We start from the raw sequence: 72,089 nt of genomic DNA, 5'->3' as shown, positions 1-72,089 counted from the left end.
GGGGTATAAGCATATGAGAGTCATGTTTAACAGGGTATAAAAGTCTAATGCAAATTTAAAACGATGAGCAAACGGCATGGCTCGAGAAACAGTATATTCTGTAATCGACTACATTTACTCCCATAAGGAAACACAATCTGATTCCTTATCGTTTCCGTTATCTTAACTTTGTATGCATGCATGAAATAACACACCCCAGCTATACAGGAATTGATAAAGGAAAAAGGATAAATAGATAAAAATAGACATCTTTCATTTGTGATTTAAAAAGAACTTTACATTTATACTGAAGTCACAGAGAATGGTCAACAAAATATTGAAAAGACTTGTGTTTTACATACTACTACTAAATAGCATTTGTATAGCACTGCTGTATGTATACAGCACTGTACATATATATAAAATATACATAGTCTCTTCTTCAAGGAGTGTACAATCCAGTTGAGAAGAAGTAGAACTAGAAACCCTTGTTTCATCCCCACTGCATACTTTGTCTTGCTCTTTTTCTATTACAGGCAACATTGTACATAGAGGAAGACCAATCCTTCTACAAACAGCACAACAGGTCTTTGCCAACTAGTATGCTTCTTCATTCTCCACTCTCCATCAGGATAGAATATCTGATGTCCTTAAACTGCAATATACAGAGGGAAAGAAGAATAAAAACTTACAAACATGACAGCAGAAAAAGACCATAAGGCCTAGCTAGCCTGTCCATCTACATCAGCTGCTCAGCTTTACATCCCCTACCACTCTGTCAGAAATTCTTTGTGTTTTTCTCATCTTTTCTTGAATACAGATACTGTCCTTATCTTCACTACTTCCACTGGAAGGCTGTACCATGCATCCACCATCCTTTCTGCAAAGACATATTTCCTTAGATTGCCCCTTTCACCCTTATCCTATGAACCCTCATTCCAGAGCCTTCTTTCTCTTGAAAGAGGCCCACCTCCTGAGCACTATCTTGGAGGTATTTAAAAGTCTCTATCATATCTCCCATATCCTGCCTTTCCTTCCTGGAGGAGAAATCCATAAACTGCTATTAATCAATGGGGAATAGCCACTGATTGTTGCCGGCATTACTAGCATAGGATTTATTTAATGTTTGGGTACTTGCCTGGTATTGTGACTTGGATTGGCCACTGTTGGAGATAGGATACTGGGCTTGATGGGTCCTTGGTCTGACCCAGTATGGCAAATCTTATGTTCTTATGTACTCTGTGCGTAAGACAATAGAGGCCCTTATTCAAAAACTGGGAACATAAATAACCTATCCGGCTAAAGTTAGCCAGATAGGTTATCTGTGATATTCAATGGGATAAATGTTTCACTGAATATCCTAAATGTTAAATCATAGAACAGCAAAAGACATATTGCCCTTAAATAGTCAATTAAGAAGAATCAAACTAAGAATCCACACCATGAGATGGTGGCATGGTTTATAAACTGTTAGAGCACAGCATCTGAATCTCCCACATGAAGGAGCCAAAACTCGAAACTATTGCTAACAACATCACTCTGCTCCCCTGTCAAAGAATTCTTTCTAGCAGAAAGGTTCTCTACAAATAGTGTGTTAGCGTACTTGATTTCACTAAATCAGACCGTGGCATAGAGGAAAGAGATCTTTGTCAAAAAGACGAGGACCAGCGGGCTACTTCATTAACTGTAAGTCCAATTGATTGAAGAACCCCATGGCTCAACATTCAGTCACACTGGTAGAGGTCCTCTTCCAGTGTTATCCATGCAAGCAGGGGGCACACTTAGTCCAGGGGATAAATCCTTGCACACAGATACAAAGTCTATACAGCACCAGGGTGTGGGTTCTTCGAATGGAGGGAGAATAGATCTCCTCTTGCTGTGTGTACTATATCACTAGGTGTAAGCTGCATAGGTGTAGGTACCAAAATAAAGAGGCTGGATCCTCTGGAGGGTGTTCCAACATAAAACTTTAAGGCATAAAACCTTTAGATAAAATTAACTGGCACTATGCACATTTATTCCTTCACATTCATGTCCAGACTCCAGTTTCCAAAACTTATCTTTATCTGTGCAAGTGGCCCCCAGTATTAGGGGTTCCAGGGATATCTCACCCTCCAGGGAATGGAAAAATAAGAATCTCAGACGAGCAGGGGAATCCTAACTATGGGAGGAATCCCATTTCCAAAAATACCTGAGGTACTGTTTTCAAGACAATACAAATCTGTCAACTTCTCTTTGCCTGGGGTGACGACTCCAGTGGGGGTCTCCAGATGAAAAAGCAACTCTCACACAAAGGGGAGTCTGATTTGTTCTACTCCTTCACTCTCTAAGATCTCTTCACTTGCAAGAGGCTACATTTCCATTTACTGTAGCTTGGTCTTCAGAAATCCATGTGTAAACCCCAGCAGGTGCCAGGGGATTAGGATCCTGTGCACCAAGTGAATGCGTAAACTTTGTGACTGTGTAAAGGGACTTAGCCCCTGGACTGAGTGTGACCCCCCTGCCTGCATGGATTATACCAGAAGTGGGACTACACCAGGGTGAATGAATACTAGGCCATTGGGTTCTACTATCAATCAAATATGAAACAGAGCTTGAGCAGATGATGCAGCAGAACAGATTCAGAGGAGTTTCTTCTTTACTAGTTCAGGATTCCTCTCTCCTCTGCAGATGAACAGACTCCCCCAAACTCACAAGCACTACTACCTCTAGTGAACCCAAGAAACCTGGGATGAGTTCAGTCCAAAACTAATTGGTGGCTCCAGTATTTCAAAAAAGTTATTAAACACACAAAAACCATAGGGTGCCTTCTCAAATTTCTGTTCCACAGGGATTCCACAGCAAAGCAGTACAGTCAATAGCAAAACATTCCAAACAACTTTAGTAGCATCATATGCCGCTACACCACATGGAGTTTGTTTCTGGCACCAAACCTGCACAGTTTTATCAATGCAAAAATCATTCACTCCCTCCAATCAGAAATTAGAATAAAGGATAAGACTTCCAAATTTAGGCTTTCCTTTTGTGATGTCTCCATGGTTCCCTTTAGGGACTCTTTCAAAAGAATCCCGTCCTTAAGCCTACCAATAGAGTACTAGGCTCACTCCCTCCATGTCAAAAAAATGAGATCCACTGGTTTTCTGCCCCAGAGAGCTCACTCAAAAGCAGGTATAACAGCTGGAAACAAAGTCCTTCCCGCAACTGCGAGTCTTACTTTTTATACCCACAGACGTCATCCAGTGACATCACCAACACTTAAAGGCACATTTCCTCATCTTCACCAGCTACCACTGCAAACACTTGCTACCCTTTGCTTTACAAAGGTAAAGGTTGAGGGGAAAAACAATAGGGGCTTAGGGACCAGAATTAGGATCTGGACCACACATGAAATTTGCTAGGTCTGTAGCAGTAATTTATTTTATTATCAAAGTGACACTATTTTTACCCCAATTCCCTGGAAGGGCTTAATGGCTGCATGAATATAGTCCATCCATTAGGAAATTGATTTATGCACTCAGTCCAAAACTATTTTCTGGGAAACATTTTACAATATCACATGGCAAAAAAAAGTTTATTTGCGAGGGTAGGTTTTAATCTTATCTACCTGTCCCTTAGTTATATAATTGCTCCTTCTTTGCTTTTTAAGCTCTTGCCTAGAATAACATTGAGCTGGAATGCCCCACTTGGCATTATCACACTGTGTTAACTCTTTAAGATGGCATTGTCCACGGTCAGCCAGCTCTTTGCAACTCTGTCTCCAGTCCGACAGCTTGAGCTCTGCAGAGCCTTTAAGCAGTTAAGTGTGGTTCCAAGCAGACACCTTGTCATAACATTTCAGCCTCAGAGCTTCATTAGCGAAGTTTCTCTGTGAGACGGGGAAGTACCTCCCTTTGCTGCTCTCCACCAGCAGACGAAGCATGTATTGCATTTTTCCCAGAAATGTCATCCTTTTCTTATTTTATTCAGCCTTGCAGCAAAGATCACGTACTGGATAAAATCCACTTCTCTTCCTTACAGTATTGCCACCCCTAGCATTCCACTTCAAGAATAGAATACAGTCTTTTAGCTCATAATCAAATTCTGATAAGCAGCTCCATGTTCGTGGAATTTTCTTTTGGATATCATAAAAATGAGAGAACATTAAGAATAAGAATTAGCAATTAGAAAACTGGAGGAGAAAATGATATAATATGAGGAAGAGGAGGTTGTGTTAAAATTTCTGGTATTTGAAAAGAGCTTGCAAACCAAGTAAATCTCTAATTTTTAAAGTGTCCAGATGTTCATTGCTTGCATTTCACTTTGCAGTTCTACAGAACCAATAATAGATGCCCTCCCAGTTATCATATATATCCTTCTGCTGTCTAGAATGTGGTCCCACTTTGAAAGCTCTTTCATTATCTGAAAAACAAGGTGCAGGTATAACCACCGTACAAAAAAAACCCATAAACCTGTCAGTTATACTGATGTAAGCAGAATATTCCGAAAGCAAACTAAAACTGGTCCCTTTATTTCTGGCCTCTCCTAAAAAATGTTTTAATCAAAATTCATATATAAATAGACAGCGACTAACCATATAGCTCAGTGATGGTGAACCTATTGCACCTAATGGAATACTCAACAGCATGTCCCCCTTATTCCAGACAGGCCACTACAGTTCCCAGCAGCACTGCGAGACTACTTTTTCCCTACTGCATACAAGCATTGTAGGGAAGCCTCTTGACTCTGCTTCACATGCATTTCCAGGAGATGGGAATGTGAGGGAGAACAGGGAGGACAGTGTATGCACTACAGAGACAGCGCTTTCCCTAGCACTATCTGCACATGCACTGCTGCTGCTCTTGTCGCCAATTATGCCAAGGCAGGAAAACAAAACTGCAGAACCAGATGGAATGAGATCCTTCCCTCCAATTCTTGGGTCAGTGTTAGATTTGCAACCCAGGTCTACCTTAGACCCAGGATTGACAAGATTTCAGATTCCCTTCAGATAGCATGTTCAGGCGTAATATTCAGTCTCTTACTTCAGGGTTGGCCCAGGTGCCAGTCTGCAGAGTAGGGAGATGCAGGCCCAGTGCTACCGGGTGTGCAAAACATGCAATTGCACAGGATGAGGGATGGGGCCCACCAAAGAGAATAGCAAGAGGTCCATCTCACTGGCAGCAGAAGAAAGAGAAGTCTAGACTCTGGCTGAAGAAAAGGGAGCTCATTTTGCAGCTCCTCTTCATGTGCCAGCAGGCCCCATAATACTCAACACTCGTGGTGCTAGCACGTCCTGTATGCTCATCTGGGTGCTGTCAAGCTTGGGCGAGAGTACATTGTAGAAATCTCATCTTTGGGGGTCATTTTCCAAAGCGATCACTCACGAAAAGTCCCTTTTTGCATGCGATCACTAAATGGAGGCGGAGTCGGGGCAGCGTCAAGACCGGAACAGGAGGAGTCGGGACGGCACCGGGGTGAACGCAGCGAAGATATCGCGGACAGCGAAAAGGTAAGAACCCTTTTCGCTGCCAATTTCACGCCCAATAGCACAACCTTTTATGATGGCGCTATTGGGTGCGAAAGCCGGCAGCAATCGCACCACAGAGATGCGATCACTGGCGGCTTTCGCAGGTCCGCCCCCAGCTTCGCCCCCGCCCCCCTGTACCGCGCGATTCAAAGAGCCCGGAGGTATTAGAGAATCTAGGCCTCAGTGCACCTTTCCTCATTCCAAATCACGTCTACTGTACTGTTCATTTGTCTGCCTGGGCATGTAAAACTGGCCACAAAACCCTAGACCACCACCAAAACCTCACCCCGAGTTACTAGATGACGCTCCTATAGTGACATAAATCGTTGACTAATATGTGTGCCATCCTAGACTGCCCCTTTTTTAACATGAGTATATGTGAGCATGAAAGTGAAAATATTTGTATTTTCAACTTTTTAAAAAAATACATGAGTGGAGACTGCTTACATGCCTAGATGCAAATTTTTATGCACGTGACGTTTTGAAAATTCACCCCTAATAGCACAATAAAGAAAATTCTTAATGCTGCTTAAAGATTTAATAGCATATAACAAGATCTAAGAGCTACACAGGAAAACTTTAAAGTAAGTAAAAGAGAAGGATAAAATGCAAAGAAAAAAAAGCAATATTTAACAAATGCAAGCAAGCTAAAAAATTCAAAAGCCCACATTACAACAGCACTCACTAAGGAGGCAGCCATCTCCAGTGCAACCAGTTAACTAGACTAGGGACGTGCAAGGAGAACTCTTTTATTTTGTTATTTCATTTCATCTGGGAAAAGAGGTTTATTTTGTTTCCATGTCATTCCATTTGTGGGTTTAGTGCACGATAAATGGTTGTAACCGGTGCTGACAGAAATGAAACAAACGATGTAGATTCAGTATAGAATGTGGCAGAGGTTTCTCACAATTTTGGGCCAATACAGTACAGTGCGCTCCGGTGGAGCACACTGTTAGCCCGCGTTTGGACACGCATTTTCGACTTGCTAGCTTTACCCCTTATAGAGTGTCGAAAACGCGCGTCCAATCCCCCCAAAACTAATAGCGCCCGCAACATGTAAATGCTTGTTGATGGCCCTATTAGTTATTCCCGCGCAATCCAGAAAGCAAAATGTGCAGCCAAGCCGCACATTTTACTTTCAGAAATGAACGCCTGCCAAAGGCTGGCGTTAATTTCTGCCAGTGCCAGGGAAGTGTTCAGAAAAGCAGAAAAAACTGCTTTTCTGTACACCCTCTGACTTAATATCATAGCGATATTAAGTCGGAGGCCCCAAAAAATAAAAAATGAAAAATTTAAAATCGGCCTGCGGCCCGCAGGTCGGAAGACGGACGCTCAATTATGCCGGCGTCCATTTTCCAAACCCGTGGCTGCCAGCGGGTTTGAGAATCGATGCCAGCAAAATTGAGCGTCGGCTGTCAAACTCGCTGACAGCTGCCGCTCCTGTCAAAAAAGAGGCGCTAGGGACGCGGTAGTATCCCTAGCGCCTCTTTTTACTGCAGGCCCTAATTTGCATAGGCCACCCTCCTGAATCGTGCCTCCTGAATCGGGCGCTTGCCTGAATATATGTACGATGCCTTTTTCTAGACGGGTTTCAGCTATTTAAAAAAGTTATTTTAAAACATTGGCATGTTCTGAGTACATTACACCCTTTTTATGAGGCATACGTTTAAGAGATTGTTTGATGTCATCTACATATGTGCATGTGCTGCTTAGTTCTACTCATGATAATGGGCAGTTTTCATGTGGAAAGTGTTCAGTATGTATGCATGTCTTGGAAATAACTCAAATCTATCATTCATTTTGCATCATCCCCACGTGTTACCGGCTAGATTTGATTGTAATTCAAGTAGTATATGCAATTGCATGCCCTAGTTACTTTATATTGGGCAAACTAGACAGGAGCTTCATCAACGGATTGTGGAACACCGTTGTTGCATACAGGGAGTGATGAATTCAAGCTCCCTTGATTGAGCTTTCACATTTGTTGATTGAGCATTTGTTGATTTGTTGATTGAGCATTTCACATTTGTTGATCCTGTGAGAATAGTGATTTATTTTTATTTATTTTTATTTATTTTATTCTTTATTTATCATTTTGAATTTACAAATAAGTAAATAATTTCAATTCAATTTAATTCATTGAAATGCAATTGCACTTTCTTTATACAAAGGGAAATTCACCTTTAGAACAATAAGACAAATTATATATGCAATTTAGAAATTCTCAATTTGTGTTTTTGTAATCTAATATTAAATTAGGAAATATGAAGAATGAGAGGACAGAAATATCTAAATAAGGAGATTTTACCAAGAAACTAAACAGGTAGGGCATTAACACAGTACTACAGCTGGTATATCAAATTATTTAGCCTTACTCATTAGGAAGCAATGGGGATGAGGTTGCAGGTTCTCAGGTTTCCACAAACTGACGCAATTGTTCTGACTGGAAAAAAACAAAAGTTTCTTCCCCTCTCCTTATTACACACCAACAAGGGTATCTTAGCAAAAACGAAAATCCTAACAAGATAACTCTTTGCCTAAGAGCCAAAACTTCTCATCTTCTAGTTCGAGTAATTGGAGCCAATTCAGGATATATTTTAACATTTTGGCCATGAAATGATACTGGAAATTTTTGAAAATAACATCTCATAAGTTTATTTATATCCAACGTTGTAATAAATGATATTATCAAGGTATTTCTTTCTAAGACTTCTTAAGTAGAATTCTCTAAAAAAAACTTGTAAGGTTGGTAGGTATTGAGACAACCGGAACAGAGGCTCTTTTTGTCATAAAGAAACATGAGTTTATAGAAGGAATATCTGTATTAGGAAAACCAAGTGCCTCTGTTAGAAATCTCTTTAAAGAAATGAAAGGAGTTTCACCCGCCACCTTAAGAAAATGTATTATTCTAACATTTAGATGTCTTATGTTGTTTTCAATCAATACCTAAGTCTCATATGTATATAATACCACTAATACTGTAAACTGTTGTAATCCCTTGTTTACTGCCTCTGCGGCATGTTATCTATCCTTCCATGCCTATCTTTCGTTCTCCCCCCCCGCCCCCAGTTCCATTGCCCTGTTATAATGTAATTTCTCTCTGCTGCTGTTAATATGTGAACCGGTGTGATGTCCCCACTAACGCCGGTATATAAAAGTTTTAAATAAATAAATAAATAAATTTCAAGATGCCGCGAACAAGCTAACTGGTCTTTTACTACTGCAGCATTTAAAGTTTGGAGAGACTTTATATGGTTTTCAGTCTCCCCAACTCTGATAGAGACCTCATTCGTCTGTTGCTGGATACCACAAAACTGTTCTTGAAAATTAGAAGAAACTGAATCAATTTTAGTTTTAAGTCCATTTATGGCCACATCCCAAATTGCATCTAGAGATACTATCTCTGGCCTTGATGGTATAGGCCTCAGATCAACTGGCTGTTCGGGGACAGAGAGTTCCTGATGGTCTCTCATAGATGTTTCTCCAATCTCTGCGGGTCTCACGAACGCCTTCCTCTGTTGTTCTTCCGACGTTCCGTTTCTCTCTCCTCTATCCCTGCAGTTCTCCCCAAGCTCCACGGAACTCATCCCTTCCAATTCTGTTCTGGAGAATGCCCCCTTGTGCCTTGTCGCTCCATCCGCGTCATCGGGGAGCGACAGAGCCGCATCTCCGTCTGAGCTGCGCTGAGCAGGAGGCGGATGCTGGTCTGGGCTTAGGGAAGCCTCATCCAAGGGAGCTTCCTGGTCTCCTTCCTGGGAACTACCAACGGGTTCACTGGATTCCTCTCCTTCCAGCTGGGTCATAAGGTGGTCTATTTCGAGTTGCAAAAGAGGAGGTAAGGGCTCCGAGGGGAAGATCCTTACTTTTCCTTTTCTTTTGGCCAGCATGGCCAGGCAATTGTATTGTAGAAATAATGGATAGCAGCTCGAATGCTCAGTGATCGTGCTGTGCCACCATCTTGTCCTCTGGCTTCCACATTTTAATTTTCGTGATTTATTTTTAAATGGAACACCCTAGCTTCTAATGAACCTAAAGGATATAGAATGGTTTGCATTTCTATAAAGTTACTGTGGTGATAAATGGATTTTATTAGTCATTGCAGGTCACATGGGGCATTTTATTACTCTCAAATGCTGAATGGCATTTAAAAAGAAGCAACACACAGTAAGAAGTTCCCTATTGCAGATGGCATTTGGAAGAAAAAGTAAGTTGGAAGAGTCTTTACTGCTGTTGATACAATAAACTGTAATTTTTTTTTCTAATATGAGAATTGGATAAAAAATGTTCTCTTTTTTATTTTTGGGTTAAGTGGTGATTGAAAGAAGTGAAACACTGTAAGAGTTTTATTACCAATGGCATCTGGAAGAACAAATAGGATTGAAGAAAATCCCCAGGATAGGGAAGACACTGCCCCTCCATTTCTCAAACTTGAGGATGATGGTATGATGGTGACCTGCTGCAATGATTTCCTGGGTTTGGATTCAACCATTTCAGAGATCTGGAAGGAATGCTTTGGGTTTTGTTTTGGGTTGGTTTTTTTTGCTGCCACTCTTCCTGCCCTGAATTTGGGATATTTAGAGAGTTGTGGTGTTCCTTGCTATCTGGATTTTTTTCTAAGAAAAATCCTGTTGAGACATTTGAAGAGGGGAACCATGAGTAAGACCTTTTTAAATATACTGAGGTCCCACATCTGGAGTCTTTGCCCTGGAAGAGGGACACTGTGAGAGACTGAGTTTACCTTTTTTTTACCAGGTTTCAAAGGGGATTTTTCTGTCTGGCTAAGGATACTCCTGTCCACTTGGGAACCTCGCTTTTTTCAAACCTTAGAAGGTGAAAGTTTTCCCTTGCACTGGTAGTTAGGGACCCTTACACGGATAGAGAAAAGAACGGGACCTAAAAATTCCATCTCTATGCCAAGAACTGATGTAAACAGTGCCAATTTGCTTGTTAGACATTTCCTCAGTATCAAACTGAGCATCCAGCGTTTTTTGGCATTCACATCTCCTAACGGTGAAGCCTCTCCTAGGTTAGGGTATACAGTATTACCCTTCCACCTTGGGCCTTCAAGGAGGGATTCCTCTCCAACAGAAAAGAACCCTGCCCTGAGGTCCACGAGAATTGTGTGAGTGGTGAGTGGTGAGTGGTGAATAGCTCCAAGAACCCTGTGTGCCCCTGAAATTGTGCCAGTCACAAGCAGGGGTTATACTGGTTTGGCAAAAAATAAATAAAAATTGTTCATGAATGGTTTTTAAGGGTGTGTTATGACTACACCATCAGTGAAATGTGATTGGACTACGTTTTTGTCATTACTTCATGTATGAATGCACCTATTTTTCACTCATTTTTGTTTTTGAGGAAGTGTGAAACTCAAAAAATGTTTTCCCTTGTTTCTTTTTTCTGTTGGGTCTCCTTTTTTGTATTTAATATGGATAAGGGTTGGATGACCCCATTACCTTCTTTTTGTATCGTGCTTTGTGGGTGTTTTTATTTCATTTCAAAATGAAAGCACCTAAACCAGACCCTAGATGGGCACATCACCTCTGCACAATTATTTAGCATCAAGGAAAAAATTTCAACTGCGAAGGTTCAATAAAACATATAATAGGACATTTTCAGATGAATGCCTTAATCTAGAAGGCCAAATTTTGACTCCCAGATTTAAGTGAATTTTTAGCCAAAAATCTAAAAGATGAATTTTAAAAGCCCGGCGTGTGCCGAAATTAGGGGATGTGTGAAGACGTCGGGCTTATATGCACCAACCGTATTTTATAAAGTGCCCATATGCTGCGGTGGGCTTATCTCAAAACTTTCCACAAAGAGGCGAGGCATGGGCGTAGTCTAGGTGGGGGTGTTTTGGGCCTGGCCATGAGATGCGTGCATAAATACTTATCCACCCTGGTGCGCACTGAGGTCCCCTGCCATGTAACTTTACTTCTGCAATGGATTATATGTAAGTCATAAAATAAAAGGATTGAGCCATTTCTGAGGGATTTAAAGAGTCTGGGGCGAGTGTAGGCTATCAAACAGGGGGAGAGGGGTTGGAGGACCTACCTGTTAACTAGGCGAACTGGTGGACAAACTGGTAAACTGAGAATGGTGTAGGCATGCGCCCCTTTTAAAATCCCCCGACTTACATGGTAGAAATGGGATTTACATGCCAACTTAACATTCAGCACACATGTACACATGGCCATGCTATTTTATAACATGTGCGCATATATGCACACAAGTTGTAAAACAGCAACCTCCCTGGGTGCGGGCTGACGAATGCATGCAAATGTGCACTTGCGCGTCGGTTTGAAAGTTAGCATCCCTGATAAGTACAACTAAAAATTCTCCTAAATCTAGGTGGACAAAATTTGGCCATTTAAAATTAGGACACTCATCTGAGGCTGAAAATAGGCATCTAATCCCCCCTACCACCCCCCACCCTGTCCCAAGCAACAATGCCCTATCCCCTGCCTCCCAATCTCCAATGCTTAAATTTGCCACCCTAAGCCACCAGATGGAAGAAGGTTGGGTGACCTCTCATGACCCCCCCCCCCCCCCCCCCACACACACACACATACTCTGAAGAGCCCAGGACCCTAGGGTAGCCGATTGGGGGATGTGACCAGATTAGGACTCCTTAGGGGAAAGGTCTTTGCTGGAAGTTTAAGGATTCCTTGGTGGTGTTTCTTATGCATATCTGCAGTAAACAAACACTTTATTCAACTTAGGAAATGAAATAAAACACAAATTCAGCAACCAAGCCCAATTTTCCAGTGCTTCAAGTTTCCTTGTCCTGCACAAAGTGAACTTAAAAGCAAACTTTCTGGCTATCCAGCTTCCCATTGTGAGTTGACTAGGTCCCCTCCAGCCAGAGGGCTTAGCATTAAGATCAGTAGAAAATGCAACAATTTCAGAAGAAATGTAGACACTGAATGCTCCAAAGATACTAAAACAGACCAGACAAAGTCCAAGATTATAGTTTTAGGTTTTATTAGTGCAGGCCATTTCTCCAAAATGGTCTCCCATCAGAGAAAAAAACCCTGCAACTTCAATACTTATCCACGGCTGAGGGCCCTCTCCGTCAGGAATATTACCACAGTTTGTCTCCACCTTTTAACCTCTCCACTGCATTGCTTCTGCAAATCCTGCACATTCACTCATCAGGGACAGGTGAAAAGCTTACAACCAACAAAAGCATATCCTCCCAGAGGGCCTGATTTCAGCCACATCGTCAAGGAGGGTTCACAGACCTGACGTCATCATTTATATGAACCAGTATAGGGGGAGATTATGGGCACTGAGACTAAGTGGGGCTAAGGTTACCAAATCCAAATATGTGACTGCTTTCCCACTCTCCACACAGTGAAGACTCCTGCGAACCTGCTGGACAGCATAGAAAGGAATCCTTCAAGGGATAGCTCCTTATCCATCCTTTATTCAGATGTATTGTAAGTATATAACATGTACTGTAATATATATAGCAATAGCATGCTGCAAAATATGCAAAGGACAGCTAAGCATAAGACCATAAGAAATGCCATACTGGGCCAGATCAATGGTCCACCAAACCCAGCATCCTGGCTCAGATCTTAATGGGGAGATCCTTTCACTGTTCCTGGCAGTAAGAGGTTGCTTTCTCCAAGTCTACCAGGTTAATAGTTATTAGATCTGTCCTCTAGATCTTTGTTCAAATCTTATTAAAACCTCAGCAGTAATTATGGCCTTGACCCCAGCCTCTGGCAACAAAATCCACAGCTTAATTGTGCACTGTCTGACAAAATACTGCTGTAAATTTGTATTAAATCTGCCACTGGTTAGTTTCATGCAGTGTCCCCTAGTCCTAGTATTATTTGAAAGGGTAAATAACTGTCATCTATTAACTTGATCCTCACCACTCATGATTTTAGAAAGTTTTGTGACCCCACCCCTTCTGAGGTATTGTATTTTACCCTGTACCGACAGAGGGAAATCCACCACAGAAAAAACACATTTGTTATATCTGTGGGTTCACAAAACCTGGGGGAAGGGATGAGAGAGTGTCCCAAAGCCCCAATATCATGCCCTGGACACTACTCGGGGGGATTCCTGGACATCACTGGAGCCCTCTTCCTTTCCTGAGACCAACTCACAATGATTCATACAACGCAAGTGTTTAAGATTTTTAAGGATAAATAATTAGAAAATGCAGTTAATTAGGGGGAAAGAGAGAATAAGAGGGTAGCATGAACTTGGGTTGAGATCTAGCAGGAACACAATATATAAACCATTACCACATACATAAGTCTCCTAAAAAGATTAAATATGTAACTAAATAAAGTTTTAAACTGTGGTCTTGTATTATTTTCTGTTCATTGATTTGTTTGATTTTAATTATGCATGTTTTTGTTGTAACCCGCCCTAAACCTTGGAGGGCTAGAAATGTTTTAAAATAAATAAATTATGCAGCAGTTATATCTGTTAGTAGATGCTGGGTAAACAAAAATGTATTCTTAATTCTCAGAAACAAAAACATATACCTGTGTGGTCCTTGCTGATTTATACAGAGGAAGAGAAAACCCTGCCTGATAAATGCTGGATGCAATTGAGATGCATCCTTCTATCTCTGCACAAAATCCTCTTCCACCTTCTTGGACGCTGGCTTAGAGATCCTCCTAACAAGGATAAAAGCTTGACTCCAACTTTTTACTACAGATCCACTTGAGACCAACAGATCAGCCTCTCACCAGTAAATCTGGATCAACGTCACTTGTAACTCTAGGGAGCCTATTTTCCTTCTCTGAGCTATGCCTCTAACTCAAGAAGGCATAAGAGAGGGAATAAAACAAATCTCCAAACACGCCCCTCAGAAGTCACGGTCACTTATTTCAGTTTCCATGCTTGTCTCTGGATTCACTCTAACATCTAGTCAGGGGCTGCTGTAACTCCAGACCACTCCACATCCTAGTCTCTGGGTCCCTGGAAGTGGTATGACACTGCTCCTTCCAGCTTTCCCATGAAGTGGGAAGCTTCAGTCTCTTCTTTCCATTTGCTCAACTCTCCCCAGTGGAAACCAAAAAAAAATTAGGCAATTCACCAATCAAAAGCTCGTTTTTCCTCCTGTCTGCCTTTTGGTTGGTCAGGCAGCGTCCACAGCATAGGCAGGGGCAGGGAGGAGAAGGAGGCTTCTCTGTCCTCATTGGCTCCTGAGGTCATGTGACTTACTCCTCTTTGCTAAGAATACCTCACAGCACAATTGGCCAATTTATTAACCCTAAAGTTGCTGATACTACAGAGATGTATAAGAGGTGCAGTTACAGTTTTTCTTTTCTGTTGGGAGACCATTTTGGAGAAAAGGCCTACACTAAGAAGCAGGCAGTTTCAACACACAAACAGTTCCCTATTGTATTCTCTTTGCAGTCAGGGGAAATTAGGAGGCTGAATGTCTTAAGACTTCTTGGGCAAGCTTGAAACACCAGTTTAGTAACTCAATCTTGATTACTTGTCAAGGAAAAATACTTGTCCAGGAAAAAGTGGAAAGTGTTCTAAACATCAAAATCACAGAACATATAGAAAGACATGGTTTAATGGAACAAAGTCAGCATGGCTTTACCCAAGGGAAGTCGTGCCTCACAAATCTGCTTCACTTTTTTGAAGGAGTTAATAAACATGTGGATAAAGGTGAACCGGTAGATGTAGTATACTTGGATTTTCAGAAGGCGTTTGACAAAGCTCCTCATGAGAGGCTTTTAGGAAAAGTAAAAAGTCATGGGATAGGTGGCGATGTCCTTTCATGGATTGCAAACTGGCTAAAAGACAGGAAACAGAGAGTAGGATTAAATAGACAATTTTCTCAGTGGAAGGGAGTGGACAGTGGAGTGCCTCAGGGATCTATATTGTGACCCTTACTTTTCAATATATTTAAAAATGATCTAGAATGAAATACAACGAGTGAGATAATCAAATTTGCGGATGACACAAAATTGTTCAGAGTAGTTAAATCACAAGCAGATTGTGATAAATTACAGGAAGACCTTGTGAGACTGGAAAATTGGACATCCAAATGGCAGATGAAATTTAATGTGGATAAGTGCAAGGTGATGCATATAGGAAAAAATAACCCATGCTATAATTACACAATGTTGGGTTCCATATTAGGTGCTACAACCCAAGAAAGAGATCTAGGCGTCATAGTGGATAATAGGGATGTGAATCGGATCCGATATTGGATCCGATTCACATCCGATATCGGATCCGATTCACATCTATAGAGATGTGAATCGGAACCAGAATCGGATCCGATATCGGATCCGATTCACATCCCTAGTGGATAATACATTGAAATTGTCGGTTCAGTGTGCTGCAGCAGTCAAAAAAGCAAACAGAATGTTGGGAATTATTAGAAAAGGAATGATGAATAAAACGGAAAATGTCATAATGCCTCTGTATCGCTCCATGGTGAGACCGCACCTTGAATACTGTGTACAATTCTGGTCGCCGCATCTCAAAAAAGATATAATTGGGGTGGAGAAAGTACAGAGAAGGGCTACCAAAATGATAAGGGGAATGGAACAGCTCCCCTATGAGGAAAGACTAAAGAGGTTAGGACTTTTCAGCTTGGAGAAGAGACGGCTGAGGGGAAATATGATAGAGATGTTTAAAATCCTGAGCGGTCTAGAACGGGTAGATGTGAATCGGTTATTTACTCTTTCGGATAATAGAAAGACTAGGGGGCACTCCATGAAGTTAGCATGGGGCACATTTAAAACTAATTGGAGAAAGTTCTTTTTTACTCAACGCACAATTAAACTCTGGAATTTGTTGCCAGAGGATGTGGTTAGTGCAGTTAGTAAAGCTGTGTTTAAAAAAGGATTGGATAAGTTCTTGGAGAAGTCCATTACCTGCTATTAAGTTCACTTAGAGAATAGTCACTGCCATTAGCGATGGTAACATGGAATAGACTTAGTTTTTGGGTACTTGCCAGGTTCTTATGGCCTGGATTGGCCACTGCTGGAAACAGGATGCTGGGCTTGATGGACCCTTGGTCTGACCCAGTATGGCATTTTCTTATGTTCTTATGTTCTTATCTATGCCCAGCACAAGATAAGCTCAGAGGCACAGGGATGCAGTTTTGGGAAACCTGTCATATTTCTATCATATGACCTCTCAGGCATTTCTTCTCCAAAATGAAGAGTCCTAATAACCAGTTTAGCCTTTCTTCATATGAGAACCGTTCCATCCGTTTTATCAGTTTGCTATCCTTCTCTGTATCTTTTTACTTCTGCTATAATCTTTTCTTGAGATGAAGCAATCAAAATTACACACAATACTCAAAGATGTGGTAGCACTATGGATTGATAGAGAGGCATTATGATATTTTATTTTTATTCTCTAATTCGTCCTGAATAATTATTAGCATTGTATTTGCTTTTTTAACTACTACTGTACATACAATAAGGATTATTTTTCCCTTTGTATATCAGTTTGTACTTGCCCACATGAAACGTAATCTCTCATTTAGATGCCTAGATGTTGCACGTCCTGGCCGCATGGTAACGTTATCGCCGGCAGTGAAGACACCACCGACTCCTCCCTCCCCCCGCCCCGACTCCTCCCCTCTCCTCCCCTTAATTTGCATTGTATTGCATGCAAAAAGGCCCTGAAGCAGATCTAAAGTTATCTGACTAATTTAGCTAGTAATAATTAAAAATCGGCCAGATAAGTTAACTCCTCCCTGTAATGCTCCTGGACACTGCTTTTTTATCTGGATAGATTTTAGCCACTGGTAAACAAATTTCTGGGAACATTTTGTTTCCTCCACAACCTTCGGTTAAACAAGTAGATTTTAACAAGCTGAACAGAAATCCATAATATATCGGGCTTGGTAGTGTGTCTGTCAGTGCTCGCGCATGTTCCCCAGCCCGCCAATAGATGGCACTATAATATATCGGGCTTGGTAGTGTGTCCATCAGTGCTCGTGCATGTTTCCTAGGCCACCGATAGATGGCGTAGGTGGCTCCCTGGTCGCCTTGGAGGCTCAAACACGCCGTACAGTGGCCATGTCACAACACCAGCTACAAGAGGTACTCCTGGGGGAATTCAGTGCTACTGTGGAATGCAGATTTGCGCAGAATTCCTTCTTCCCGCAGATTTCCTCCCTCACCTCGCCGATTTCCTCCCTCGCCGGAAGACTATTCAAAAGCGGCCATTGCGGGACAGGCAGAAAATAGCAGAGGAGACCCTGGCATGCCATGAACTGAGCATGTCCCGCGGCACATGCTCCGTTCGCGGCAAAAAGGGAAGGCCCCCGTGTGCCGCGATCGGTGCGCCCGGGCCTTCATCTTCGCCGCAAACTGAGCGTGTGCCGCGGGACGCACTCCGTTCGCAGCATGCCGGGGTCTCTGCTGCTATTTTCTGCTCAAGATGAAAATGGAAGGCCCTCGTGTGCCGCAAACGGCGTGCTGGGCCTTCATCTTCGCCGCGAACGGCGCGCCGGGACTTCATCTTCGCCGCAAACAGCGCGGGTCCTGTGGCATGCCGGTGAGAGAGAATGTGTGTCGGGGAGGGGAGGGTGAGAGAGAGTAGGAGGGTGTGAGAGAGCATGGGGGGGGGATGCCAGTGAGAGAGAGTGTGTGTCGGGGAGGGGAGGGTGAGAGAGAGTAGGAGGGTGTGAGAGAGAGCATGGGGGGGATGCTGGTGAGAGAGAATGTGTGAGTGAGAGAGGGGGGTGACAGAGAGCATGGTTGGTAAGAGGGGGGTGGGGAGGGTATGAGAGAGAGCATGGGAGATAATAAAGGGTGGGTGGGGGGATGCTTGTGTGTAGGTTTCAGAGAGAGGGAGCCTATATGAGGGGAGGGGGATGCCAGTGAGAGAGAATGTGTGTGTGAGAGAGGAGAAGGGGTGTGGGGGAGTGCGTGAGACAGGTTGGTAAATAAACTTTGCCAGCCCTGGCTTTAGCAAATGTGCCTCCATGTCCCTTGCCCTGGCTGAAAACAATTTAGTTTTTCCTTTTCAGCTAATGCTTCCATACAAGAGCATATGTGCCAATAAAAAGGCTCGCTGCCCTGGCATAGAACGGGTACAGTTGCTAGTATGCATTTATTATGTCTGTATCATGTATCATGTACCATTTGCCAGAAAAGTGCGATATACATTAAGCATTGTTACATGTCTGTAGTGGCATAAGCTATAATGGCAATGTTGGCACCAGAAAACAAAACTAAAAATGTTTTGCTGCATATTTTCGTTTGTAATCACTGTCCGATGTTTCGCGGATGAGAGTCCAACAATAGTCACCCAGCATGGAGGGGTCCATTTGCCTTGATACAGTTTCTCCATTTTGACAATGTCTTGATGAAACCTTTCACCATGTTCCTCACTCACAGCGCCAAGGTTGTCTGGGAAGAAGTTCAAGTGGGAATGAAGAAAATGTATCTTCAATGACATGTTGCACTTCATCAATTTGTATGCCTGAAGCAGATTTTCAACCTGTTTGACATAGTCTGCTGCCTTATAGTTGCCTAGAAAGTATATGAAATTTAATCCACAAGCTTTAAACTCAAAAGTTTTAGCGATACGATTCACTCATTCACACAGACGTTGCATAGGAGACTACTCATTGCTGCTGCTTATATAAGGCTGCGATGTCATGGAAACAAGTTGGAATCTTGCAGCCGAGCTGGAGCTTGCCTGAGCAAGTTCTGGCATGATCATGTTATGTTGCTTATGGCCGTCAAAAATACGACATGAATTTTAAAAATCATAAAAACTACTGTCCAACAAGAGAATATGTTTTAAAATTTCATAATTATTGTAACACAAAAGCCTTACGTGATGTACAAATTTCAAAGTAATATTTGTGATCAGCATCAAAAAATCCATTTTGAACACCAAAAATCCTGAAGGAAACAAAAACTTTGTTTACCAGTGTAATCCATCTAAATAGCTTTGATATTATTGACCTCCGAGTTCCTCACTCTCAATTGTTCCAACAATTCCTCACAATCAACTCGTGCTTTATTTTGAATAATTTTTATCATCTACTTCATAGCTCCCTTTTTTCAAATTATTACTGAATACATTAAACACTTGTTATTTTACTTTTTGTTACTAATCCACAGTAATTTTAATTTCCTCTGAGCCTGTTATGATGGGCTTTATTAAATGCATCCTGAAAATTCAGATGATACACTGTACTGATCAGCTCACCCTTATCCATTTGTTTATTTTCACCCTTAAAGAGTTCTAGTAGATTAGTAAAGTATGATTTTCCTTTGCTTGATTTAACATTTTTTATTTTTCCTATTATATTGCTACAGCTTATTTTAAACATTTTTCCTTGCTCTAGATCTACTGTAGAAGTAATTTGTGAAAAGCTAAAAATGAATGCAAAAGCTCTGAGTGTTACGCTTGGGCTCCGGTCAGGAGTCGTGAACACCACCCAGCAGGGTGGCTCCAGGTGGAGAGAGACAGGAAGCTAGAAACAGTGTCTGGTTCCAGGCTGGGTCAGGGCAGGCAGCAAGTAGCAGTGTCTGGGTTCAGGCTGGGTCAGGGCAGGCGGCAAGTAGCAGTGTCTGGGTTCAGGCTGGGTCAGGGCAGGCGGCAAGTAGCAGTGTCTGGGTCTAGGCTGGGTCAGGGCAGGCGGCAAGTAGCAGTGTCTGGGTTCAGACTGGGTCAGGGCAAGGCAGGTCAGAAGGCCCGTAGGCCACACACACACAGAAGGCCCGTAGGCCACACACAGTAAGCAAGGCAAGGCAGAGAAGGCCCGTAGGCCACACACACACAGAAGGCCCGTAGGCCACACACCGTAAGCAGGGCAAGGCAGGTCAGAAGGCCCGTAGGCCACACACACACAGAAGGCCCGTAGGCCACACACCGTAAGCAGGACAAGGCAGGTCAGAAGGCCCGTAGGCCACACACACACAGAAGGCCCGTAGGCCACACACCGTAAGCAGGGCAAGGCAGGTCAGAAGGCCCGTAGGCCACACAAGGCAAGGCAAGGAATAAGGCCCAAAGGCCGCGCAAGGCAAGGCAAGGAATAAGGCCTGAAGGCCGCGCAAGGCAAGGCAAGGAATAAGGCCCGAAGGCCGCGCAAGGCAAGGCAAGGAATAAGGCCCGAAGGCCGCGCAAGGCAAGGCAAGGCAAGGCAAGGAATAAGGCCCGAAGGCCGCGCCAGGCAAGGGAAGGTCCAGGGACCAAATGCACAGCAAGCAAGGAAGGCTAGAGCAGGGAGCCCAGGCGAGCTCGATGCCGAAGCACTGAGGGAACTGTCAGGCAGGGTTATAAGGGACAGCCCAGAACATAGAGAGGAGAAGGGAGATGGACTGGGCCTGTCAGGAGATCCAGCTCTAGAGGGACCCCTGGTGGTGAGGCGGTTGCACAGCAGCCATAGCCGTAACAGTACCCCCCCCCTCAAGGCCTCCCCCTCCTCCTGGATCCCATCTGTGCAGGAGGTAATCAATAATAACGTGAGACCACTCCGGGGGTGATGCGGCAGGTTCAACTCCTTCCCGAGGCAGTAAGGCAGTCCATACCCCCACCTGGGGTGATAAGGCGGCAGGGTTAGACCCCTCCTGGGGTAGCAGAGGCGGTGCAGATTTCCATAACCCCTCCTGGGGTGACAAGGGGAACACAAACCCCACCTGGGGCAGAGAAATAGTCCGTAACCCGTCTTGAGGCGACAGTAGGGCCGGTCCGGACCCTTCCAAGGTCGGCATCAGGACCGGTACAGACCCCTCCAAGGGCGGCAGCTGGACCAGTACAGCAGGCTCAGATAGTTGAGTAACAAAGTCAGTTGGCAGGCCCGGTTCGGACCCCTCCGGGGGCAGCAGCAGGACCGGTACGGACCCCTCCAGGGGCAGCAGCAGGACCAGTACGGACTCCTCTCGGGGAGACAGCTGGACCGGTACGGACCCCTCCAGGGGCGGCAGCTGGACCGGTACAGCAGGCTCAGATAGTTGAGTAACAAAGTCAGTTGGCAGGCCCGGTTCGGACCCCTCCGGGGGCAGCAGCAAGACCGGTACGGACTCCTCCGGGGGCAGCAGCAAGACCGGTACGGACCCCTCTCGGGGAGGCAGCTGGACCGGTATGGACCCCTCCAGGGGCGGCAGCAGGCCCGGTTCGGACCCCTCCAGGGACGGCAGCAGGACCGGCTCGAGCCCTTCCGGGGGCGGCAGCAGGGCCGGCTCGGACCCCTCTGAGGACGGCAGCAGGACCGGCTCGGCAGGCTCAGATGGCTGAGTCAGAAAATCTGTCAGTAGGACCGGTTCGGACCCCTCCAGGGATGGCAGCAGGACCGGTTCGAGCCCTTCCAGGGGCGGCAGCAGGACCGGTTCGAGCCCCTCCAGGGGCGGCAGCAGGACCGGATCAGCAGGCTCAGATGGCTGAGTCAGAAAGTCTGTCAGTAGGACCGGTTCGGACCCCTCCAGGGGCGGCAGCAGGACTGGTTCGAGCCCCTCCAGGGGCGGCAGTAGGACTGGTTCGAGCCCCTCCAGGGGCGGCAGTAGGGCCGGTTCATACCCCTCCGGGGATGACAGCAGGACCGGTTCAGCAGACTCAGGCTCTTCTCGGGGTAGTGCAGGAGACTCGGACCCCTCTTGGGGCGAAACAGCAGACCCAGACTCTTCTTGGGGTTGTGCAGCAGGTTCAGATGGCAGAGTAGCAAGGTTAGAAGTAGTGTGCATGGAAGACACAGATTGTACTGCCATGGGCTTGATACCTCGAGCCAAAGTCTGACGCTCCTGATTTTGTTTCTGGAGGAACAGTTTAGAGAAGGCACAGGCAGTTCTAGGACGTCTAGGGAAGGTGCTCGTTAGTGTCCACTTGGCAGCTGTGGGAAGCAGAGCCCTGCTAGAGTTAATTACTTCCCTCTGCTTCTGTTTCTGGTGCTCTAGCGTGGAAGTTATCGAAGGCTTCTTAACCCGGTGAGTTCTGAGATTTTCAGAGCAAGTTTTTTCCAAAGTGTCCAGAGATGAAGTGCTAGAATGCTTAATCCATAAACTGTTACATGAAATAATGTTGTTAACTGGGCCAGAAGCTGAACGCACGGTAGTAGAGCTGACTGTTCTCCCTAATGAAGCAGCTGGTCCTGTAGCTGAACAACAGGGGCACGGTTTGCCTGGTGGTAATAGGCTGGGAATACATGAACATTTCCACCATCCTGGCTTTGGAGTAGAACAGTTTAAACACTCTTGGTAGACAGAGACATTTCTCTTATTGCAGTTACTGCATGTCCAGTGTTCCTGACCAGCAAGTTGACAGGCTAGGCAGTTCTGATAGCTTGGGTAATTCAAGGTCTGACAGGAATTGCAGGTATAAAACTTTGAAGAAGGAGGCATCTTGTAATAGTGAAAAAGTTGACTCACCGGTTTAGCACACAGACCTATCTCTTCCCCTGGAAATTTGGTGGCTTCGGCATACTGTTACGCTTGGGCTCCAGTCAGGAGTCGTGAACACCACCCAGCAGGGTGGCTCCAGGTGGAGAGAGACAGGAAGCTAGAAACAGTGTCTGGTTCCAGGCTGGGTCAGGGCAGGCAGCAAGTAGCAGTGTCTGGGTTCAGGCTGGGTCAGGGCAGGCGGCAAGTAGCAGTGTCTGGGTTCAGGCTGGGTCAGGGCAGGCGGCAAGTAGCAGTGTCTGGGTCTAGGCTGGGTCAGGGCAGGCGGCAAGTAGCAGTGTCTGGGTTCAGGCTGGGTCAGGGCAAGGCAGGTCAGAAGGCCCGTAGGCCACACACACACAGAAGGCCCGTAGGCCACACACAGTAAGCAAGGCAAGGCAGAGAAGGCCCGTAGGCCACACACACACAGAAGGCCCGTAGGCCACACACCGTAAGCAGGGCAAGGCAGGTCAGAAGGCCCGTAGGCCACACACACACAGAAGGCCCGTAGGCCACACACCGTAAGCAGGACAAGGCAGGTCAGAAGGCCCGTAGGCCACACACACACAGAAGGCCCGTAGGCCACACACCGTAAGCAGGGCAAGGCAGGTCAGAAGGCCTGTAGGCCACACACACACAGAAGGCCCGTAGGCCACACACCGTAAGCAGGGCAAGGCAGGTCAGAAGGCCCGTAGGCCACACACACACAGAAGGCCTGTAGGCCACACAAGGCAAGGCAAGACAAGGCAAGGAATAAGGCCCGAAGGCTGCGCAAGGCAAGGCAAGGCAAGGAATAAGGCCCGAAGGCCGCGCCAGGCAAGGGAAGGTCCAGGGACCAAATGCACAGCAAGCAAGGAAGGCTAGAGCAGGGAGCCCAGGCGAGCTCGATGCCGAAGCACTGAGGGAACTGTCAGGCAGGGTTATAAGGGACAGCCCAGAACATAGAGAGGAGAAGGGAGATGGACTGGGCCTGTCAGGAGATCCAGCTCTAGAGGGACCCCTGGTGGTGAGGCGGTTGCACAGCAGCCATAGCCGTAACACTGAGAAGTTTAATTATATTTTCATCCATGTCTGGTCTTTCAGTGCTACCTTGTATTTTTTTTTTTTATTTCATTCAGAACTTTGTTTAATGTTCAACTTTTCTTTCAAAACCGTAGGATGCAAAGATCATGGTTCTTGACATTTTTGCTAACAGTCTAATCTTTGACATGTCAGTTTTTCTCCCTCCATTCACACACCTTTAATTTACTGACACATGACTCTGCTTGTTGTAACATCTGTATATTACAGGATGCGATATTTGCTATAATCTATAACAGATGTGCACAAGGATGTTGGCAAAAGTCAGAGTCAATTTAAGCAATGAAAATGTAGAGTATAAAAGAGAAGACAAATAGCAGACTGACAGGTAAGTTCTGGTTCAACAGGGTTCAACACTAATATTACACCTAAAGCATACATAAGTGAGGTCAGAGTCAACAGCTAAGAGTGAAACAAAATATGACCCAAAAAAATTAAACCCAGATTGCAGTCTTCAAAAAACATATGGAAGATAATTATGGGGGTTTTTTAATGTGTTGTTTGTCACATTTTTTATTGATTTATCTACATTTTTTTATAAGACCAGAGAGTTGGCTTTGTTCATTGCTGATATTTAAGCAGTTTATAATTTTTTGATGATGTCTTTGGCTAATATAGAAATTTTGAATTATAACCTTAAAGATACTTAAAACAAGTATCTTTAATCATGCATATGCCTTTCAAAGAGTGACACCCCCTCCCCCCACACACACTGTTTCACATTGGATTGGTAAGGGTATCCTGCCGCACCCGCAGGAGTGATTTTTCTACCCTTCTAATACAATGTAAACAACAATGGGTTTTTTAATTGGGCTCACTAGGCCAGGGTGACTTGAACCAGGAAATCAAGTGATTGACCTTTCTCTGATCAATCACCATTTTTTTGACTTATCATCTTTTCATCTTTTTATGATTTGAAATTTTGCAGTTTTCTGAAGTGTTTCCAGGTTGGCTGGCTTAAGGTAACATGTCCATCTTGTCTCTGAGTAGTTGTATATGGTCACATATTCATATTCATAAACTTTTGGGTCCCAGTGTTACTCTTTGATTGGTCCTTCAGTTTACTTTAATGTATGGGCACGTTCTCTTATTGGCCACCTTGATTTTTGGCATGGTGTTTCGATTTTATTATTTCTGTCACATCCATGCTGTCTCATTGAAAACACTGTTTCTTGTTGTAAGCATGGAGATTCATATGGTATGTGATTACCCTGATTTTTTATTGCTGATTGTAGCCCCTTTTGATCTGGGTTTAAATATTTTTAATTTTCCTTTCCAGCATGTATGAAGAAATCTTGTTTGTTCTGTCCCTCCTGATGCAGCTTCAGTGAAACACTGTGCATGTTGGGGGACTGATCAGTATTGATTTGACTGTACTTTGTGTGACTTCTAAGCTATTGGGAATTCTATTAAATACCCTTTTAAAGACAAATTACTGTATTCTCTTTGAATTTAAAAAAATAAAATGCACACAGATCAGGAAGAACATTGCAGTACATTTGCTATTGCCTGTTTGTTTTTGGTATACTTTTGCTTCTCTCCATTTGGCGGTATATTAAAATCTTAAATACATTCTTATATATTGGTTAGAATCTATGATACCTTGAGAATCACATATGGGACTGACATATGTCATCCTGCTATGATTTCTAAAGGAGTGAGATGCCTATGATGTAGAAATACAGTAGACAGGGAGAAAATGTCCAATTATTGAGCATTGTGAAATATTGTAAAGGAAGAGTCTGTGGTTTGGAAATAAGTCCCTAAGAAAAAAAGACAAAGAAAAGGTATGATAGGCATAAAAGGAAAAGAACTAATAAAAGAGAGAATCAAGAATACCAACATAAAGCTGAAGACCAGCAAAGTGAAATGGTTAACAGGTGTGGTGACCCCCTAGGGTTGACCCTTTTTATTCTGGGGCGAAGTATACAAAACCATGGGGGAAATTTGCCCTCATATCTTGACTGGTTAACAAGTGTGTTAAATAGTTATCATGTGGTATCATGAATTGACCACTGGATGGCATTTTAGTGGAATGAGTCATGATATGAATTGTTTAAAGTGTTTTTGAAGGAAAAGTGTGTATGGTCCCTTAACGGTTTGGGGACTCTATTATGGTTGCTGAAAAACAGCGGGCAGTATATAAGGGGAAAGGTTTTGACAGGTTTTTGTCCTTTCCTCCCCTAACCTCTCCTATACAGTGGGTGTTAGGAACCTCCAGCTATGTAATCACCTGGAGTACCCCAGCCTGAAGACTGGGAGGCTTGGGAACCCTCCAAGGAGAGTTGGACCCTACAGAGGCGATCCCCTCAAGTGAAGAGGACTGAGGAAAGAAGAGATAGAGTGGAGTCCGTCCATGTTCATGGTTGGACCGGAGCTGTGGCAAAGAATGTATTCTTTCCTCCCAGTGGAATGGCTCATAAGGAGCTGTGCAGGAGTAGGGAGAGTTAACTAACTGGGGAACTGCCTTATAATATTCTCGATGAGTGGGATCCAGGGAACCTAGTAGTGATGGAAAGGAGTTGTTTCTTCCTCCCCAAGAGGAGCTTGCCATAGTGGTGAAGTGGAGAGGCCAATGGTCGGAATGGTGGAGTAGTATTGTCCTCCTCCTGAGGAGCTACCCAAAAGGTAAAGAGCAGGATGCCCAAGTAGGAAAGAATCTGAAGCAGAGTGGTGAGTTGTACTGAGGTATTGCCCCAAGAAGTCCTTGCTAATGCTATGTCCAGGGAAACCAGCATGGAAGGATGGAAATGTGGAAATTTGTATAAAAAGCTCCAAGACTGTTGTGGAGTGTGAGCAGTGTCTTGGGAAAAGTGATGGTGTATTTTACTGTCATGGAATTCTGTGTTATTTTGTTTGTGTGTTCCCTGAGTGAAAATTATGGTACATGGGTATGTTAAAGAAACCTGCTGCCCCAAACAGATGAAAGAAAGAAAAGGCAGTGAAGAGTATAACATGGTGACCCCTTGAGGTCAACAGTAATGGTAATATTCACTGTATGGAAGTCCATGATTTTTCTCTGACTTGTTCAGTATCTTTTGAAACACCTTCTCATCCATGTAGATAGTTCTTGGCTGGCTGGATATACCAGAAAATAAAGTTGCAAGATTTTTTTGGAATTTGATTCAGCTTGTCAGTGTCCATCATTGAGCCAGCCTGCTTTTATGGATGTAATCAGAAATCATGGAGGGGATTGAGGGGTAGTTCTCTCTGTTCATACAGCTAAGAGCAAAAGAGTGGTGTGTGGAGCATGCTGTCCCCATCAGTTCAACTTCACCAACTGATTGATCAACTTTGAAGAACCCACACAAAAGATGGAAGGGGTGACCCTTAAACAATAGGGAGTTTCCCCCCATTATTTTACAGTGGCAAAGATTGAGTAAGTCAGTGATTTAGGATCATTTAAAGCTGTTTCTTTCTATGGCTGTAAAAAGTTAATTTCAGTGATACATGATATCATGAAACTGTTGCTTACAATGGTTTTTGTTAATGCCCAGTTATAGAAGAGAGCAAATGCTCTTTTGAAAGACTAAGGGCAATCAACTTTTTTATTATGGGTATGGCTTCTACTTTCCCTTTGAAGAGTTAATAAGTGGGGGAGAGAAAGAGACCTTGGTGCCTTGCAACTGCAAATAAAGAAGTATGTGATCCTGTTGCCTTGAAGCCAGTGCTGTGCCACTTGCTAGACAACACTGACCTCATGAGAATTGTTCAGTAAGGGGGGAAGATATTATAATTTATTATAATTAACTTTTTTTAGACAGGATATAGGACACTGTGGAGATTCAAAATCATGACTAGCAGACTTTTCCCTCAAAGCTTAGTTAAGCGATACATTGTCTATTCATTCCTGTAGACAATAACAGGTATGTGACTGAGTACTAATGGGACTTCTTAACCAATCAGAGCTGTCTCTTGGAAATCGGGGAATACAAGAGTTTTGTTTTTGTTTCAGGTCAGAGAGAAGCATAAAGCGATAGAGAGAAGTAAGTCCAGCCTGCTTTTGGCTGCTGAGAACAAAAGAAAAAAATGGGAAAATAAGTTTCTTGTAGCTGGGAGTTGTTTTTTTTTTTTAGTTAGCTGCCCTGACAAGAAATCACTTATCCAGTAAGCTAAAGCAGTTAGTCTTCTGCTATTTTGTAGATAAGGTAAGCAAGGTGAATTTTTTAAAAATTATCTTGGGTTTGTCTTATTTTTAGCTAGGTGAATAGTATTAGAATAGTGCCTGTGTTTTATGAGTATTAGGATAGCTTAGTTTTAGGGAATAATCAGAAAATTTGCCATGATTTCATTCAGAGTGGAGCGGGAATTTAAATTTTATTTTGGTAAAGTTTTGGTGAGATTTCATCCATGAGGCAAAGTGATTGCATGCTCCACATGGAGTGCTAGAATTCTTCACAAATTCCCCTAACATCCTGCAACTAAATTATCATCTAACTGGAGCAATTGGACTGCAGATAAATTCTAAATTTGTCAGTCATGTGAGGCTGAACTAAAAAATCATATGCTAATATTCTGACCATAATTTAGAAGGGGATTTTAGAGACTAATTTTTTAATTTGCTTGAAATAAGAAATGAGAAAAAATGGTGGAGTTTGTGGTTTAAGTTACAAAAAGCTATTTTTTTTCTATCTTTTCCATTGCTAATAAATTATTCTTTATTCTAATGCCATGGATTTCTGTCTCCTACTGTGTATTCTAAATTTTTTATGTAAATGTGCATGCACTGATTTTGCTTATATTACTTGTAATAGCAATATTTTGTTTAATTTGTTTTCCACTCCAGCCTCTACTCCCCATCCTTGGGAGAATGTTTAGCTGTGTTGGTATGTTACACATGCCTATTCTATATCACATAGCTGAAAGGTGGAATTATATATGCAGCCCCTCCACTAGGTGAGGATTTACAATTGCCTAGAGATCTAGAAGAAGAAAGAGAAAGAAAGGATTATGATTGGCAAAAAAAAAATGAGTAAGGGAGTATGTGTTAGTCCACCAAATATAAAATGAATTAAAACAAAATAGCTGGATAGAGACAGGGGCGTAGGGTGACTGCTGAACTTGGTGGTGCAGCAGAAAATTTGCTGCTGCCATGTGCTCTACTCTTCTACATTACCCTGTAAGCAAAAATGTATTTGATGGAAAAAGTCTATCAATTTTATTCTCACAGAAACCCAATCCTTAGATGGAAAATTAGCTAAGTCTATTCCTTAAAATAGTGTGTGCCTGTCCCATGGTATTCAAAACTTGTGGGGCTAGCACATCCTCCATGCTGATCGTTGATGCATGAGATCAGCATAAAGCACATACTGGTCATATGTGGTTTGAATACTAGATTGGCAGGCACACTTAGAGGAGCAGGAGAATGGGCTCTTACCTCTTCGTTGCTGGCGTCCTCCCAGGCCTGCTCCTCTTCTCCGCTGCTGGCGGAATGGGTTCCACCGGCGTTCTCCTGGACTTCTTCTTTCTTCAACCCCTGGTGGGATGGGATCCGCCGGTAGCCTTATTTTATTTATTTATTTATTTATTTATTTATTTAACCGCTTTTTTTATACCGACATTAAAATACACATCATATCGGTTTATATTTTAACAAAAAAGGTGGAAAAGTACAACGAACAGGGAATGGGGAAAACAGGCAACTAACAACAAAGATGTAGGAGGCTTGGAAACAGCGAGCTTAGCAAACTGAAACTAGTAAGGCGAGGAAAGGATAGAGAAGATGGAACTAAATTTACAAATATACAAAATTTACAAGGTTGTATGTTTCATGGGCCTTGCGGGCCTACTCCTCTTTATGGGCACCGGTAAGATGGGTTCCACCGGTGGCCTTTCAGACCTCTTCTTTCTTCAGCTGCCGGTGGGTTGGAGTCCGGTGGCGGACTCCTGATCCTGCTCTTGTTCTCTGATGCCGCTCCCCTGCATGTGCACGGTGCGGCTCTGCAACAGGGCCTCTCTTGTTAGGCCGCCAGGTGGAACATGGCACATCTCATTTTAAAGTTGGTACTGCCTGTGCACCACTGAGCACTATGGATGCTATCTATGCCCATGGGTAGAGATGATGTCTTTATAAGGACAATGAATATTTAAAGATTCATGTTTTCTGCACTATAAAGGTCCCTTCCTCATACAATATCCCACCCAACTTCTCTCTCCCCATAAAAATCAATGTGATCTTTATTCATTAGTCATGCTGAAGTCCATATTCAAAAGATTTATCTGGCTATCTTTGGGAGTTAGTCAAACAAATTTCACTGTTTCAATTCCTAATGTCCTACCCTATTAACTGGCTAAATATTGTCCAGGAAAACCATCAACTGCAATGATAGATGAAAATGTATCTTTTGAGATCAGGCTGCATATCATTTGGAACATCAGCCTTGTTTCTCCTGATGGTGCTCTGGTAGGTCAGATAGTCACTTAAAAGTTATTACCCTCAATATCCATTTGTACTCGGACCAAATAGGTTTTTCTACAAAATGGCTATACAACCATTCTGTTCATCTCTAACTTGTTTGTCAAATAGATATCCTCATTCAGGGGTTATGATTTTGTGCCATCAGATCTTGATGCCATATTTTGAGGGTTTGCTGGGTATATGCAATTTAAAGAGAGCAATGTCTGAAAGCTACCAGTTGCTTGTCTACAGTCAGGGAATTCCTCCACAAAGTGTTCACACACCAAGGAGGCAGGAAACTTCTCCACCGCTTTCCTTTCTTCCCAAGTATGCATGAAAACAGACACCCTTGCCTGGAAACCACAACTCTTGTAGGGTTTTGTGTCTTCCATGGAACAACCCACTCAAAGTAAGGAGGTCTATATATGGCTGCAGTTCATTAGCATCTAGCTGCTTCATGTTTTCAAGCTATCAAGATGACTTTTGTTCCATTCTTTGAACTTGTGCTCTGTCTCCATTTGTTTCTCTCATACTTATTGACAACATATTGTCAAGTACAAATAGGATAAAAGTTTCTGAAATATTGTCCCTCTGGCTTGCTCTTGTTCTTGCACAATGTCTTTGGCTGAGAGTTCGCTACATATCTACGGTGGAGCTTTTTGCCACAATCTGCCATTTCTGCCTTTCATGGCGGCAGCATCTGGGATGTTCTTAGGGATGGTAGCTGTGATTCCCTGAACTGTGATGCTCTAGGTCTGCCTCTACTATACTGGCAATAGGATGCTGCTCTTCCCTGTATCACTGGAGGACTTGGCACCTTGGTTTCTGGAACCAGCTCCTCCCCATCACTGCTGGATGAACTTCCATGGGAAATGTGATCTTCGGGTTCAGAGCAATCATCACACCCTGGAAGAAAGTTTGAATCATAAAAATTAGAATATCCCTCAAATGATGATAAATCACTGCCATCATTCATTGAAATATTCTGATCATTTCTTCAGACATGCAGTTCCACTTCCTTGGCTCTCTGGAATGCAGAAAAAAATAACATAATTGCATAATGAAATGTTAGAAAGAAGACACCATACCTCCCAGCCCATGAAAAACTCCAGGCATGACACAGCTTTGCCAAGCCAGCAATAGGACAGAATTCCTAGCCACTTCCTGAAAAGTACAGGCGGAAACAGACTACACCACTATCCCCCTTCAACCAATGGCAGAGAAGCAATCAAATACTTACTGTTTAAGCAAAGTCAATTGTGTCTAAGATCTGTATTCTTTCTGAATAGATTCCTCCTTCTTTCTTTCTTGCTTCTTCTTCCTTGCATGTAATAACAGGGCTAAGAAGCTCATATTTGTATGAAAGAGGAAATATTAATAATGCATGTGACCTTTCTTTAGACGTCAAAGAGGAGGTGACTCAAGAAGGTCATCATGAGGCTATTGTTGATATTTTCCAAGGTGTTCAAACTCTGAGGAAAAATGATGAAAATTTCTAAGGGAAGAGGTGACATGGGGTTCATATGAGATTACTAGCTGATTAGAGGTAAAAAAGCAAGGTTTTGTTTCCTCTAAATGGTACTTTGCTTCTAATGACAGAATAATAAAACTGGGGTTATGGTGAACTTTGAACATACCTTGACCTAAAGGTTACCCACAAAAAATGAAATGAAACTATTGTGATCCTGCCTGTTATGCAGTGTCCCAACCACCAGAGTTCCCCATGAAGCTACATCTACTCTCGCTCCAGTCATAGCCTCTGTGCTCACGTGCCTCAGCAGTGCTCTACCTATTTAACCCTGCCTTTGGCTAAGCTCAGTGCCTTATCATTGAGTCTCCTTGGCTCTCTGCTTGGCCCTGTCCTGCCTTGGACTACTTGCTGGCTTCTGGGCCTTCCAGCCTTGCTTTGCTCTTTGGCCTTTCTCAGGCCTTCTGCCCTGGCCTTGCTCTGTGGCCTTTTAGGCTTTCTGCTCTAGCCCTGCCTTGCGACCTTCGCAGGCCTGCTTTGTAACCTGTTGCCATTGGGCTTTTGTGTTCCTTGTTCTGTATAGTCCTCTCCTTGTCTTGTCCTGTCCTGTTCTGTCTGTTCCATTCTGTTCCAGTCTGACCCACACTCTGATCCAGTGTTCCAGTCTTACCTGCACCCTGTTCCAGACTCCAGTCCTGTACCGCCTCCAGTCCTGCACTGTCTTAGACTCCGGCCTCGCCTCGCCTTGCCTCAGACTCCAAGTTCCAGCTTGTACTTGAACTCCAGCCACAGTCTAAGTCCTGCTGGCCGCCAGAACCCAAGGGCCCAACTTGCGGGGGAGGAGGCTGGTATAGGCTGAAGATCCTCCAGCTCTGTCAGTGTCTGTCCTGAAGTCTTGGATTGCCCCTGTGGGGGGTCCACCAGCCCTAGACTGGACCTCAGCCGTAAGAGAAACAAAACAAAAAAAAAACCTCTATCAATGAAACGAAATGAAAAAAAAAAAAAAGCCCTGCACATCACTAGTATCCGAGAAGGAGAGGGATTTAACTACTGTGGTGCCATGTTTTGACAAATGTAATTCTTTCATCTGAAATAATCCCCAGAATTTACTTACATTTATATTTTAGATGTTACAGTCTGAACTAGAAATAAAATATCCTCTAACTTTTTAACAAAACTAATTCCCCACTAATGCTACTTAATGTACAGTGATTGTCGGACGCCAGTTCAGTGAGCATACCTTTTGATTTCTTCTCACAAGAAGATGACTTTTTAAGCTAGCATGCAACATGGCAAATCCGGGATTTGGAAATTAAGTATGTTTTTATGGTGTCAAGAGTAGCTGGGGTTTCTTTTTTTATTCTTTCATAATAAAATGCTCCAAAAATAAGATACCCTAATATATTTTATAAACATTTGAAGGATGGTAGCCAAGAGCTTTTTCATTACTTGCCATTATTTCCACTGTTCTGTGTACCATGGTCAGCTAGCACAGATGTTATGTAGCAAAGTGCAGGAGGTCAGCAGAGCAGAATGGAAGAGGTTACTCACTCGAAGTGTAGAAGCAGGTATGCTAAGGTGAGCAAGGTAGTGGCCCGAGGCACTGGGTACACCGGAGGTTCCGGCAGCAAGATGGTAGCAAATGAGTAGCATACTCACAAGGCTGAACAAGGCTGTCCCAATATGAGTAGATGGATTCTCCAAGCAGGAAGGCCCTCCAAGGAGCGGATAGCCAGAATGCGACAAGGCCCCTGAGGAGCGGGTACCTAAGGCGTTCAAGACCCAGAGTGCAGGAACGAGTTCAGAGTAGCGAATAGCAAAGCGTCTCCAAGAGGAGTGGAATTCAGCAGGAAGGAAGTCCTTGCTAACTCATAGGAAGCAAAGTCCAAATAGCTTAAATACACTGGCGGGTGATGTCATGCGGAAGGGATGCCCACCGAGGTTCCTGCCATGATGTGTTTAAGAGAGGGCCTGGCACACTCGAGAGCCCTAGGTAATCCCTGATTCAAGATGGCAGACAGGATCGCCCATGCCGTCCCAGGAACGCCGGGGAAGGTGGTGTTTGCAGGCGAAGACTGCCAATCTTCCAAGAATCGCTGGAGCAGGGAAAAAAGAGGTAAGCATCAGAGGTCGCAACAGTCTCTTCAATATTTTAGATTTAGCAAAGCAAAGGGGCATCTTAGATCTTTTGCTTTCTTTAGACACAGACAAAGCGTTCGATAGAGTGTTCTGGCCACAGCGGCGGATTCACAATGTCGGACCGGCCCAGGTATTCGCTGCCCAGGCCACGCACAGCAGACCACGTGACTGGAGCGATCGGCCCACCGGGGGATGCCTGATCCACCGATAGGCCAATCCGCCCCTGCCTGGCATTTATGTTTGAGGTTTTGGCTCGCGTGGGCATCCTGAAGCAGTTTTTAGTGTGGGTTTTGGCAATGTATGTATGACCCAGGGCACGTTTGTTGGTGAACGGTCAGCTTTCTCCTTTTTCCATGATTGCCAGAGGCACTCAGGGCTATCCCTTATCTTCCCTATTATTTAATTTGGTCATAGAGCTCCTGACCAGCATCCTAAAATTACGAGGATGAGACGACAGTCAGGAACATGTAATCTCCTTATAAGCTGACAATATTCTTTTATATTTCACCAACCCTCGAGTGTCAGAACCTGTGCTGATTGATCTTCTCCAACTTTTTGGGGAACTTTCAGGTTATAAAATCAACTTTGACAAATCTGAGCCTTTTTTCTTACCAGCCGCATACCCCTCCCAGACTGTCTTTCTGTTTTCCTTTTGGTCACGGATGGTTTTAAACATTTGGGGATTTTTTATTACTAACAACTTCAAATCCCAGTGTATAATGCAAATTATAGCCCTGTGATAACCCATATAAAAAAGCATATGCTTGCATGGGACTGTATCTCTTTTTCCTGGGTGGGCAGGATAAGCCTTCTTAAAATGAATATTTTGCCGAAGCTGCTATACTTATTTCAGATCTTCCCTGCCCAGTCCCAGCTAAGCTTTTTGCTGAGCTGCATTTATTTGTTGAGTTTTATATACCGTCATTCGGTAGAGCCATCATAACAGTTTACAAAAAAATATACATTTTTCTTAGCAGTTGTGTAACAGAAAAAAAAATGTGAATGTTATACATTTTCTTAGCAGTTGTGCAACAATAAAAAACAATTTGAACAATATCAGAAATAAGCATATCAAGTCCAGAGAGCATTATTAGGTTGGAAGAGGAGGGTAAGCAGTTCAGGGTGAAGAGAATGTATTAAGAGGTTTATAACTGAGAGTTCAATTGAGAGTTGGAATGATCAGACGTCTGAGGGTCAGTGTAGCTGCATAAACTGATGGCTCAATTTATCTTCAAGCTACAGGTCCTGAAGCAACTAAGACCGCTCTTACACTTCCAGGATTTCCGTTCTGTGCTTCAAGCAATACTGTTTTCAAAGATCGACTATTGTAACGCTCTACTACTCGGTCTCCCCGCTTCTTCGACCAAACCTCTACAGATGCTGCAAAACGCAGCGGCCAGGATCCTTACAAACACACGGCGCAAGGACCATATCACTCCAATCCTAAAAATCTTACACTGGCTTCCCATTCAATATAGAATACTTTTCAAAGCTCTCACTATCATCCACAAATCTGTCTACCAACAATCCACTCTCCAACTCACCTTCCCTCTTGAACTACATACTTCCGCAAGGCCAATAAGAACTGCCTACAAAAGTTTGCTTAAGGCCCCTCCCAACAAATCATCAGTCCACAACTCTATTCACAAGTGAGCACTTTCGACAGCAGGTCCGCTACATTGGAATTCGCTTCCTCAAGACTTACGCCAGGAACAATGCCATCTAACATTCAGAAAAAAACTTAAAACCTGGCTGTTCGCACAAGCCTACCGTTGAAGGAACCCCTTTCGACCAACACTGTCTCTCACCCTTCAACCTCTCCCTTATCCCTCCCCCCTACTCACCTCCCCTCCACTCCTCCCACCGGACATACCATGTTAATAACCGCTGAGGATAAATCTCTGTTTATGTATTACTAATTTATTGTTTTTTGTTGATTATATTTATCACTCCTTATTGTTATAGTTTAATTCTGCCCTATCTTCCATCTTCCATGTTTTACGCTCCCTGTTTTAATGTAACTTTTCATTTCTACCTAGATGTTAATTGGTTTCCCCCTGTTCTATTGTAAACCGGTACGATAAGACCTGGTCTTGAGTATCGGTATAGTAAAAGAAGTTAAATGAATAAATAAATAAATAAATAAATAAATCTGGGAAAAATGTTAGGCCTGGGTGAAACTCGGGCAGCTATGGTTGCCTAAGGTGCAGGGATGCATGGCCCTCCTAATCTGGGGCTCTATTACTGGGCTTGCAGTTTAGTTTGTTTACATGACTGGCTTCATGGGGTTGCTGCCCAGTGGTTGACTCTGTAGAAATTTCAGGCTGCCCTTTCTTCCCCCTGGGTCCTCCGTGACTAGAAGGATCTGTCGATTAAGTCCGATAATAGCCCATACTCTGTCTGTCTTGGTACAAGTTAACAAATTTCTGGGGCTGGATGTGGGTAAACTCTCTCCCATAGCACCTCTGCATGAAAATCCCCTTCTGTCCGGATCTACTTTTTCTCTAGTTTATAGAAACTGGAGAGACAAGGGTTTGATTTTTATTTCTCAGTTTTGGGAGGACGAGACTTTTTTTGGACTTTTCTGATTTACTGGAGGAATTTGATTTGTCTCCAAATTCTGAAGCCACTTTTCTCCATTTAAAGGACGTTCTAGCTCATCACTTTCCAGTGGCTGACCCCTTGAGGCCTCTCAAGAGTGTGGAGCTTTATCTGATTGACCCTGGGGCTAAACGTAAGGGGATAACCATGGTTTATAAGAGTCTTTTGAGGGATTAATATGGTTCCTTTACAACCCCTAATTTGATTGCACAGGGGAACTTGGATTTGGGTCTGAATCTGGGTCCGCAAGCTTGGAAAAGTATTACTATTTGTGCTCGTCATACGGAACTCATGTTAAGTAGCTCCACGGAATGATTCGTACACCTGTATATTGCTCTAAGTTTCATTCTGATGTGAGTTCTGACTGTTGGAGGGGCTGTGGCCAAATGAGTACATACAGGCATATGTGGTAGTTTTGTCCATCTGTCCAGCAGTTTTGGTCACAGGTGACCCAGGAGATTTCTGACATTCTAGATATTCCAGTTTATATTGCACCTCTGCTGGGTTTGCTGGGTAGATGGATTGGGTCGCTTTTTCCTCAGAAAGTTAAAAAATTGGTTAGACAATTGTTACTCGCAGCTCGTTTTACAATTACAACTTTTTAGAAATATCACCCTAATATGAGCCATATTAGGGTGATATTTCTAAAAAGTTGTAAGTTGTAAGTTGGAAAATGCAAGAGCATGATGTGTCTGATTTGGAAAAGCTTTGTTTTGATTTGGTTGGGGAATCAGTCAAGTATAAACAAGTGTGGGAGGTATATCATCGACATTATGGTCATAATGTATCCTGTGCTTTGTAACCCATAGTATTGTATTCAAACATTATTGTCTTGTAATGATCTGCCTATTCATTATTGAGTTTCTGTGAGGGCTGTGCTCAATTTCTTTCTGATTTAAGATATAAGACATAAAAAAGAAAAAAACTTCTTTTCGATAAATAGTTATTTTTAAAAAAATCCTTTTTCCTCCCTTTTCTCCAATTTCACCATCACCTTAATGAAATGATGATAGTGAGCAATGCAGTAAGTGTGTGCACGTTTCATGAGTTTTGCCCAAGAAATCAGAGTGCCATTAACATGGAAGGGCTTATTATAGTATGGTAACTCCACTTCCCACAGAATAATTCAACAGACACATACAAATATTATCTGGTTTTTATTTACAATCCAATAACTCTTACATTCATAAAAGGTGTACAGGTCAGTCATTACTTTATTTGCATCAGAATTAATTTTTTTTTTTTTTAAAAAGGGGCGGATTTTAAAAGCCCTGCTCGCGTAAATCCGCCAGGATTTACGCGAGCAGGGCCTTGCGCGCCGGTGCGCCTATTTTCCATAGGCCTGCCGGCATGCGCAGAGCCCCCGGGACTCGCGTAAGTCCCGGGGTTTTTTGTCGGGGGCGTGTCGTGGGCGGGGCCGACCGACGCGGCATTTTGGGGCGGGACGCGGTGTTTCGGGGGCGGGCCTGGGGGCATGGTTTTGGCCCAGGGCGGTCCGGGGGCGTGGCCGCGCCCTCCGGAACCGCCCCAGGGTTGCGTCTCGGCGCGCCAGCAGCCCGCTGGCACGCGTGGATTTACTTCTCCCTCTGGGAGGCGTAATTCCGTGGACAAAGGTAGGGGGGGGTTAGATAGGGCCGGGGGGGTGGGTTAGGTAGAGGAAGGGAGGGGAAGGTGAGGGGAGGGCGAAAGAGAGTTCCCTCCGAGGCCGCTCCGATTTCGGAGCGGCCTCGGAGGGAACGGAGGCAGGCTGCGCGGCTCGGTGCGCGCCGGCTGCCCAAAATCGGCAGCCTTGCGCGCGCCGATCCTGGATTTTAGAAGATACGCGCGGCTACGCGCGTATCTACTAAAATCCAGCGTACATTTGTTTGCGACTGGTGCACCAACAAAAGTACGCGAACGCGCATTTTTTAAAAATCTACCCCAAAGCTTTTCTATACCGTCATTCGTAGTCACATCACAATGGTGTACAATATGTTTAAGTCTATTTGACAATCACATATTCAAATACAATAAAATAATCTTAAAACTAAACAATACAAAATAACAAAACAATTAAAACTTATTAAACTACTCTAAAAAACTAAAATAACCATAAAATGAAACTTAAAACATATTAATGATGACTCTAACAGTTGCCTGCAAAAGCTCGCTCAAAAAGGCATGTTTTTAGTCCTTTTTTAAAACTCCTGAAATCTGATTCAAGACGTAACTGTTGGTAACGTGTTCCATATGCATGGGCCTGCAACAGAAATAACCCTTTCCTGTACTGAAATCAAATGAGCAGTATTCACTGATGGAACAACAAGCAAACCCTTGTTGGCGGATCTTAAAGATCTTTGAGGTGTATGCACTTGAATAGAAAAATTTAACCAGTCAGATTTATGGGCATATATTGTCTTGTAAATAATACAACATACGTTATAGAGAATTCTTTGAGTAATAGGCAACCAGTGCAAACTAATTAAAATTGGTGTAATATGATCACGCCTGTTACAATTTGTTAAAACCCATGCTGCTGCGTTTTGTAACACTTGTAATGGTCGTAAAGTTGATTGTGGCAGTCCCAGTAAAAGAGAATTACAATAATCCAATGAGGTTAAGATAAGAGCCTGGAGAACTGAACGAAAATCATTAAAATCTAATAGTGGCTTCAAATGTCTTAGAACTAAAAGTTTATAATACCCATCTTTAAAATTTAGCTCACAATCAATAATTATCCCTAAGTCTCTGACAGCTTCTGCTAAGTCGATTTTAACATTATGTAAAATGAGGTAGACTTTTTTACCATCAGATCTATGTTTTCTTTCAAGAAGGATAATTTCAATTTTATCCATATTAATGGCAAGTTTCATGTATATCAACAGTTGTTTAATAGCAGACAGGTAAATGTTGATTTCTTGAAAGGTTTGTTCGATGGTGTCTACTATGGGTACCAGAATCTGAATATCGTCTGCATAGACGTAAAAATTCAGATTGAGGCCTGCTAGTAAATGACAAACTGGCAGGAGATAGATATTGAATAAGGTGGCAGATAAGGCCGAACCTTGTGGTACTCCAGTATTAAGTTCATATCTATCGGAAACAGACTTACCATTTTAACTTGAAAAGATCGATTTTGAAGAAAGGAAGACATCCATTTGAGTGTGTCTTTTGTTAAGCCAATTTCAACTAACCTAGTTCTTAAAATGTCATGATTGACAGTATCAAACACAGCCGATACATCAAGTAAAATGAGAAGATATCTCTGCCCGTTATCAAAACCTTTTAATACCGTATCCGTAAGAAATATTAGTAACATTTCCGTATTAAGATGCTGTCTGAAACCAAATTGATTTGGAAACAGAATATTATTATCTTCTATGTGTTCAATTAGCTGTTTATGGACAATTTTTTCCAATATTTTAGACATAAAAGACAGATTAGAAATAGGTCTATAATTGGATACAATATCAGCATCCAGATTGGATTTTTTAAAATGGGTTTTATGATTGCAGATTTAAGATTCTTAGGGATATGACCTTCTTTTAAAGATAAGTTAACAATCTCTGTTATGGTTGGAGCAATAATTGGAGCTAGAGGTTTTAAAACTGAGGGAGGAATTGGATCTAATGGGTGAATTGCAGGGTTTAAATTTTTTATAACATTTTCTATTTCGCATACGGAAACTTCCTCGAAAGAAGACCATTCTGGTACGTCTCTTTTTAACAATTTAGGCTCTTGGTTGTTGTTATTTGGTAAAGAGGTAAGAATCTTCTCTACCTTTTCTTTAAAAAATCCCGCAAAATCATTACATTTAGATTCAGTTAGAAGGGGTGCTACGATATTAGGGGCTTTAGTTAAATTCTTGACTAACGAAAACAATGCTCGGGGGTTGTTATTAAAATTTTGAAATTTATTTTTAAAATAGGCTTTTTTGTTTCGTTAACCAGATTCTTGTATTTATTGAGTTGGGATCTGTAGATGCCTAAAGTTGTATTATTTCTTTCTTTTCTCCATTTTTTTTCTAATTTCCTTAATAGAGTTTTTGCTTTGCGTATGGTATCGTTATACCATGGTTGAGAATGTTTAACTGATTTGGGTATTTTAGTTTTGAGAGGATTAATACGATCAGCGATTGCGTTTGTCATAGTAGACCAAGAAGTAAAAGCATTTTGAGAATTAGATAAATCGATAGCAGGTAATTGTTCTTCAAATTCCTTTACTAATCCATCAGTTTGAAATTTGGGGCGATAAGTAATCGGCTGTTTTACTTGAGAGATTGAAGCATTGATCAATCTACTTTGGATGGAACAATTAATCAGAAAATGATCAGACCAAGGGACTGGTACCTGAGAATAATCATGTGAATAGAGTTTAGTTGAGTTAATAAAAATTAAATCCAACGTGTGTCCGGCTTTATGGGTGGAACCTTTGATTAGTTGTTCATAACCAAGGCTAGCCATAAATTCTAAAAAGATGTAACAGGTATTATTTAAAGGTTTTTTGTCAACATGAATGTTGAAATCACCCAGAATTAAAGATAATATATCGGGTTGCAGGGTTATGGTAAGTAATTCAATCAAAGGTGAAATATTGTGATCAAGCAGACCTGGAGGACAGTATACTAAGACACAATTGCAATATAGCAGATTCAAAGATTATAACTTCATAAGGTTCATCAATATGTATCGGTTTTTGTTTTAACTTCAGTTGATTCTTGGTAATAAGCATAATTCCACCTCCCTTTCGTTTACTCCTTGGAAATGAGTGAGCAGTATACATATTATCAGAAAATTGGCAATCATTACAGTAGCTTTCCCATATGTAAAATATACGTACAGATAGACTATAATACAATATACTAGAAGAGTATATATGTATATACTAGAAAAAGAAAACTGTAACAGACAGCTGAATATCACTAAATGCTGACTGAAAAACAAAGTATCTCTGGGCAAGGTACATCATGTACTTAAGATGTTGGTTAAAGAGACGTAAGTTAATAAAGTGGCTAGTGTTCATGGCAAAATAAGTCCATAACTAGAGGAATAGTGCAAAATAAGGAAATACTAGACATGAAAATGTAACCCCTCTTGATTTTTAGAGTCCCTAACCCAGAGTTTACAGCAATGGCCAGGGCCCTTCTCACCAGTGGGAGGAAAGAAAAACCGTGCAGTAGACTGGGAGTGGTGTTCAAAAGAGAAAGGTTTACTGTAACTTAATATCCATGCAGGATGATACAAAATCTTCATCATGAACAAAAGAATAATAACTCCCAGTGTTACTGCCTCCCCATCAAGCTGCATGATGAGAAATGGCAACCTTTGAATCCACACTTTGCCATAATAAAAACAGAAACAACATCGCTCCAGCAGAAAGTCTCCCAAGATTCCTGAAGCTGAGGAAAGAGAGCAGGGACACTTTTCTTATTCAGCTTAGAAAATCTTTTTCCATTTCCTGGAACTTTTTGCCCCTCTCCTGAACACGTAAATTCTGGCCTGGAATTGTTCTACGCGCTTGCTGATAGGAATTGCGTCTACTGATTACATCCAAGGGTCTCAGGCTCAATTAGAATCCCATCTGTGCTTTTGAAATGGTGGATTTCTGCTGCCGCTCCATGTCCTCTATCATGTGAGGAAGCGTGCAATCCAGGGGTGGCCAACTCCAGTCCTCAAGAGCAACAGACAGGCCTGGTTTTCAGGAAACCCACAATAAATATGCATGAGACAGATCCGCATACAACAGAAAATGAAGTGCATGCAAATCTATCTCATGCATATTCATTGTGAATTTCCTGAAAACCTGGCTTGCCTGTGGCTCTTAAGGACTGAAGTTGGCTACTCCTGGGTTACATGCTTCCGCACATGATAGAGGATGTGGAGCAGCACGGAGGTGCCTGTGGAGGTGGTCTTGTAAATATATTTTCCTATCTGAGCTGTATATAAATCAGAACTGACTGGAACCACAGTTTAAGCATCATTGTGAAATTAGCAAACAGCCTGTGCACTGTAAGGAAGGCATCATGGGGGTCACAAATTCTGGAGGTATTCTGATGGTATATAGGGAAGACTGTGATCCCATCCCTTTCCACAGTGAAGTTTCCCTCAGGTCCACTTCACCATCAGATCAATCACTGACCACTAAGAACCCTGTAACCCAGATGGGATATTCCCCCAACTATCCATTTACACCTAATTTACATTATTTTTCTTGGGTCTGTGACTTTCTCTTTTTTTTTTTAAATATGCTTTGAATTGGTTAACCTTAGGTAAAGGCAGAATATACATTTTAAAAATTCAGGTGGGACAAAGTCTGTAGATACCCTTAATCCACAGGTTTTGCACAAGGTGTCAAAACATGCTTATTTTGAAATTTATTGTGGGTACAAAGTATCCATTGACTCACCATTTTTTTGTGGGGTTTTTTTGTGCGGATACCTTTTTTCATGGAAAATAATTTGCACGTACTGTTAAAAATGCAATCTGTGCATGTTATTTTCTGCCCCCATAAATAGCTCCTCTAACTGCATCCAAAAGGACATGTTGTGGGACAATAGTGTCCTTCTAACCAGATTAAGGGATGGCAATATTCAGGTGGCCAATTTATGTGGATAAATCTCTTTTTACCTGGGTAAGTAGTGTTGAAAAGAAATTCCGCCTCACAATCCTACAAGGCTACAGCTGGCTCTTTAATGAAAGAAAATCCTGTTTTACATAACTGAATAAACTGCTCATGAATAAAGTCTGTTGTAAAGATACACCTCTGCCCAAGAGTTTAGAAGATGGATATCTCGGTTCTCTCTGAGAAACATTTCTGCTTTCCCAGCCACAATTTGCATCCCCAAGCTGGTTTCTCAGAATAATTGGGTGGATCCACAGCCTGAATCAGGCTTGAATATGCCTTGTATTTGGTCCCACAGTGTTAATAGAATTTTAGCAATGAGTCTGACAAGCACATCATTTGTATCTCTGGTCTTAAAAATAAAGAAGATTGCTATGGATGAGGAATTTAGGAATCATATTTTTCAGGCATGTCACAAGAGATTTATGGCTTTTTGCCAGGTACATCAAAATTTGAGTTTTGAGATTTGAATACTGTCTTCTTTCTCCTTTTTTGGTTTTTTTTATATCTTTTGAAGGTATTCATGTTTTTTGTTTTCATCCATTTTTCTTTAAGAAACAGTAATAAAAAAAAGTGCAAGAAATGTAAATATAGTTGGACAAAAGCAAAGGAAGCCTAGGATCTGTAATCTACTTGTTCTGACGTGTGTTCTTTCTTTGTAACACCACAGGGCGCCGGGAACACACAGGGACAGATTTTGGAATAGGTAACATGGACAAATGCCCAGAGTGCCAAATTATGAAGGCATCTAAAAAGTGCTCTCTCTGATCTTCAAGAGACCTCTCCCCCCCTGCTTTCCTCTCGTCGGTCCTCTGCCTAAGGTTGCTGCAATCTCAAATCTGGCCCTGGGAGCACATTGTGCTCCAGTTGCAGGGAGAGAACAGGATTCGGTCATTGATGGAATCTTTCAGGGAAATCTGCCTGTTCTATCAATCAAAGTTGTAAAGTTCAGCCTGTGTTGAAAATATTAAAGGTAATATACTTACAATGTGCAATACTACAAAACTTATTTAGTTTAAAAAGAAAAGCCTATATGCACATTTTACATTCCATCAAACAAGGAAGACACCTTGTTATAGGACTGCATTACCTGTGTCAAAAACTTGACTTTCCCAGAAAGCTGCCTTTCTCTTTGTATGCTTTTTTTTTTTTTTTTTAGAAAACAATACCATGAATAATCCTTCAAAATGCATGCTGAAGATCTTCAGCCAAGCTGCCTTTTTTCTTCCCATGGCTGTATGAATGGACTTGATGAGTTTCAGGGCCCTTCCTTAATCCTCCAGATACTGTGCAAAAATACAGCTTTTTGTAGGCTGCCTGTCACCCGGGTAGTGATGGCTGTCAAACTGTCCTAGGGTGTGGTGCAACCAGACACACATTCTTCTTGCTTGAAACCTTTCGTGGGAACATATAAAAGGAAACATGGGGGGAGGGGGGGAAGAGAGTGAGTGTGTACAGAGGTAAGCATGCATGTCTAATTCTCTACATGCAATGAAAGTATTCTGCATTCTGTACAACTCCTGGAAAACTGAAGGTATGGACAGACATCCCCATGAGACAGCACATTAGTTCTTTCTTCTCTCTTCTCTACATCCATAATGACCACCACCTTACACCACCAATAATAATACTTTTCATTTCTTCTTCTTATATTCTTTTTTATGGCAATCATTTCATTCTATTATCTGAAAAATTAAAATTATGTTTTTATTTAAATATGTTTATTAAAATGTTCATTAAAATACATAAACAAAGAGTGAATGAACAAATTCCTGAAATGTGATAATTCCATACATACATGAAAACATATCGACATCTTAATACATATTATGTAATGTTGTAAATAATTCTTTAAAAGACCCTATCCCCTCCCACTCTCCATCCTGTCTCTATCTTTTTTGAGATATGGGTTCCAGAACTGAGCACAGTACTCCAGGTGAGGCCTTACCAAGGGCCTGTACAAGAGCATTATCACTTCCTTTTTCTTACTGGTTATTCCTCTCTCTATAGAGCCCAGCATTCTTCTGGCCTTAGCTATAGCCTTGTCCCATCACTTCACCATCTTCAGATCTCCAGGCACTATTACCCCAAGGTCCCTCTCCCATTCCATTCACATTAGTCTTTCATCCCCATCACATTCATTTCCTTCAGATTAACGCATCCCAGTTGCCTTACTCTGCACTTCTTGTATTGAATCCCAGTTGCCAAATCTTTGATTCATCTTCAAGCTTTCTTAAATCACTTTTTATTCTCTCTACTCCTTCAGGCATGTCCACTCTTAGTATCATCCGCAAATAGACAAACTTTACCATCTATCCTTTCTGCAATGTTGCTCACAAAGACACTGAACAGTACTGGTTCTAGAACCGATCTTTGTGGCACTCCACTTCAGAGCAGGTTCCATTTTCCATTACATACTGTCTCCTATCAATCATCCAGTTTGTAATACACTCTACCACCTTAGCACCCATGCCCAAGCTTCCTAGTGAATGCATGAGCCGACTATGTGGGACCACATCCAAAGCCTTGCTAAAATCCAAGTAAATCATATCGAGTGCTTTTCCTTGATTCAATTCTCTAATCACCCAATCAAAAAAATCAATCAGATTTGTCTGACAGGACCTTCCTGTTACATTCGGGCTCCTGAGGAAGGAGGAGTTAGCAATCGGTTATGATCGGGGCTCCTGCAGAAGGTGGAGTTAGCAATCTGTTATGTTCGGGCTCCTGTGGAAGGAGGAGTTAATGATCTGTTGTGTTCTACTCCTCAAGAGGGGAGGAGTTAGCAATCTGTTATGGAACTGCTCCTGTAGAGGGAGGAGTAGCAATCTGAAATGCTCAGTTCCTGTAGAGGAAGTAGTAAACAATTTGTTAAGGTATAGACTGCAGAGATAGCAATCTGTTATGAACTGTTGCTGAAGACTCCTGATGGGGAAGGAGTAGCAATCTGTTACCAGTGGAGTGCTTGGAGAGGGCACCCAGCTGTAGAGGAATGTAGATAAGTGAATCCTTGGGCCAATGGCAGATGACTGCTCCCCCAGGGGGAAATCCTGAGAGGGACCACCGGCTAGGCTTGGATATGGAGACAGACACAGATAATTGTTTTATTAGACAGGTTAGTAGTACCACCAGAGGTAGCAGTAGTGAGGTGATATGCCCGGCAGGGCTGAAGTCCTTCTGGAACTGGGACAGCGAATCCAGGGTAACTGAGCTGTAGAGAGACTATAGATAGTGAGTAGACAGGGTATGCTGTGTACATAGCCAGAACTGGATGACAAACTCACTTAAGGTCTTAAAGAAGCTCAGTAGCTGGAAAGGGTTAGGCTCTTGAGGAGCAAGTACCTAGTTCCAGGGAAAGCTCTGAGAGAGCGATGGTAACTTACAAATGTCTATATCTGCGATAGCTTCCAGGCAGTAGAGAATCTTCAGAGTGTTCAGGATCATGGGCCCTCGAGGATCGAGTACCAGTTCCTATCTGCAATCTGAAATAAAGAAAAGAGAGTGAGGCTCCCGAGGAGCGGGTACCCCTGGTAAGTCCGAGGAGGCAGAATAGCTTGGATGAATCCTTACTAACTCAATTTGTTAGCAAATACTGAGACTTTTTATATTGGAAGCGGATGACGTCATCCCAGGGAGACGCCCCTGAGGTTCGCGCCCATGCTGGTACATCAATGGGAGCGCGCGTGCGCGCCCTACATCATCAGGCAACATGGCGGATCTGCAGCATCATGCCGGTCTGGGGACACTGGAGGGAGACAGCAAGAAGAAGCCGTGGCAGCTAAGCGTCCATCAGACCTGGAGGAAGTCGCCACAGAGATAAAGAGGGCGGAGTGAGGGCATCGAGCAGAGATGGACGCAACAGTACCCCCTTCAAAGGGCGATCTCTTCGGGTACCAGGCTTAGGTTTCAAAGGATGCGTGTGGTGAAACTGATGAAGCATCTCTTTATCCAAGATATTGATCTGAGGCTCCCAAGAATTTTCTTCGGGGCCGAAGCCTTCCCATTTCAGAAGGTATTCAACAGACTTGCCTCTGTAGCGAACATCCAGAATCTCTTTGATCTTGATTTCTAAATCATCTTCTGCAAAGGTGACAGATGGATCTTGAGATTTGGAAGAATCTTTCAGAGTGTTATTGATGATATCAGCAGCAATGGGTATAGCTCCTGTGGATGTCACTGAGGAATTCAGTGGAAGTGGTGATGTTGAAGAATGTCCAAATTCCACTTCTAAAGATAACTCTCCAGTTGATAATGCTGGATGAGAGATGGTAGTATTTAGCAGCAATAGTTAATAGGGATGTGAATCATTTTTTGACGATTTAAAAAAATCATCAGATATTTTTTAAATCGTCAAAAATCGTTAGAGTCGCGATACAATACAAATTCCCCCGATTTATCGTCAAAAATCGTTAAATCGGGCACGGGAAATATTTGGGGGGAGGGTGGGAAAACCAGCACACCAAAACAACCCCTAAACCCACCCCGACCCTTTAAAACCAATCCCTTACCCTCCCGAACCCCCCCAAAATGTTAAAATACATTGTGGTCCAGTGGGGGGGTCCCGGCGTGATCTGCCGCTCTCGGGCCATCGGCGCCATTTTGGCTGCCATTAATATAAATGGCGCCGATGGCCCGATAAAAAAAAAGCCCACCCGACTCTTTAAACCTACCCCCTTAGCCTCTCCCACCCTCCCGACCCCCCCCCCCCTCAAAACCTTTTAAAATTACCTGGTGGTCCAGGGGGGGCGCGGGGAGCGATCTCCGCTCTTGGGCCATCGGCTGCCACTCATAAACATGGCACCGATGGCCCTTTGCCCTTACCATGTGACAGGGTATCTGTGCCATTGGCCGGCCCCTGTCACATGGTAGGAGCACTGGATGGCCGTATTGCCAATATTCAAAATGGCGCCGGCGCTACCTTTGCCCTCACTATGTCATAGAGGCCGACGGTCGGCCGACGGTCGGCCCCTGTGACATAGTGAGGGCAAAGGTAGCGCCGGCGCCATTTTGACTACTGGCAATACGGCCCGAGTGCAGGAGGTCGCTCCCGGACCCCTGCTGGACTTTTGGCAAGTCTTGTGGGGGTCAGGAGGCCCCCCCAAGCTGGCCAAAAGTCCCTGGGGGTCCAGCGGGGGTCTGGCAGCGATCTCCTGCACTCGGGCCGTATTGCCAATATTCAAAATGGCACCGGTGCTACCTTTGCCCTGTCACATGGTAAGGGCAAAGGGCCTCGGCACCATTTTTATTAACGCAGCTGATGGCCCGGGAATGGGAGATCATTTCCCGCGGCCCCCCTAGACCACCAGGTATGTGTACAAAGTTTGGGGCGGGGGGGGGCGGGAGAGTGGGGGAGGCTAAGGGGGTAATTTTAAAAGGTCGGGTAGTTTTTTTTTATCGGCGCGGGCCTCACAAAAAAAAATTAGTGATGTGAATTGGAATCGGAACCGATTCCAATTCACATCTCTAATGATCAGATTTCCCCCCCCCCCCCCCAGCCGAACCCGATCGTTAAAACGATCGGGCACACGATTCACATCCCTAATAGTTAACTGCTATAGATGCCACCGAGACTTCAATGGAAGTGGCGATGTTAGGGTACGTCCAACCCCACTTCTAAAGGTAACTCTTCAGTAAGTAACGGGATGAGAAGTTGAATTCAGCAGCAATAGCTCAGCTGCTATGACGTCACTGAACTTTTAGTGGAAGTGGCGATGTTGGGGTACGTCCAACCCCACTTCTAAGGGTAACTTCTTCAGTAATGTAACTGGATGAGGTGTTGAATTCAGCAGCAATAGCTCAGCTGCTATGGACGTCACAGAACCTTCATCAGAAGTGGCAATGTTATGGTACATCCAAAACCCACTTCTGGATAACTCTTCCACAGAGGAAGCTGGAAGAGAGATGGTGGCAGCACCAGCAAATCAAACAAGCTGGTAGCTAGAGATATCTTCTTCCAATCTAATTGTGCTGTAGTACTTCAGACACGACTTCCGAGTGAAACAAGCATAGCAGATATCTCTAAGTTATAGTCCGTGAAGACGGTAAAGATGTAGAGCACCAACTAGCCATGGCAAACATAGCAACCGCTATGAATATCAGCAGCCAGGAGTAGAACTGCTGTGGACGTCATTAAGATCCTCAAGAGAAGTGGTGATGTAAAAGAATGTCCAAAGCCCACTTCAAGTTGTGATGCAATAATGGATCTTCTAATTTGATGAAGGGACTCCTCAGGTCTTCCACAAGTCGTCTGAGAATAAGGTTGCCTCCTGCCCCGAGTCCAACAGGGCAGGCGTCCGAACCGTTGCTGGTTTAGAGGTCACAGAGACTGAACAAGAGAGAGGAGGAGATAACGCAGTATGGCTCAAGAACAGTCCTCCCACGGGAGTTAGGACCGTCCATTTCCCGGACGAATGGGACATGTAGAGACATCATGGCCAGGCTGACCACAGTACATGCACAGGCCGCGTTTCTTCTGAAATTTTCTCTCCTTTGAGGTCAAGTGACCATGACCAAGTTGCATCAGTTCATCTTTATCAACAGCAGGAATTGCTGGAGCAATCTGAGGTGCAGGGGTACTGGCCTGTTTCAACCCAGTTAACACCTTAGGCCAGAGTTACTTCACCTTGTCTCGGAGCCGACAATCAATCCGAGTAGCTAAGGCTATCAATTCCTCCAGCGAGTCAGGTGTCTGGCGAGTGGCCAGCTCGTCTTTCAAGCGGGTATCCAGTCCTCTGCAGAAGAGAATCTTGAGACATCTGGGGTCCCAGCGAAGTTCCACTGCAAGAGTCTTGAATTCTATGGCAAATTCAGCCAATGATCTGTTGCCTTGCTTCAAGTCCACTAAAGCAAACCCGGCAACAGACATACGAGCAGGGTCATCAAAAACGGATTTAAACAAGTCCATAAATCCTTCTATGTCCTGCAAAATAGGGTCCTTGCATTCCCACAAAGTAGATGCCCATGACAAGGCTCTCCCATCCAAGTATGACAGGATGTACGTAGTCTTAGAGAGGTCCGTGGGAAACAATGAAGGCTGTAAGGTGAAATGCATGCTGCAATGGTTCAAAAAGCCCCGCGTCTTCTGGAGTTCTCCGGAGAAGCGAATAGGAGCAGCCAGTGGAACAGCAGTCTTTAAAGTTACCTCCTGTAACTGACCTTCTTGGGTAGAAGCTGTGCCTTGTATCTTCTGTGTGTGAAGCTGATGGAATGCTGCAGTAAGTTTCTCCAAGGTTTTTTGCTGTTCTGAGATGCGTTGAGCCCGGACCGGTATAGCCTGCAAGGCGGAGAGGTATGCCGGGTCCATGAGGTTACTGACATCCCATACCTTAAGCTGGATTCCCAAGAGTACTGCTTCTCCAATTTAAAGCCGGATCCACTGGAGTTAGCAATCTGTTACGTTCGGACTCCTGAGGAAGGAGGAGTTAGCAATCTGTTATGATCAGGGCTCCTGCAGAAGGAGGAGTTAGCAATCTGTTATGTTCGGGCTCCTGTGGAAAGAGGAGAACGATCTGTTGTGTTCTACTCCTCAGGAGGGGAAGAGTTAGCAATCTGTTATGGAACTGCTCCTGTAGAGGGAGGAGTAGCAATCTGATATGCTCAGCTCCTGTAGAGGAAGTAGTAAACAATTTGTTAAGGTATAGACTGCGGAGATAGCAATCTGTTATGAACTGTTGCTGAAGACTCCTGATGGGGAAGGAGTAGCAATATGTTACCAGCGGAGTGTTTGGAGAGGGCACCCAGCTGTAGAGGAATGTAGATAAGTGAATCCTTGGGCCGATGGTAGATGACTGCGTCCTCAGGAGGATATCCTGAGAGGGACCACCAGCTAGGCTTGGATATGGAGACAGACACAGATAATTGTTTTATTAGACAGGTTACTAGAACCACCAGAGGTGACAGTAGTGAGGTGATATGCCCGGCAGGGCTGAAGTCCCTCTGGAACTGGGACAGCGATTCCAGGGTAGCTGAGCTGTAGAGAGACTATAGATGGTGAGTAGACAGGGTGACAGGGTATGCTGTGTACATAGCCAGAACTGGATGACAAACTCACTTAGGTCTTAAAGAAGCTCAGTAGCTGGAAAGGAAAGGAGCGAGTACCTGGTTCCAGGGAAAGCTCTGAGAGAGCGATGGTAACTCACAAATGTCTGTATCTGCAATAGCTTCCAGGCAGTAGAGAATCTTCAGAGTGTTCAGGAACATGTGCCCTCGAGGAGCGAGTACCAGTTCCTATCTGCAATCTGAAATAAAGAAAAGAGAGCAAGGCCCCCGAGGAGAGGGTACCCCTGGTAAGTCCGAGGAGGCAGCTTGGACGAATCCTTGCTAACTCAATTTGTTAGCAAATACTGAGACCTTTTATATTGGAAGCGGATGATGACATCCCAGGGGGATGTTTACTCTTAAAAAGTAGAAAGACTAGGGGACAGTCAATGTAGTTACTGGGTGATACATTTAAGGCAAAGAGGAGAAAATATTCTTATTTATTTTATTTATTTATTTAACATTTTTATATATCGAAATTCATGTAGCAAAGTTACATATCATTTCGGTTTACATTATAACATTTAACAGGCATATAAGAATGCGGTTACATCGAACAGGTAGGATAACTAGGATCAATGAACTGGGGAGTAAATTACAATGATTACGATTAGGTAATAATATTCTATAACTGAAATCTGGCTAAGTATATAGGGAGTCCTGTTACAAGGAGCACATTGATGGGCGATTATTGTTATATATTAAAAGCTTGTTCGAATTGCCAAGTTTTGAGTCTCTTTTTAAAGGTGATTGGGCAAGGTTCCTTCCGGAGTTCTGGAGGTAGAGAGTTCCATTGCGCAGGGCCTGCTGTAGATAGAGATCGTTTATTTAATGAGGTTTTGATAGATGGGGCAAGGAGAGTGTCTCTATGAGCTGCTCTATTCGGTCTGGATGTAATATGTGGTTGTAATGGGATGTTGAGTTCTAGTGGAATGAGCTTGTGTATAGATTTGTGAATGATTGTGAGAACTTTATACGAGACTCTAAACTTGATAGGGAGCCAGTGTAGGTTCCTTAGGATGGGGGTAATGTGGTTTCTTATGTTGGACCTAGTCAGAATCCTGGCTGAAGTGTTCTGAAGCATTTGTAGTGGTTTTATGGTGTTGGCTGGGAGGCCTAGTAGCAGGGAGTTGCAATAGTCAATTTTTGAGAAATGATTGCTTGAAGAACTGATCAGTAGTCTTGGAAGTGGAGGAGGGGTCTGAGGCGTTTCAGGACTTGTAATTTAAAGAAGCCATACTTCGTGGTGTTATTAATAAATCTCTTTAGGTTTAATTGATTGTCCATGATGACTCCGAGGTTTCTGACTTGAGAGGAGAATGAAGGTTGACTGGTGGGGAGTATGTTGGACATTGCATAGTTGCTGTCCTGTGAAACGAGGAGTAATTCCTTTTTGTTGGGATTAAGAATTAAGTTGATGCTCAAGAGCAGATAGTTGATGTCTAGGAGGCAGTTGTTCCAGAATTCTAGTGTTTTTTGTAGTGATTCTGTTATTGGGATGAATATTTGGACATCGTCAGCATAGATGTAATGGGTTAATTTTAGATTGGAGAGGAGCTGGCAGAGCGGTAAAAGATAAATATTGAAGAGGGTGGGGGATAAGGAGGATCTTTGAGGGACTCCCAGAGAAGCGTGGACAGGGTGTGATTCATTATTGTTAACACTGACCTTGTAGAATCTGTTATGTAGAAAGGATTTGAACCAGCTGAGAGCCGTGCCTTTAATGCCTATATCAGATAGCTGGTCCAGAAGTGTTGAGTGGTTTACCGTGTCGAACGCGGCCGATAGGTCAAGGAGGATGAGTAGACTGGGTTGTTTTTTATCTAGATTCAACAGTATTGAGTCTGTTAGAGAGATTAAGAGCGTTTCTGTGTTTCGGGTTTTACGGAAGCCGAACTGAGAGGGGGCTAGTATTTGGTTATCTTCTAGATATTCTGAGAGTTGCTTATTAACAATTTTTTCTAGGATTTTGGAAATGAAGGGGAGTTTGGCAATTGGACGGTAGTTGGCAGGATCATCGGGAGACAGGTTGGGTTTTTTTCAGGAGTGGTTTAAGGATTGCGAGATTTTATAGTCAATGCATAATTAATCTCTGGAATTCGTTGCTGTTCATGAACTCTGCATACCCTGCCTAAACACTGTCTACAGTTTCTCAACAGCTCAGCCATCCAGGGATCACTACTGCCACCTCTGGTGGTTTCAAGACCTGTTTAATAAAAGAACTAGTGTGTGTCTGTCTCCATACTCTAAGCCTAGCCGGTGGTCCCTCTCAGGATCTTCCCCGGGGGCGTGGTCATCTGCCACCGGCCCAAGGATCCACCCACTACTATCTCCAGCAGTCTATACAACAGATTGCTACTCCGCCTATGGAATACATCAGATTTCTACTCCTATCTGATTGCTCCTCTCACCAACATAGCGGATTATGACAATGCTAAGTTAGAATCTGTAATTGATCAGATCTCACAGCTGGTGCAGAATAAAACACAGTGCGATCAGACTCCATTTCTGAATGGGTGGAGGAATTGGAGAGGTCTTTCACTACCATGAGGCAGAAGGTGGAGGTCTTAGAGCAAGGACAGAAGAGAATGGCCGAGAGGCAAGATGACCTCGAGAATAGAAATCACCATAAGAATGTAAGAATCGTGGGTTTCCCGGGGAATGCTGAACGTGCAAACCCAATAGAAGACTTCTCCACGTGGTTGCCAGCCATGCTGAATCTCATGTGCAAGTAAGGGCAGGTGAAACTTGATCAGGCACACAGATCCCTTGCACTGGCACCTAAAGAAAATGGCTGACCGCAGGCTGTTATCCTTCATTTCTATAACTTTGGGGACAAGTGCAGGGTTTTGGAGGCCAACCGCTAGAGGCTGCTGAGGAAAACAACAGAAATATATAGAAAGAGAACCCATACCCACCCACTCCCCCCTCCCCCTCCCTCCTCTGTGGTTTCTAACCTTCCAGCACCAGCAGCTCACCCTCTCTCACCCCCTTCAAGTACCTTCAAAGGGCGATCTCTTCAGGTACCATGCTTAGGTCTTGATGGATGCACGAGGTGGAACTGATGAAGCATCTCTTTGGCCAAGATATTGGTCTGAGGCTCTCAAGAGATTTCTTTGGGCCGAAACCTTCCCGAATCAGAAGGTATTCAAAAGTCTTGCCTCTTATACGAACATCCAGAATCTCTTTGATCTTAATCTCTAAGTCGTCTTCTGCATCGATGACAGGTGGATCTTGAGTCTTGGAAGAATTTAGTATGTAGATATCAGTAGCAATGGAATGAGCTGCTGTGGACGTCACTGAGGGATTCAGTGGAAGTGGCGATGATAGAGAACGTCCAGAAACCACTTCAATTGGTGATTCTCTGCTAGATGTTACTGGATGAGAGTTGATGGCATCGCCGGTGGATACAGACTGGCTGGATGACTAGAGTATCTTCTTTGGGTCCATGTGTGCTGTGGCTCTTCAGGCACATCTTCTGAATGGAAAGAGCGACAGAGATACTCTAAAATTATGATCCGTGAATACGGATTTTTATGATGAACGCCTTCGAGCCAAGGTGAACGTTGAAAGCATTATGAATATCAGCAGCAATGGGTAAAGCTGCTGGGGACGTCACGGAGATCTTCAGTGGAAGTGGCGATGTTGAGAAACGTCCAAAACCCACTTCAAGTTATAATGCAATAATGGATCTTAACATTTGACAAAGGGACTCCTCAGGTCTTCCACTAGATGTCTGAGAATGAAGTTGCCTCCTGTCCTTGACTCCATCAGGGCAGGAGTCTGAACTGTAGCTGGTTCATAGTTCACGGAAACTGGGAGAGAGGGCGGAGGAGAGAATGTGGTATGGCCTAAGAACAGTCCTCCAGCAGGACTTAGGCCCGTCCGTTTCCCAGACGAATGGGGCATGTAGAGACATCATGGCCAGGCTGACCACAGTACATGCATAGACCGCACTTCTTCCGAAATCTTCTCTCCTTGGAGGTCAAGCGTCCATGACCAAGTTGCATCGGTTCATCAGTATCAGCAGCGGAAGTTCCTGGAACCATCTGAGGTGCATTGGTAGCACTGGCCTGTTTCAACCCTGGTAACACCTTAGGCCGGAATTCCTTCACCTTGTCCTGGAGTCGATGATCAATCCGAGTCGCCAAGGCTACTAATTTGTCCAGCGAGTCAGGTGTCTGGTGAGCGGCCAACTCGTCCTTCAAACGAGTATCCAGGCCTCTGCAGAAGAGTGTCTTGAGACATTTGGGGTCCCAGCAGAGTTCTGCCGCAAGAGTCTTGAATTCTATGGCGAATTCAGCCAATGATCGGCTGCCTTGCTTCAAGTCCACTAAAGCAGAACCAGCAACAGAGGTTCGCGCAGGGTTGTCAAAAATGGATTTAAACAAGTGCATAAATCCTTCTTTGTCCTGCAAAATGGGGTCCTTGCGTTCCCACAAGGTGGATGCCTACAACAGAGCTCTACCATCCAAGTATGAAAGGATTTATTATTTATTATTTATTTTTAATTTTTATATACTGGTGTTCCTGTATGTCATACAAATCACATCGGTTTACATTGAAACAATTGGAACAAAGAACAAAGAGATTCGCCCAGAGGTGGTACATGGAACAAGGAGTACAAAAAACTGAGATCGGGGGAACTATTCTAGCTGAGATATAGATTGGTCTGGAAAACCAAACAAGCAGTTAACTATAAAAAGTAATCTGTACAATAATGATGGGGAGTAGATGGGAAATACAGATTGTGGGGGTAGGTGGTCTTAGAGTGTGCCATAGGAAATAAAGATGGTTGTAAAGTAAAGTGCATGCAGCACTGGTTCAAAAAGCCCCGGGTCTTCTGGATTTCTCCGGAAAAGCGGATAGGAGCTGCCAGTGGTACAGCAGTCTTCAAAGTTACCTCCTGTAACTGACCATGGTTGGAAGCTGTGCCTTGAACCTTCTGTGTGTGTAGCTGATGAAATGCTGCAGTAAGTTTCTCCAAAGCATCTTGCTGCTCCGAGATCTGCAGGGCCAGGCCCGGTATGGCCTGCAAGGCGAAGAGTTGTGCCGGATCCATGGAGATAGGCCGGGTCAATGCAGTCAAGCCAGTTCCATAGAGTTAGCTGGGTCCTGGAGTCAAGCCGGATCCATGGAGTTAGCTGGGTCCTGGAGTCAAGCCGGATCCATGGAGTTAGCAATCTGTCATAATCCGCTATGTTGGTGGGAGGAGCAATCAGATAGGAGTAGCATTCTGATGTATTCCGTAGGCGGAGTAGCAATCTGTTGTATAACTGCTGGAGTTAGTAGTGGGTGGATCCTAATAATTCCCAGCATTCTATCTGTTTTCTTGGCTGCAGAGGATTTCAACACATTATCCATGATGATGCCTAGATCCTTTTCCTGGGTTGTGATTCCCAATTTGAAACCTTGCATTGTGTAGCTATAATTTGGGTTGTCCTTCCAAACATGTAGCACTTTCCACTTGACCACATTCAATGTAATCTGCCATTTGGATGCCCAGTCTCTCAGTCTTGCAATTTCTCACAATTTTCCTATGATTTAACAACTCTGAATAATTTTGTATGAGCAAATCTGATCATCTCACTCGTTGCTCCCGTTTCTAGGTCATTTATAAATATGTTAAAAAGCAGAAGTCCTAGTAGAGGTCCCTGGATTCTCCATTGTTCACCTTTCTCCATTGAGAAAATTGACCATTTAGCCCTATTTTCTGTTTTCTGTCTTTTAACCAGTTCTCAACCCACAATAGAACATTGCCTCCTATTCCATGACGTTTTAATTTTCTCAAGAGTGTCTTATGAGGCAATTTGTCAAATGCTTTCTGAAAATCCAGATACGCTATATCAACTGGCTCACCTTTATCCACATGTTTATTGACACCCTTCAAAAAAATGTAGAAAATTAGTAAGACAAGACTTTCCTTGGCTAAATCCATGTTGATTTTGTCCCATTAAACTATTCTTATCTATATGTTTACTAATTTTATTCTTTGGAGAAGTTTCAACCATTTGTTCCAGCAATGATGTCAGGCTCACTGGTCTGTAGTTTCCCAGATCTCCCCTAGAACCCTTTTTAAAAATTGGAGTTACATTGGCCACAATCCAATCTTCAGGTACCAAAGCTGATTTTCATGATACTATACAGATTATTAGCAGTAGGACTGCAATTTCATTTTTCATTTCTGTCAGCACTCTGGCATGTATACCATCTAATCCTTGTGATTTGCTACTCTTTAGTTTGACAGTCTGCCCTAGTATTTCTTCCAGGTTCACTGAGATTTGTTTCACCTCCTCTGAGTCATCATCTTTAAATATCACTTCTGGCATGGGTATCTGCCTTCCTTGTCCTTGCCCATTATTTTATGTTGACAAAACTAAAAGAATCCTCAAACACCAGATTTTGGAACACAAAAGCTGTCTTCATACTAAAAAAAAATAGAAGCTCCACTAGTTTCTCATTGTTTAAGTAAACAACATGTTTTTTTGCATTGCGTTGGTTTGTGATTGACCATGTTCTGAGCGATATCAGAGGAGACCATGATAAATGTCTTGTGGTTCTCAACCCTGTCCTGGGGACCCCCCCAGCCAGTCGGGTTTTCATGATATCCACAATGAATATGCATGAGAGAAAATTTGCATACACTGCCTCCATAACATGCAAATTTTCTCTCATGCATATTCATTGTGGATATCATGAAAACCCGACTGGCTGGGGGGTTCCCCAGGACAGGGTTGAGAAACACATATTTCACTTACAATTGGTTGTACTGCCAGGTTTGAATGAAGCCATTGAGTGGGCTGTGTTCCTTTAAACAAGAGGATTTTTCAACTTAAAGAATTTTCTAAAAGTAAACAATAACTCAATTCTTTTGAGAACATTTTATTTCAATAATATTTGCTTTCTTTAAGAACTGTGTAATTTTCAAAGATACTTTATAATAATGCTTTAATAAGTATTCATGAGATTTAGCAGTGTATACTGCGCATGTCCAGATTTTCACATAACTTTTCTATAAATGCTTGGGCGTCCTTTGTATGTAACTTTTAATGAGAGCAGTTAGCTCTGATGCAGTGCTGACTTGTTTTGAATGAACTTAATGCTGTAAGAAAGATTTTATCTACAAGCTGTTTCAATTGCAAGATTTTATTTCAGCATTTATGAATGCAATTGTTTGTTTTTTTTATTATTTAGATATCACCCTGTAGCAGCAACTGCAAAATGCTGGCCATCATCGATTGTTTTGATGTTCACAAAGAGAAGCAGCAACCAAGCACAGGAGAAATCTCATTCCAAAGCTTGCTATGCTTCATAAAAGCTAAGCTTTTGGCAATTTTGATGTTTTGAAAAGAGAAGCAGCGATTAAGGAGAGGAAAATCCTTGTTCTACAGTTTGTTTTATTTCACTTAAGTTAAAAGCCAAGTTTTTAAAGAAAATTGTTTTCTAAAAAATAAAAAAAATATATAAAAAATAATCACTAAGGACATTGTCAAGTATCTGATAAGCAAAAGCATTTTTTCAATAAAGAATTGGTTAGATGGAGATTTTTCTGACTGGTGATTACACATGAACATATGCCTCTACCACCTATATACTGTATCCAGTGAAGCATCAATTCATCTCAGTAGTCTTTTTCCTCTCAACAAAATTTGTTTTGCCTGTACAAGCATTTGTTGCTTAATTCTGAGTGAAGAATTCTTCTTTGGGGAATGGGTAATGCCTTTCATCTTCTTTAGTAAAGACTGAAGAAAATAATTCATTTAATCTCTCTGCTCTGGCCTTGTCCTCCCTTAGTGCACCTTTTACCTCTCAATTATCTAATGGTCCAACTGACTCCCTCGCGGGCTTTTTGCTTCAAATGTACCTGAAAAAAGGTTTTATTATGAGTTTTGTCTTCCACAGCAAGCTTGTTTTCAAGTGCTTTCTTTGCCTTCCTGATCAACGGTTTGCATCTAATTACCAATGTTTTTGCTGTTTTCTGTTTTCTTCATTTGGATCCCTTTTCCATTCTGTTGGCTAAACTAGCTGCTCTTCTTTCACCTTTTAACCATGCTGGAAATTGTTTGGCCTTCCTTCCACTATTTTTAGTACATGGAATACATCTGGTCTGGGCTTCCAAGATGATATTTTTAAATAACAACCATGCCTGATGTAAACTCTTGACATTTGCAGCTGTTCCTTTAAATTATTTTCCTAACCATTTTTCTCATTTTATCATAACCTCTCTTTTGAAAGTTAAATGCTTTTGCAGTAGATTTCCATAGTGCCCTCCCTCCAGTTATCAAGTTAAACTGATCACATTATGATCGCTATTGCCAAGTGACCCCACCACATTACTATGAGTTCCATGATTAGATGTAAAATATCTATCCCTCTTGTCAGTTCTTGCACAAGCTGCTCCATGAAGCAGTCATTTATTTCAACTAGGAATTTTACCTCTCTAGCATGTCCTGATGTGACATTCAACCAGTTAATACAGGTAATTGAAATCACCCTTTATTACTGTGCTGCTGATTTTGTTAGCTTCCCTAATTTCTTTTAGCATTTCATTGTCTATCTGTTTATTCTGGCCAGGTGGATGGTAAGACACCCCCACTGCTATTTTATTCCCCTTGTCACCTGGAATTTCTATCCATAAAGATTCTGCAGTGCATTTTTGCTTACCGCAGAACTTTTATCCTGTTTGAATTTATGTCCTCGTTAACATATAGTGCTACCCCTCCATCAATTTGACCCATCCTATCATTCACACCTTTCTTTATAATCTGCCTTGTGAAATATTGCATGGAAATAAAATAATTAAATGTGTACTTAAGGTGATGGAGAGTGAAGTGACGTGCCCATTGTCACATAGAGCATCAGCAGGGGAAGCAGAATTTGTACTCTGGCTCTGTAACCACCACGCTTCTCCGCCAGATAACTGTTGCCAGCTTGGATCGTCTTCCATCACCATAGTTTGTCTGGCACTGGAAGATGAAGTACCAATTGCATTTTTGGGTTACCCACAACTTCAGCACTTTTTTCAGTAACACTTCCTTGGGCTTCAGCCACGTTTTGACCCTGCTATTATATAGAGAGGGGCTTTCTCTTCCCCCCCCCCCCCCCCCCCCCCCCCCCCCCTTCATGTTCTCCTCCCTCTTTTGCTGCTCTCTGCTTCACTCTTTCCATTCTGTCTTTTAACCAAGGCACTTTACTTACTTCATCCAACTGCAGCTCCTCATCCTATAGATACTCTTGTTCCCTTAGTTCCTCACTGCTTATGGATGACTGCGCTTTCCCTACCTTCAGTTCCTTACTACACTGTAACTCTTTTTTTGTTGCTGTATGCAATCTGTGATCTATACAAAGCAGGGCCCACCTATCTGTGCCTTGAATGCTGCCCATTAATTTCCCACACTCTGGGACTTGTGTTGTAGACAGAAGAAGAGACATGTGTGAGTACACATATGCTCAGAAAGGAACTCTACTATGTGTCAGAGCCATCTCTGGTGTCTCTGATTGCTGCAAAGTGCTGAGAGCAGAGCCCAGGTGCTGGGCTGGATTTGACCATCATGCAGTGGTAACATTTCTGTGGTACACCTGATTTTTATTCTGCCTTTCAGCCACTTTAAAGCGCCTTACAATCAGGTACTATAGGTATCTCCCTGTTCCCAGAGGCAATGGAGGGTGAAGTGACTTGCCCAAAGTCACAAGGAGCGTCATGGGGGTAACCTGCATGGAGCGGCAGTTACTACCCTTAATAGAAGGCATGGGGATTACTACCCTTAACCAATTAACTTTCATGCTTTTGATGCAACTGCAACATCATGTGATGCATGATGCAACATCATGTGATGCAACATCATGTGATGTTGCAACTGCAACTGCAACATCAACTGCAACTGCAACTGCAACATCATGTGATGCAACATCAAGTGATGATGACTCCTTGATGATCCCCATCAAGGAGTCACTCGCGAAAACACTGTCTCATTGGGAAACATGCCTCCAAAATATCAAACAGCTTCTCACAAGACTCAACCTGGTACTAAATTCATCCAAAACGGAATTACTACTCATCACACCAGAGAACAGCTCCTGCACCCCCACTCATCCAGCCATACCAAAAACTACACAAGTGAGAGACCTAGGAGTTCAAATTGACAATCACCTGAACCTGAAAGCTACCATCAACAAAACCACCAAAGACTGCTTTTATAAACTCCAAGTACTGAAAAGAATAAGACCTCTGTTCCATACTCATGACTTTAGAACAATTTTACAATCAATCATCTTCGCAAAGCTGGACTATTGTAACACCATCTTGCTTGGTCTCCCCTCTCTACACACCAAACCACTGCAAATGGTTCAAAATGCCTGTGCCCGTATACTCACTAATACCAGGAGAAGAGACCATATAACCCCTATCCTAATGGGCCTCCACTGGCTACCCATCCACTTCAGAATAATATACAAGGCCATTCTCACCATATACAAACACATTCATCAACTAGCCCCAATTGACCTTCATTTCCCCCTCCGATTACACACTTCAACAAGACCGACAAGAGATGCTTACAAAGGATCACTTCAAGTCCCCCCAGCCAAAACTACCAGACACATTACGCTAAGAAATCGGGCCTTCTCCACAGCCGGTCCTACCTTATGGAACTCTATCCCCCCAGATCTTAGAATGGAACCCAGCCTCTCAACCTTCAAGAAAAGACTCAAGACCTGGCTGTTCAGGCAGGCTTTTCCTAACTCCAATATCATTTAACTCCTAACAATCATCACATCACCATCAACATCACTATTAGCTACCTCTTACAATGTAATTATATGTAATTAGCTGGTTTTCCTTTTTCCTTTTTCCTTCTCATTCCAAGTTCAATTTTCCTTGTTACATGTAACTGCTATTTCCGCACTATTGTTCAAGTTTAAGTTTATTTTGCACTCCTGTTTCATGTGAACCAGCATGATGGGACTATTGTCTTGAATGTTGGTATATAAAAAACTTAAATAAATAAATAAATAAATAAATAAATAAATCATTCTCCGTTTTGATGGGGAGAAATGAAGGGAAATTGGATTCAGACAACAGCCAACACTGGGCCCTGACTTTTACGGGCTGGGATACTGATACACAGCCATTAGGGAAAGAGTACAGGACTGCTTCTATGACCAAGTCCAAAAGCAAAGCATGTTCAAGCACCATTGGCTGAATTATCAAGAAGGAAGTTTACCCTGTAAAAATGTTGCTAGCAATAATTTTTTTTATGGGTTCGACAGTTGCTTAGTTTTGATTGTAAATATTACTACCTTTAACATAAGGCCTGGGAGTAACCTGCATGAAGTGGCAGTGATTACTCTTAACAGAAACATGGGGGGTAACCTGCACAGAGCGGCAAATGTTACCATAAGAAACTTGCTGGAAAGACTAGATGGACCATTTGGTCTTTTTCTGCCATCATTATTATGTTACTATGAATCCTGGCTTCTCTTGTTCATAGTCCGTTGCTCTATAGGGATGTGAATCGTGTCCGGAATCGTATCCGGAATCGTAATCGTGGGATCAGGATCGGGATCGGAATTGTAGCCATTTTTTTTATCGGCTGCAACCGATCCTGATAAACTCACCCCGACCCCTAAAATCAAATTCTATAGAATCCCCCCACCTCCCAAGCACCCCAAAATGTTCTTTAAGTACCTGCTGGTCCAGCGGCCCTCCCGACCCCTCCAAAACTTTTTTAAAGTACCTGGTGGTCTAGCGGGGATCCCGGGAGCGATTTCCCGCTCTCGAGCCATCGGCTGCCAATAAACAAAATGGCGCCGATGGCCCTTTGCCCTTACCATGTGACAGGGGCTACAGGTGCCATTGGCCAGCCCCTGTCACATGTTAGGAGCAATGGATGGCCCATGCCATGTTATTACCCGTTATAATGTAATTAATTAATTTGATCTGTTATTCTCATTATAATGTAATCAGTTAATTTGATCAGTTCAATGTATCCTGTTGTTTTCACTGTAAACTGTGGTGAAGGCTTGCTCCAAACTACGGTATATAAAAACCGTCAAATAAATAAAATAAATACATTTTCACAAACAGATCCAAGATGGTGCTGGCACTGCAGCTTTGAACACTGTGGCAATTTCCCTTCATGATTTCTTGAAATACTTTATGAAAAAATGCCCCATAGCGCCAGGAAAAGGCATGCGAGGGAGAAGACATACCCTGAGGCAGCTCCGGAGCCTCCTATGACCAGCCCGATGGATGCCCATGTAGTTGGGGGGGGGGAGGTTTCATTGGGAGAAGAGTCGCGTCGGCAGGGAACCTTAGATGAAGTACAGGTTCCCTTGTCTGACTCGGATACATCATTGTCCCCGATGCAGAGAGAGGCGCCGGTAATCCCTGCTACACTCAGAAACCTGTAAGCGAACCTTGCTGCACTGCCAGCCAAAGTTGCAAGCAGTTTGAGAAGCCAGGCAGGGAATTCTTCCCCGGGAGGAGAGAGTGGACGTCGCCCCGTTGGGATACGACGTGGGACCCAGCAACTCACCCATGGGAAAGCGTTTGGAGATGAATGTAAGGGGCTCATCTACCCCTCTTCCTGCAAGTTCGCGATTTCAGCTTGCTAAACCCAACCAGGTAACTCTAGATTCTCTTTGGGAAGCTATTGAAGGTTTGGGGAATTTAACATCTAATCAGCTCAATCCTTTGATTGAGAGATCAAATGAGCATGAACAGCGTAGTCTGATGTTGGAAAGCACTGCAAAAACTATTTCACAGCAGTATGAAGAGGTTAAGACCATAGTGACCTCAAATAAGTTTTTTCAGGATTCTTTGATAAAATATAATTTATTCCTGATGACTAAACTGGAGAATATTGAGAATATGCTAAAAGGGAAGAATCTACATTTTGTGAACTTTCCTAAATTGCCATATATCCTCAGAAGAAATGTTCAAGAGATACTTAATGGAAATCTTAAAATTAGCAGAGGAAACTGTACCACCTGTGACGCGAGCATTTTACTTACCTCTAGTGAAAGTCTCATGAGAAAATTAAGTGGTTGGGTTAGCAAAGGAGGAGATTCAAGAGCCAGCAGAGGAGTTGGCAGAAGAGTCTGTTACAGCACCTTTAAATATTTCTGAAATATTAGAGACGTTAGATACAGTTCAAGCCACACCAGCAACAATGATTGTGACTTTTGTTTTGGAACTTGATAAAGACTGAGTGCTAAAGCTCTTTTTCTAAATTTGCAGGTTACGATTTTTCCTGATGTGTCGAAGATGACACAAAAGAAAAGGAAGCAATTTTTGCTTCTTAGACCAAAGGTCTTTCAAATAGGGGCCTATTTCCTTTTAAAATTTTCCTACAAATATCTAATTAAGTGTAAAGAAGCTTCATATTTGTTTTATTTACCTTCACAACCTACACAATTTTTGAGTGATAAAGGTCTAAACTCATAGGGGCCGATGCAATAAAATTTGCAGAAAGCGGGTGCTGACTTTTCAGCGCCCGCTTTCTTAGCGCACGCATGGCGCCCGCAAGGGGGGCGCCATGCGATAAGCAAATTAGGGGATTGTGCTAGCAAGGAGGCACTAGGGTCGCTAGCGCGACCTTAGCACCTCCTTGCTAACGTGACCCCACGGTTACCGGCGGTCTGCCAGTTATGAACACCGATGCCGATAAACTCTGTGTCAGTCTTCACAGCGGCCGGCAGAGGTTTTTTTTTTCTTTTTTTTTAACTTTAAAAAAAGTACAGAAAAGCAGGCAGGCATTAATATCTGAGCGATAAATGTGCGTCTGAGACGCACATTTATTTTTTTGCATTTGGAGTGAATGAATAATAGCCTCATTCACATGCATTTGCATGTGATGAGCGCTAACTCATTCACTCCGCGTCGGATGTGCGTTAAATAGGCACTAATCCCCCTATTGCATTAGGGGGTAGATTAGCGCCTATTTAACGCACGTCCGACAGCAGGTTAAACAGTGCACTCGGCTGAGCACACTGTATTGCATTGGCCCCATAGTAATGTTATGGGATAAAATAATAATACCATTGACTCCCTAAAATGGCTGAGTGTACTCTCACTTTTCTGTATTAGCCCCCCTTTAATGCAGTGCTGTCATTTTTCCTTTTATTATTTGTTTATATTAATGGAGGAATTGGATCCCCACAATTTGTTCTTTAATAATGGTTCTTTAATAATGCTTTGATTTTTGAATGTATTATGTTTCATATAATCTGTTATTCAAGATGGTTCTTGAAATATAACTCAAAAAATTGCATAAATAAAAAATTAAAAAAATAAAATAAAATAAATTTTCACAAGGCATTAAATATTTGCTTCTTTAAGATACCAAGCAAAAAGATAAACAACAATTCTGTTTCACAAATCCAGATCTATATCAGATAAATATTACCATCAAACATACCTTTGAATTCAAGCACCCATGCATGTATAAGGAAACTATTGTTTTTCTAAGTAGTATTGATTCTTTATTGAGCCTTTTCTCTTTTAGGTGCACCGTGAAACACAGGAATAAAACTTCAAGTATGTATAAGTTTCTCTAATTCTATAGGATCCTAATGTATTCTTGTGAATATTATATCAAAGTTCACTATCATATTTTAATGACTAGTGCTTAAACATAAGTGCTTAGAGTTGTGTGTATACACTTAGGGGCAGATTTTCAAAGGCTACGGGTGTAACATACGCTCGTAACCTGAGAAAATCTGCCCCTGCACGCGCCTAGCCTATTTTGCATAGGCTCGGTGGTGAGCGCAAGCCCCGGAACGCTATGTCCCGGGGCTTGCAAAAAGGGGCGGTCCGGGGGTGTGGCAGCAGTTCAGGGGTGGTTCGGGAGCTCCGGCACAGCGCGCCGGCAGCCTTCCGGTGCGTGCAAGTTACGCCTGCCTTGGGCAGGCGTAACTTTTGGAGTAAAGGTAGGGGGGTTGATTTAGTTAGGGATGGGGTGGGTTAGATAGGGGAAGGGAAGGTGGGGGGGGGGCCAGAAAAAAGTTCCTTCCAAGGCCGCTCCGATTTCGGAGTGGCTTTGGAGGGAACGGGGAAAGCCATCGGGGCTCCCCTCGGGCTCGGTGCACACAAGGTGCACATCTGTGCACCCACTTGTGCGCGCCAAGCCCGGATTTTATAACATGCACGCATGTTAGAAAATCGGGCGTAGATTTGTTCGCACCGGGTTGCGCTAACAAATCTACGCCCGTGTGTAGATTTTAAGATCTGGCCCTTAGCTTGTCTTCCTATATATTTGAAGATAGTGGGTGAAGCTTACGAACGTGGCTGGTTGATGTGCTTTTAAGTCCAATATGGACTTGGCTTTTATGAGGTTCTACAATGGCTGTTGAAATCTGGTACAGTATATACCCACACGACTTCTGTACAAAGTATAAATATAAGCATACATTCTGTAACAGATAGAGCCAAAATATTATTTCACAGCTTACAATAGATTGCTGCAGGCAGACATTGTTATATACTATTACACTGTTTACATGTTAGGGAAGCAAACTATAACCTTGTACTGTGCAAAATACACAAAAGAAAAATAGAATCACCAAGCTTGTTTTGAAAAGAATATCTCAGTGTACTTTAACCTGAAACATTAGATAAGTGAGGATAAAAACTGCATACATTCAAATGTGTTCTCTTAGCATATGAAAGTAAATGTGGGAAGACACTGGAGTAGGATTATGTTATGCCAGCAGGCACATATAATAAGTGCCTGTTTGCTCTGCTGAAACAAGATCAGTCATCACTTCTGGAGCAGCATAATAATAATAATTTGTATTAAACCGTACCTTTCCTGTACACAGCCTGAATCCCAATATCCTTCATATTTAAAGGGGGAATTCTGAAGCTGCCTGGGGAGAGCTGCAGGTCCATGTATACTTTGTTCCTGCACACCCACAAGCTCATTTTCAAAGGGGAACTTTCTGCTGAGTTTCCTTTGAAAATACAGGGCAGCAAAAAACACAGGTACTTTAAAGGAGGAGCAAAGGGCACTCTTTAAAATATGCCCAGTGATTTCAAAATGAAATACACATATGTACTATCCCCTTACCCCCTTACTCACTCCTTGACCTCACTCCACCCACTTTACTCCATGGGTAAAAAGGGGAAGGGAAAAGAGACTTTTCAGATATCATTTGAATGCAGGTAAACATGCATTTACTCACATATAAACGTTTAAAAATTGCCCTCTATGTAGCTTAGAAACATGGACACAGTCATGTCAGGGGTGGAGGACCCAGCAGCACATTTCTGATACCAGCACTGTATGCTGCAGCTTCACATCAATTATAAGAAAAGCAAATGCCATTATTATTTTTAGGAAACAGAAGAGATTAGGAGGGTGTAGCAGCAAACATCGGAACATGAGAGCAATTTATCCAAAAATACACAGTGTTTGTTGCAAGCGTGGAATGCAATCACTTACTCGAGGGGGAGTGAGCCCTTGGCCCACGCTACATCCCCAGGGAGAGGCTCCAAGGTACGCACCATGGGAGGCAAGAGTATCCAGCCACTGTCTGGATTTGGAACATAGCTTGGACTGGGAACGTAGCTCACTCAGGCCTCCGCTGAACCTGCATTCACCAAGAGTGAGACCCAACAACACAATGCTGGTTTCTGGGGTAGCCCTCAGGCCACTCAAAAGCCCTTTTGGACCTGCAACTTGGGAACGGTGTGTGTGTCAGGACAGATGGAGGTCAAGGACAAAAGATGACTCAGAAGAGAAGAACTAGATGAAGGACCTGAATAGTTGGATCAGGTTCAGACTTAGGTTCAGGTTCAGGATTTAGATTCAGATTCAGGTTGCTGAAGAGTCCTGTGTCGTAACAAGCCCTACACAGCCCGTAGGCTGGATGTGGACCACACTGAAGTTTGGAGCAGACTCTAGGCTTGGAACATGATGAAGACTTGGCACTGATAACATGACGAAGAATCTAGGAGGGCCCTGCACCACAGTACACCCTACACAGCCCTTAGGCTGGTCATGGACCATGCCGAAGCAGAGCAGAGTCTAGACAGCAGTTGGAATAAGAAGCTCCAAAGACCAGGCACAGGATTCAAGATTCAAGAACTCAGAACCAGAGATGGAACCCCGACTTTTAAAAACAAGGGACTTCCGGAGACTTGACCAATGAAGAAGGCAGGCTTAGTGCCATGAGTTGCCCTATACAACCCATGGGCTGGTCATGGACCATGACACTGGCATGCCTGGAAGAGTGGACGAAAGAGAAGACCTGAACAGTGGGCAAAGGCAAAGACTTAGACATCAGGCAAAATGAGAACTTGGGCATCAGATGAAGACTTGGGCGAGGGGTAGACTTGGAATGAAGACAACAGGAACTAGAGTCTCAGGGACCATCGAGAGATTGGGATATGGAACAAAGAACATGGAAGAGCTCCCATGAAGACCATCAAGAACAAGGGACCTGGAAGAAGCAAGCTGGAACTCCAGAATATTAGAAATTATTAGGAAGGGAATGATGAATAAAACAGAAAATGTCATAATGCCTCTGTATTGCTCCGTGGTGAGACTGCACCTTGAATTCTATGTACAATTCTGGTCACCGCATCTCAAAAAAGATATAGTTGCACTAGAGAAAGTACAGAGAAAGGCAACCAAAATGATAAGGGGATAGAACAGCCCCCCTATGAAGAAAGTCTAAAGAGGTTAGGTCTGTTCAGCTTGAAGAAGAGACAGATGAGGGGGGATATGATAGAGGTCTTTAAAATCATGAGAGGTCTAGAATGGGTAAATGTGAATCGGTTATTTACTCTTTTGAATAATAGAAGGACTAGGGGCATTCCATGAAGTTAGCAAGTAGCACATTTAAAACTAATCAGAGAAAACATTTTTTTCACTCAATGCACAATTAAACTCTGGAATTTGTTGCTAGAGGATGTGGTTAGTGCAGTTGGTATAGCTGGGTTTAAAAAAGGTTTGGATAAGTTCTTGGAGGAGAAGTCCATTAACTGCTATTAATCAAGTTGACTTAGGGAACAGCCACTGCTATTACTGGCATCAGTAGCATGGGATCTATTTTGTGTTTGGGTACTTGCTGGATTGGCCACTGTTGGAAACATGATGCTGTACTTGATGGACCCTTGATCTGATCCAGTATGGCAATTTCTTATGTTCTTATGTTCCAAAGACTCTTGGAGTAAAGAACTGGAACAAGGACTCTAGGAGCAAGCAGCTCCTTGTGAAGGCCACAAACTGAATATCCCTTATATAGGGCTGCAGATTTGACATCATCAGAAGGGACTGTGAGGCTTTTCCTACTGGTCCCTTTAACTCTTGGTGTGAGGTGCATGCATCTAAGGAGGCACGGCACAGGAGAGGCATGCTGGCAGCATCCAAGGTGTGAGGAGGAGACAGTGACATAGCTCAGCAACCAAAGCAGTAGTGCAGATCCATGCAGTGCAAGCCACGCCAGGAGGTCAGCAGTACTCCAGGGTGGTGAGTGAGCCGCTCACGTGCCCGACCCACGCTGACGTTTGCAACAGTGTTAAATGGAGAAAATAGCTTGATGAATAATAGTTGCCAAATTATATTCTCCCACCCTACCAATTTCTCTCTCCCCACCAATCTCTCCATCCACTCCCCACCAATTTCTCTTTCTCTTTCATTCGGTCTCTTGCCACCAGTCTCTCACCCTTACAGCAGGTCGCACACCTTTTTAAAATCTACCCCTATGTCTACCAGTTCACCATTATCCACATCTTTTTAGCCCCTTCAAAAAAAATCTAGCAGATTGGTGAGGCAAGATTTCCCTTGTGTAAATCCATGCTGGCTGTGTCTCATTAAACCATGTCTTTCTATATGTTCTGTGATTTTGTTCTTTAGAATAGTTTCCACGATTTTTCCCGGCACTGATGTCAGACTCATTTATTCATTCATTTCATTTATTAAAATGTATATACTGCCTGTAAAAGCTACCCAGGTAGTTTACAAAATAAACATGCATAATAATCAAATACACAGAAATAATAATATAACATTAACAAATATCAAATGACAATCCTAAAATAATAACATAGGGAAGCAAGACTATGCAGCTCGTTACCCCTCCCCCCCCCCCTTAACAAAACACAAACTGTTGAATGGCTTTTAAAACAAAGCCGCAGTTTATTGCAACATAACCCGAGCCCCTACCAAACATTATACATAACTTCAAAGAAACCACAGCGCCCCCCCCCCCCCCTTTTATTCTTGCTCCTCTTGCCTTACCACCGCGTCCCAGTGGTAAGACTCCTTCGACATTCCCCATTGTCTTACCCCGCCGCAGCCCCAGCGAGAGTAAGCACACGGCCTGAGCATCGCCCCCCCCCCCTTGCTCATAGGCCTTCCTGGGTAGCAGCCCCAAACTACACGAGATTATCCCCCCCCCCTCAAAATGTCCTTACAATACAATACAACACATTACTATTTAGGGCTCGGGTTTCCGCCACAAACAAGGACAACTGACGGTTGTCCTTGTTCCCCCACTGCGGCCTTATAACTGCTGAATTTGATCTTCAATTCCTTCTCGCAAGGCATTGTTGAATAAATCAATGCCCACCTCAGAAAGATGAATCTTATCCTCTCGGAATAAACCTTCTAACACTTCCCATGACCACTCATGACGCACCCAAAAACCTCCCTGTTTTATCAGCCATTTACCAATTTGTCAGTTCAATTTTTTAACCCCTCGGTGCCACAAGGGCTCCATATGATGCTTAAGGCGCACTATTATATCTGACCAACCTACCCGCATACCTGGCATCCCATTCATAACACCTGCCAGATCTTTCCTCATATGCACTAACAACTCCCGACACGACAATTTCCCAATATCATTTCCTCCCAAATGAATAATCATAATCCGAGGTATACCCCATGTTTCAACCAGATCCTGCAAGAAAGATATCAAATCCCCCCAATACATGCCCCGCCTGTTGAACCATTGAATGCTCCATCTTCTGACATCCAAGGTCAAATTCTCGCCATATGGACGCTTTGCTGCCCTTCGCTGAGCCCAGCAAATGAAAGAATGGCCCAGGACCCAAGCACATTCTTGATTGCACTGAACCTCACTTGTTTCTGCAAAGAAAAGAACCACATTAGCATCTGCCACACTACCCCCCCCCACCTTCCCCCATCATGAATCCTCATTTCGAACATAACACCTATAGGCTTTCAATTTCCATCGCCCTATTGTTTGAATGAAATGCACTGGCAACCCTAAGTCCGCAGCCATAGTCACCGCTCCAATGCGGAACGAATGTGGCGTAAAATGCTCTGCTGCCCACCCATTTCAAGACCTTGGAAAATTGAAAAATGGTCAAAGGTGTACCATTCTCATGAACCAAGAAAGAACCCCGAACGTCCGGCCTCACCTGCTCAGAAGCTTGCGTGCAACGTACCTGGCATGCCAGCACATCCCGCGCTTCCACGAGTGAAATCCAGTGCCCCCTACCCCTTTGATCCGTCTTACAAATACACAGGATCACCTGATGCTCATATACCCACATATGGTGCTAACAATCCAACCCCAGATGCATGGGCCTGGGATCTAGCCACCAACTCACTGACCCGCATTGCTCCAAAAAACGCTAGTGAAAATGCTGTTCTAAACAACAAGATCTCATCCTGAGACCAGCAAACCCTATCCACCTGCTCGGCAATCCACAACAAATCCGCGTAACGAATTGGACGCCTTTTATCCCCAGGTCTATCCTTTATTCTCCCCCAGCCCCTGAGCACTCGTTTCACTAAAAAACTGCTGATCGGATTACCCCAACCCCCCAATTTTTGAAAGAAAGAAAAACCGGCTAATTGAGTACGCACTGTCACCAGCAAATAGCCAGTCCACCTTGCCCACAAAATGAACTGTACCATATCACATTCCCGGACCACCCCACCCCGCCATCCCAAAGTCTACAAAAAAATG

The 72,089-nt window shown here is 43.2% G+C and overlaps 1 long non-coding RNA gene across 1 annotated transcript; it reads left to right on the top strand.

Moving 5' to 3' along the window:
- The first annotated feature begins 24,132 nt into the window (after nt 1-24,132).
- Nucleotides 24,133-58,626, top strand: LOC115080983. Its single transcript, XR_003853710.1, has 3 exons — nt 24,133-24,229; nt 43,777-44,079; nt 58,335-58,626. It is a non-coding gene; the product is annotated as an uncharacterized LOC115080983 (long non-coding RNA).
- The last annotated feature ends 13,463 nt before the right edge of the window (nt 58,627-72,089 follow it).

Source organism: Rhinatrema bivittatum, chromosome 1 (assembly GCF_901001135.1).
Source record: "Rhinatrema bivittatum chromosome 1, aRhiBiv1.1, whole genome shotgun sequence".
NCBI lineage: Eukaryota > Metazoa > Chordata > Amphibia > Gymnophiona > Rhinatrematidae > Rhinatrema > Rhinatrema bivittatum.
Note: the sequence above shows the minus strand (reverse complement) of the source record. Positions and strands in the feature narration are given on the sequence as shown.